The sequence below is a fragment of the Electrona antarctica genome, assembly GCF_951216825.1.
Source record: "Electrona antarctica genome assembly, chromosome: 11".
Lineage (NCBI taxonomy): Eukaryota > Metazoa > Chordata > Actinopteri > Myctophiformes > Myctophidae > Electrona > Electrona antarctica.
In genome coordinates, this window is record NC_136792.1 from 31,981,275 (window position 1) to 32,053,363 (window position 72,089).

The following is a 72,089-nucleotide window of genomic DNA, read 5'->3' on the forward strand; positions in this document are numbered from 1 at the left end:
AAGTGGATGTCTTGGCAACTGCTGGAGCCATGTGTGTCTGTGGGGGAGTCTCCACCCCCTGTTGCAGGCATGCCATTCAACATCTGTTTAGAATAAGATTCATTGAATATTTAAAAGAGTTAGGCATGTGAAAGTAGTGCACTTGACTATCAATGTTGAATGCACTTATTGGAAGTTGCTTTGGATAAAAGCGAGTTCGAAATAACTCATGTAAGATAATGTTACTAGTATTACAAGTAACATCCTGATGTAGTCCAATATACCATTTTGTTACATAGTAGGTATTTAGAACACACTTTCAGTTCTGTGATATATGGGGACATTTAACACACTTTAAGCTAATGTGCATCACGGGGACATATAAATACACACACACAAACAAACACACACATATCTTAAAACATGCATCTTGGGGACTCCGTGCTAAATGTGCATCATGGGGACGTCTTCTGAAGTTTCAATTATTTTGCCTTCAAGCTTGCATAAATACACACACACATCTTAAAACATGCATATTGGGTACCCCGTGCTAATGTGCATCATGGGGTCGTCTTCTGATGTTTCAATTATTCTGCCTATTATGTGATCTACAATATTTAGACTTTTAATGCCCTTTACATTAGGCTAATGTGCGTCACGGGGACATACATGCTGTTAGAGTTCTCAACGGGCCTGACAATAAAGCCTGGACCCGAACTGGTCCAACCCAAGGCTTGGCCCGGCCCGAAACATTACCATAATGTTAAGTCTGATAAGCCCCAGTAAAGGAAAAAACACCACCAGTTGGCTGCGGCTATGTTGTTAAATTTACATCATTATACCGAGTGAGTGTGTGAGAGAACGGACAGTCATACTAGACATTAGGACATTACACAACATCCTTGTAAGGTGTGCTCTCCCCATTTACCTTTTCAATGGAAGTGGATGTCTTGGCAACTGCTGGAGCCATGTGTGTCTGTGGGGGAGTCTCCACCCCCTGTTGCAGGCATGCCATTCAACATCTGTTTAGAATAAGATTCATTGAATATTTAAAAGAGTTAGGCATGTGAAAGTAGTGCACTTGACTATCAATGTTGAATGCACTTATTGGAAGTTGCTTTGGATAAAAGCGAGTTCGAAATAACTCATGTAAGATAATGTTACTAGTATTACAAGTAACATCCTGATGTAGTCCAATATACCATTTTGTTACATAGTAGGTATTTAGAACACACTTTCAGTTCTGTGATATATGGGGACATTTAACACACTTTAAGCTAATGTGCATCACGGGGACATATAAATACACACACACAAACAAACACACACATATCTTAAAACATGCATCTTGGGGACTCCGTGCTAAATGTGCATCATGGGGACGTCTTCTGAAGTTTCAATTATTTTGCCTTCAAGCTTGCATAAATACACACACACATCTTAAAACATGCATATTGGGTACCCCGTGCTAATGTGCATCATGGGGTCGTCTTCTGATGTTTCAATTATTCTGCCTATTATGTGATCTACAATATTTAGACTTTTAATGCCCTTTACATTAGGCTAATGTGCGTCACGGGGACATACATGCTGTTAGAGTTCTCAACGGGCCTGACAATAAAGCCTGGACCCGAACTGGTCCAACCCAAGGCTTGGCCCGGCCCGAAACATTACCATAATGTTAAGTCTGATAAGCCCCAGTAAAGGAAAAAACACCACCAGTTGGCTGCGGCTATGTTGTTAAATTTACATCATTATACCGAGTGAGTGTGTGAGAGAACGGACAGTCATACTAGACATTAGGACATTACACAACATCATTGTAAGGTGTGCTCTCCCCATTTACCTTTTCAATGGAAGTGGATGTCTTGGCAACTGCTGGAGCCATGTGTGTCTGTGGGGGAGTCTCCAACCCCTGTTGCAGGCATGTCATTCAACATCTGTTTAGAATAAGATTCATTGAATATTTAAAAGAGTTAGGCGTGTGAAAGTAGTGCACTTGACTATCAATGTTGAATGCACTTATTGGAAGTTGCTTTGGATAAAAGCGAGTTCGAAATAACTCATGTAAGATAATGTTAGTAGTATTACAACATCCTGATGTAGTCCAATATACCATTTTGTTACATAGTAGGTATTTAGAACACACTTTCAGTTCTGTGATATATGGGGACATTTAACACACTTTAAGCTAATGTGCATCACGGGGACATATAAATACACACACACAAACAAACACACACACATCTTAAAACATGCATCTTGGGGACTCCGTGCTAAATGTGCATCATGGGGACGTCTTCTGAAGTTTCAATATTTTGCCTTCAAGCTTGCATAAATACACACACACACACACATCTTAAAACATGCATATTGGGGACCCCGTGCTAATGTGCATCATGGGGTCGTCTTCTGATGTTTCAATTATTCTGCCTATTATGTGATCTACAATATTTAGACTTTTAATGCCCTTTACTTTAGGCTAATGTGCGTCACGGGGACATACATGCTGTTAGAGTTCTCAACGGGCCTGACAATTAAAGCCTGGACCCGAACTGGTCAAACCCAAGGCTTAGCCCGGCCCGAAACATTACTATAATGTTAAGTCTGATAAGCCCCAGTAATGGAAAAAACACCACCAGTTGGCTGCAGATATGTTGTTAAATTGAAATAATTATACCGAGTGAGTGTGTGAGAGAACGGACAGTCATACTAAATAGTAGATAGATTGTAGGTATTTAGAACACACTTTCAGTTTTGTGATATATGGGGACATTTAACACACTTTAAGCTAATGTGCATCACGGGGACATATAAATACACACACAAACCAACACACACACACATCTTAAAACATGCATCTTGGGGACTCCATGCTAAATGTGCATCACGGGGACGTCTTCTGAAGTTTCAATTATTTTGCCTTCAAGCTTGCATAAATACACACACACACACACATCTTAAAACATGCATATTGGGGACCCCGTGCTAATGTGCATCATGGGGTCGTCTTCTGATGTTTCAATTATTCTGCCTATTATGTGATCTACAATATTTAGACTTTTAATGCCCTTTACTTTAGGCTAATGTGCGTCACGGGGACATACATGCTGTTAGAGTTCTCAATGGGCCTGACAATAAAGCCTGGACCCGAACTGGTCCAACCCAAGACTTGGCCCGGCCCGAAACATTACCATAATGTTAAGTCTGATAAGCCCCAGTAAAGGAAAAAACACCACCAGTTGGCTGCGGCTATGTTGTAATAAATTTACATCATTATACCGAGTGAGTGTGTGAGAGAACGGAAAGTCATACTAGACATTAGGACATTACACAACATCCTTGTAAGGTGTGCTCTCCCCATTTACCTTTTCAATGGAAGTGGATGTCTTGGCAACTGCTGGAGCCATGTGTGTCTGTGGGGGAGTCTCCACCCCCTGTTGCAGGCATGTCATTCAACATCTGTTTAGAATAAGATTCATTGAATATTTAAAAGAGTTAGGCATGTGAAAGTAGTGCACTTGACTATCAATGTTGAATGCACTTATTGGAAGTTGCTTTGGATAAAAGAGAGTTCGAAATAACTCATGTAAGATAATGTTACTAGTATTACAACATCCTGATGTAGTCCAATATACCATTTTGTTACATAGTAGGTATTTAGAACACACTTTCAGTTCTGTGATATATGGGGACCTTTAACACACTTTAAGCTAATGTGCATCACGGGGACATATAAATACATACACACAAACAAACACACACACACATCTTAAAACATGCATCTTGGGGACTCCGTGCTAAATGTGTATCATGGGGACATCTTCTGAAGTTTCAATATTTTGCCTTCAAGCTTGCATAAATACACACACACACACATCTGAAAACATGCATATTGGGGACCCCGTGCTAACGTGCATCATGGGGTCGTCTTCTGATGTTTCAATTATTCTGCCTATTATGTGATCTACAATATTTAGACTTTTAATGCCCTTTACTTTAGGCTAATGTGCGTCACGGGGACATACATGCTGTTCGAGTTCTCAACGGTCCTGACAATTAAAGCCTGGACCCGACCTGGTCAAACCCAAGGCTTAGCCCGGCCCGAAACATTACTATAATGTTAAGTCTGATAAGCCCCAGTAATGGAAAAAACACCACCAGTTGGCTGCAGATATGTTGTTAAATTGAAATAATTATACCGAGTGAGTGTGTGAGAGAACGGACAGTCATACTAAATAGTAGATAGATTGTAGGTATTTAGAACACACTTTCAGTTTTGTGATATATGGGGACATTTAACACACTTTAAGCTAATGTGCATCACGGGGACATATAAATACACACACAAACCAACACACACACACATCTTAAAACATGCATCTTGGGGACTCCGTGCTAAATGTGCATCACGGGGACGTCTTCTGAAGTTTCAATTATTTTGCCTTCAAGCTTGCATAAATACACACACACACACACATCTTAAAACATGCATATTGGGGACCCCGTGCTAATGTGCATCATGGGGTCATCTTCTGATGTTTCAATTATTCTGCCTATTATGTGATCTACAATATTTAGACTTTTAATGCCCTTTACTTTAGGCTAATGTGCGTCACGGGGACATACATGCTGTTAGAGTTCTCAATGGGCCTGACAATAAAGCCTGGACCCGAACTGGTCCAACCCAAGACTTGGCCCGGCCCGAAACATTACCATAATGTTAAGTCTGATAAGCCCCAGTAAAGGAAAAAACACCACCAGTTGGCTGCGGCTATGTTGTTAAATTTACATCATTATACCGAGTGAGTGTGTGAGAGAACGGACAGTCATACTAGACATTAGGACATTACACAACATCCTTGTAAGGTGTGCTCTCCCCATTTACCTTTTCAATGGAAGTGGATGTCTTGGCAACTGCTGGAGCCATGTGTGTCTGTGGGGGAGTCTCCACCCCCTGTTGCAGGCATGTCATTCAACATCTGTTTAGAATAAGATTCATTGAATATTTAAAAGAGTTAGGCATGTGAAAGTAGTGCACTTGACTATCAATGTTGAATGCACTTATTGGAAGTTGCTTTGGATAAAAGCGAGTTCGAAATAACTCATGTAAGATAATGTTACTAGTATTACAACATCCTGATGTAGTCCAATATACCATTTTGTTACATAGTAGGTATTTAGAACACACTTTCAGTTCTGTGATATATGGGGACCTTTAACACACTTTAAGCTAATGTGCATCACGGGGACATATAAATACATACACACAAACAAACACACACACACACACATCTTAAAACATGCATCTTGGGGACTCCGTGCTAAATGTGTATCATGGGGACATCTTCTGAAGTTTCAATATTTTGCCTTCAAGCTTGCATAAATACACACACACACACATCTGAAAACATGCATATTGGGGACCCCGTGCTAACGTGCATCATGGGGTCGTCTTCTGATGTTTCAATTATTCTGCCTATTATGTGATCTACAATATTTAGACTTTTAATGCCCTTTACTTTAGGCTAATGTGCGTCACGGGGACATACATGCTGTTCGAGTTCTCAACGGTCCTGACAATTAAAGCCTGGACCCGAACTGGTCAAACCCAAGGCTTAGCCCGGCCCGAAACATTACCATAATGTTAAGTCTGATAAGCCCCAGTAAAGGAAAAAACACCACCAGTTGGCTGCGGCTATGTTGTTAAATTGACATAATTATACAGAGTGAGTGTGTGAGAGAACGGACAGTCATACTAAATAGTAGATAGATAGTAGGTATTTAGAACACACTTTCAGTTTTGTGATATATGGGGACATTTAACACACTTTAAGCTAATGTGCATCACGGGGACATATAAATACACACACAAACAAACACACACACACACATCTTAAAACATGCATCTTGGGGACTCCGTGCTAAATGTGCATCACGGGGACGTCTTCTGAAGTTTCAATTATTTTGCCTTCAAGCTTGCATAAATACACACACACACACACACATCTTAAAACATGCATATTGGGGACCCCGTGCTAATGTTCATCATGGGGACGTCTTCTAATGTTTCAATTATTCTGCCTATTACCATTTTCTTTAATATCACATCATTGCAGAGTCACTGGCTGCACTGCTACAGTGCTACACAGAAAGACAGCAGCTAAAGGAAGCTAATGCTACAACACTACAAACTGGACCAAACTCAACATATATACTTTATACAGTAGAAAGTCCTAACACAAAAACGAAATTGTATACCCATTCTGACTATTTTCACAGAAAATAATAGCAAAAAAAACGTTTCAGGAGCCCACATTGGATTACATTACATGAAATTACCACCAAACAACATCATCCTTATATCTGAAGCTAAACTGAAGCTAAGTATCTTAACTTCATCACAAAATTATTTGTGTTACAAAACAGTAGTTTTAAGGTCATTACTAACCTGAAAGTACAGGAAAAGCAATCCCTCTAACAAACTGTCTTCAGCCCATGTGAGCCATTTGAGCTAACTTAGCTAACTGAGCTAGCTTAATAATCAGAGCTAATTCACAAAATGTTATGAGCTAACTTAGCTAACTGAGCTATCTTAATAATCAGAGCTAATTCACAAAATGTTATGGTCAAATACTGGTTATAGTGATCTTTCAAATATCTGTGGTTGAGCACTGTTTTTATTAATTGTTCATTCAGAAAAAAATAGCTTACCTTGTGTTTTGCTTTTGCTTCCATCTTCACTGCCTTGTTCTGGAATCTCCTGTTCTGTTAACACTCAATTTGATGGTATAATCCCTCCTTGTGGGGAACAGGGTGGGTGGGGCCACATAATGATGTGGGTGCGGCCACAAAAGTGTGTGTGAGAATGTAATGAGTGCAATAGCAGCTAAAACCCTTAGGGGGAGATACTGAGCACCACTTACACACACACGATGATCAAAAAACGTCCCTTATGGGCCAAGGCTAAAAACCTCACAGGCACATATAAAGCATCTCCTGGGTTGGTTTTTTAACGGTTTCCCTCATGGGGACTAGGTTTTTTGTCCCCATACCGTAACTGGTCCCCATGACGTGACTGTGTAAACAGATTTGTGTCCCCACAAAGATATAAAAACCAGTGCACACACACACACACACACACACACACACACACATTGTACTCAACCAAATGAAGTAGTTGCCATGCTTATTTGATTAATAGTTGAACAGTTATAGTGATAAAGGGACCAATCTCATCTCACCTCATAAATCCACCTGTTTAATGGTTCTCCATCTTTTTATAGTAGCCTACACAGGGTAAATTGTTGTACTGTTGTAATGGGCTCGAGAACTTTCCTCATTGGATGTGCTATCAAAGCGCAACCATCTAGTGGCCCTCACGAGAATAGTGGGGTGGAGGGGAAGAAAGGAGAATAATATTATATATAGGATTTAGCAACCTGGCAAACTGCTATCTTTTTACTGCATTCCTAATCTCTCAAGAGATTCCGAGCTGCGCTACTGAATCTGTCGGCAGGGGCATTCAGAGCGTGTGTACATCGGGGATTAGTGGAATGAAAACATAACAAAACATAAGCCCCACCGGAAGAGGAGGGCTGGGGGCAGACTCTCAATGGGGGGGTTATTATGACAAAATGTCCAGCATGTGAATATGGTCCATTGTCTCCAGTCTGAAAATCTCAGTTACTACTGAGTAACTGAGATATTTTTAACCACGTAAATTTAATCTTAAATCAAAATAAAGGAGGAGGCTGCTGAGGTGATAGCAGCAACGTAATGTTGATCAACTAAGAGTGAACGTCAGTATTTTTAAATGGGCTACATAGCCTATAGTTTAGGTGATTGGATGTGTGGGCATGATCAAAATACGTCCATACCTGCATGGACAATCATCAATCATTTATACGATTAGGATCCAATCCCAATAGCAGTTTAATTTGACTGGGCAGGGGCCACACAAGTTCATCCACACTTAAAGATGGAGTGCCGTGATGTCTATGAGTTAGCTTCACTCTAATAGACCCAGGTCTTCCCTGTGTATTTTTGGTTTCTATACTGATTGGGCCTTTGAGTCAAAAGGCCCACTCGAAATACACCAATTTAGTGACATCATAACATCACCCCCTCTCTCTCTCTCTCTCTGCATCCGTTCATCTTCGTGCTGTCCAGTGCTAATAAGCAATTACAACTGTCCAAACCAAAGTCATTTTTATTTTTCATTCGATGTATCGTAAAAATGCCATTATTTTCAGCACACTACATGCGTGACCAGCATGCTGAGAGGTCACACACCCTTGCCCACACCATTTGTGTGGGAGCGTCTGCATATAAATAGAAAAATCTGGCATGTCATGAATACTTAATTTTAGTAGAATAACAATTGTAATTTCTCATCATCATCTGTCCGGAATAATTCAGGTTTTTGTTTTGCATTGCATTAAACAAGGCAGTCCTCAGGTCATTGTACAGTGTGCAGTGAAACATAAAATGAAATTAATTCTCAACAAATCACACAGTGCATGCCCTGTTCTCTTCAGGCATGCACAGCAGCAGTATATCTGTCTACTTCAATGGCACGGCGCAAGATGGTTTTTATGTTGATTGTTTTTGCTGTCCGTCCGTCAGTCACTCACCCAAGACAATTGTCCAGAGAAAACCATTGGATTGCAGCACTAAGACTCCAAGCCCTGAACATCCCCGGTTTGTCAATAAACCGCTAATACATTCAAGCACTGGCCTGTCTCATGAAAGAATCATGTAGTATCAGCCAGCTTGTTTGTCCTCATCAAAGGCTGCCATGGAATTACACAAACGCAAAACAGGAGATATTTCAGGAACCCTGAAGCTGAACGTCTCACAGTGCAGCTAGTGTGTTATTGATTTGATGTTCATCTTTGGTGATCTGTTGTATGTACCACAAGCCTTGTTTCGCTTTCATTTGCACCCCGTCGTATATCGTGCTCTGCCGGGTTCCCATGCGGTCGCGCGGGATACGATAAGGAGAGCGGCCATTTCTCCACTTTGAAATAGCGAGATATGTTTGATGCATGCCTTTGTTTGCAAACCAATTTCCCCAGCGCCAAAGTGGGCACACTGAGAAAACAGAAGACATTTACCTCCGAGGGGAGTTCCCTGGATTTACGAGGGAGACGGAACAATTTATAGCCCACTATGACAGAGGGAGATGTGGGCCTCTATGTACACAGACACAGACATGCAGGTTTGATGGAGTCGAAGGCATAGAATGTTTGGATTGTGAATATGCATTCTGGCGGGATGCTGTGTATTTATGCATTTGGCAGAAACGTGACTGCATGTAACTCCCCTGCTCTATATCCCATGCACTTTGTCTCTCCCCAAATGACCCCACCCCAATCCTATATATATCGCTTTAGAAAATAGAAGATATACAAGTTTGTGAGCATTTGTTTAATCTTAAAAAATGAAATATTTTCCCCCTCTCTCTCTCTCTCTGCCCCTTGTCCCCCTCAGTGCGGGCGAGCCAATGTAAGCTCTATCTGTCCCAGATCATCTGAATGTGTTGTCTCACTCCAGCCTCCTGGAGACAATTCCCCCACTGAGGACTGGGAATAAGCCGCTGGCTGAAATAGCAGATAGGAAAAGAACAATCCATCATCATTCACGGTGTGTGTGTGTGTGTGTGTGTGTGTGTGTGTGTGTGTGTGTGTGTGTGTGTGTGTGCGTGCGTGCGTGCGTGCGTGCGTGCGTGCGTGCGTGCGTGCGTGCGTGCGTGCGTGCGTGCGTGCGTGCGTGCGTGCGTTCGTGAATTTACATGTATGTTCGTCCTTTCCCTGCTGGGAGAATGTCTGACTCAGCATGTGTTGTGGTCATGGAAGTTGATCATGTAATCCATACCCAGTGGCCCAGAGACAAGCATGTACACACACACACGCATGCACGCACGCACGCACTCATGCCCCACGAGGGTGGATGAAGGCTGAATGCATGTTAATTAATGTTGTTCGATGTTGTGTTTAGTTCAGGTGATTAAGTGGATTAACTGAAAATGTAAACGCATGCACACACAGGAGGAAAGTAGCATTCACATATGACGCTGCCGCATAACGGAGCGGCAGTGGAGTTTCATAATCCCGCCACCTTCCCCGGCAGGTGCCGCCCCGGCATCGCCACGTCTGATTGCCGGTGACGGAGAATGCACTCGCTCCTCCTGGTCTCATGATCAAACAGAGACTTGACAATGGACAACAGTAGCAATCCACTTCGATGCATTTATTTCATGACAAAAAAAGTGCATTTTAGAGAGAAGATGGGGAACAGAGACGCTTCCCAGCCTGGAGAATAGACTTTCACTACTTTGCTGGCTGGCAGGTCTTGGTGTCTTTGGCAGTGTCCTGCTATAGTCTCATTCTCCTGCTGCTATTTTCTGGCTCACCCTTGGCATTCCATCATTCAGGTCCTTGTTGGTAACATGTGTACTCTTGCTGATGTTAAGTACTGCACGTAGCATTCTGGTGTAGCACCCATCTAGAGAGTTCTGCAGGGTTGGCTTCAGGGTCCAGCATTCACTGCCGTATAGGAGAACAGACTCTACCATTGCATAGAAGAAGCTGAGTTTGGTTTGGCGGGGGAGGTTGGAGTTCCATACGCTGGCCCGTTCAGGGCCCTCGATGCAAGAGCCTTCCTTACTTTAAGATCTTGTTCCGTTGAGTTGACCCATGCCCAGGTACTTGAAGTCCTTGACTTCCTTCAGAGCAGTGCCTCCTGTTGTTGTCAGAGGTGGATGCTCTGATGGGATGTTATAGGTTATGTTGCAATATTGGGTAAAATAAAATATAACATAGTTTATTACTTTTTTTAATTTGTTTCACACATTTCACAAATCTCCTGGGAAATGGGCACTTCAAACTGGTTGTTCAAACAGCAACAGATATATCACAACACACAGCAATGACAAGAATGTCTTACCATCTTCTGCCGATATAAGATAAGACACTTTCCTCCTCCTTGACATGTGTTTATTGGAATGCCGCTTGGGGATGAATGTATAGTGCATGAATGACAGTGATACATTTAAGATGCACAATTGGATTGCACAAATCCAAAGCAATCAACAACTACTGCCTGTTTTTTTTATAAAATATGGTCTGTTTTCTTGAGTGACCGAGTCTCTATTACTGAAGTACTCATTGGAGCTGAACCATTATCATCCAAATACAAAAAAATACTACTATTATACAGTGCCTCCAAAAAGACTGACATTATGCGAAGATGCACACTTAGACTGCCATCTAGTGTTCATTCAAGATAGTTTCAGGTTGCCAGGCGAAACGCAGACTGTATTTCTCCCTATGTACATCCGGGTCTCGCAGCCTCGCAGCTTTTTAAATGAAGGCACAAAAACAATTGTTACCAATTGAACCTTAAGTCTAAGATGAATGCTGATGAGAAAGCAAAATGGACATGGCATTTCCCCGAATAAATTACATAAGCTAGCGAGACGAGGAGCAGTAGTGTGAGCTTGAGCCGACGATGTTTAGCTTTCACCAGAAACGGTAATAAACCTGGCGCGATGAGCTCAAAAATCACAATTCACATCCGAAACTCACGGACAAACCACGGACAACGCAGCATTTTTAATAATGCCTACAGAGATTTGATTTGAATGGGTCCCTATGGCATTCGTCCTTGTGCTGGGGGTGACGAAGGCGTTGCCTAGCAACCTGGACAGGACTAAAGGTCTGTTTTTGATATTGAAATAAAGCTTATGATGGCAATTATAAGCCTTGGTACTTTGAGTGTTAATCAGTGTGTGCACGTGCACGCACGCACATGTACACACACACACACACACACACACACACACACACACACACACACACACACACGCACACACACACGTAGGCTATACACGTAGGTGTATGGAGCTTGCACAAAAATGAATTTCACCCGCAGATCTACAAGCTCATAGCGCGCCACCGAGTGGCGCGCTACGAGCTTGTAGGTCTTGTAGGTCTTTTACACCTGTAAACCTGTGACAATAAAAGTGATTCTGATTGTGATTTGACATCATAGTACTGTCTCCAAGTGCAATGAGTACTGCGCAAAGTACTCTGACAATGGGTACAACTGGTATTGCATAACTGAAGGGACATGTATTCCCAACTCGGCGTAATGTGCGTAGTGCAAGTGTTTTACTTGCTCCTTGTTCATAATATTCCACGACCGATGATGCAATATATTATTTTGGAATGAATTTTTTTAGCAAACTGTCCATGATTTAAAATCGAACAAGAACAATTTAAATAGCTCAACGCAGCCTAAGCACATAGCATACGACCAGCAGATACAGTATGTTCATGAGGTTAAACATAAGGTGGGAACGTGGTAACACATCGGCATGGGTCCACGTAGCGGCAGACTGGCCATTTTGAAGGGCTTCCTGCTTGTCTTGTAGCCTGTCAACTCTGCGTGTCTCCACATGAGCACGGGCCTACATTGCCTGCTGCAGTGGAGATATGTGTGAACTGTAATTCAGACATCATGCTGACAGTTTGACAGTTCTGTAGATGTTCAACCAAGTGTGCCGCCGTCCCAGGCCTGGCTGGCTTCACGCGGCAACAGCTCCTGACGTAGTGATACACGCACGCACGCACGCACGCACGCACGCACGCACGCACGCACGCACGCACGCACGCAAACGTGCATTTGCACTCACACACATTGGCAGACATACAGAAAACACATCTTGTCAGTATGGGTTAAATTATTTAAATGTAGAGGTGTGTGAAAGACTCCAACTCAATGTCATGGATTTAATTGCCAAAAGGATAGGTGTGTGTGTGTGTGTGTGTGTGTGTGTGTGTGTGTGTGTGTGTGTGTGTGTGTGTGTGTGTGTGTGTGTGTGTGTGTGTGTGTGTGTGTGTGCGTTTGTGTGTGTGTGTGTGTGTGTGTGTGTGTGTGTGTGTGTGTGTGTGTGTGTGTGTGTGTGTGTGTGTGTGTGTGTGTGTGTGTGTGTGTGTGTGTGTGTGTGTGCGTGCGTGTGCATGCGCGTGCGTGCGTGTGGTGAGAGGTGTGAATGAATGACAACTGAGAATGAGTGCAGAATCTGTGTCAGGATTTAATTGGTCACAGTGTGAAACTTCTTTCTCCATGTGTGATTTAATTCATTGTTGCCAGTGAGAGATTGCTTTTTGGAACGTGAATTCCAGAAGACCTCATTAAATAAAATAATACAGTATGGAAGAACATGAGGAGATATTAATTAACTGCAAATGTTGTGTGCCTGTATACGTGTGAGAGCAAAACCTGTTACTCTTGCCCTGGGAGCAGCATGTTTTCTAAGGATGGCAATGTTGTTTGATCTGTCGCTCTGTCAGTCCATCACTTTAGTTCCAAGCAATATATCTTGAAAACTCACGCTTCGCAGAAGGTGACCTGATTGGGTCTTTCGTCTAGTGCACTGGTAATTTTGTGGACTCCCATAACTCTCTGGGGAACCCCCTTAAGGAACCATGATGATTCCTGACCCGCTCTTTCAGAGATACTGCCTCCCTCAAGACGAAATGTCTATTTGCACACACAATATCTCAAGGTCTGATGGGCTGATTGCCATGAAACAAGCTGGGCATACTGTATTATGCTTGTAATGCTACTGTAAGCATTTGAGTGATCCCATGACCTTTCTTCTAGTGCCACTGCCAGGCCAAAATGTCAGGTTTGCAGTTGCATTCCTAATCTAATAATCAGGCAGGGTGCAGGGTGTAACTGATTTTGGTAATCCCATGCAGCCTTACTGTATAGCTCCAGCCTTGGGACCAAATTTCCACTTCTTTTCTGTAAAATACGTATAATTTCCGGTTTAATACTTTATTTTATTTTACTTGAATGTTTTTGATATTGTTTTCAATGTATGCTATTCCTGCAGTTGCAAAGAGGAACATGCATACAGAGCTAGAGACTGACAGGGACAGAGAGGCACTCGAAGATCATACATTGTCAGTGTCAACAAAAGTGTCATTAATCCTTCATGCATGTCCTTCTCTTCCATGAGGCACACTTGGATGGATGGCGTTTTCTCATGTAGGGGGAAAGGTAATGTTTTGTTCTGGCTGTGGGCCGACAATAAATCGGATGTGTAAACAGCAGGTTTGTTCTCAGTATTGTTTCCCACATTCCTTTGTCCATGGAATTCCTACCAAACAAATTTAACTTAAAGCGCAAATAACATGCATTTTAAAACTGCTTTTAATATTTAATATCATATTGTCTATGTCCCTCAAAATTATTTCTAATGGTTTGAGCCTCAATCACAACTCTGATATAACCAGTCCTTGTCATTTCTTTCTGGACTTTGAAAGCAGTTTTAGCTGCAGTACCACAATGTCCTGAGGTGGTGGGGGTGCTGATATGCAGATTATTTAATATTTGAGTCATTATAATACTGATGCTAGATAAAACCAGGCTTGTTTCCATTCCATGCCAGCTTGGAAAATCAACAATGGTGGACATTATAAACAAAGTGGAAATGCAAATTTGGAACTGAAGATTGAAGAAGAGGAGGAATTATACAAAGTAGGGTGACATTGATGACATCACGATGAGGACAAAATCAGTTGAGCTGTTCCTGAGAGCAATTTCCATTAAAGCACCCATATGATATGAAAGCCTGATTGTTCAAAATGGGTTATTTGTGGGAATAGAAAACACATATGGGAGCCCCAAAAACACAAAAGAAATGGAAAAAGTTGAATTTTATGTTATAGGTCCTTTAATTAAATTTCAGCTATACCAGTTGCGTTTAACTACTACAACCACTTATATACTGCATTGACCCCAGAGCTCTATACTAGGTCTGCTCCTTTTTACCCTCTAATTCAAATCTCTTAGCCGCTATTTCTGCCGAACGTTTGCCTGTTATGACATGAATAGGGACACTATAGTGCTCAAGTGGTTAATTTACATTGACTCAGAGCTGCATGTCTATTACCAACTGTGGACAGTAACTTGATGACTTGATGACAGCTGTACTGTAAATATTTATATCATTACTTGAGCATTTGTATATTATTGTGTAGGCCTACTATATGATTTTAATTGCACCTACATTTCAATGACAAATAGGCCTACTTGACTCCACTACATTTAAAGTACCTTATGAATTAACCACTTATAAGCTCTGTGGTGAAAATAGCATCATAATAGCATCAGAAGCCCATCGGTGTGTGACCCGTTGTGAGCATGTAGATGTGCTATTTTCACTAGGCCTACTAATAATAACAGAACAGAAATGCAATGTTAAAAATCAATCAATATTATTTTAAATAATTTCACTTGGTAACTACGCTTTGACTCAAGTGCTGGGGTTGAGAACATTGTCCACCACTGCCTATCTCTGCATCTAACTATAAATGCACCAAGTCTCTGTACGTCTGTATGTACGTGTGTAATCCACGTAACTCGAGAACCGTTTGCCCCACCGACTTCAAATTCGACACACGCATTCCACCCCACCACAGCAAGTGCAGTGCCCGGTGTCGAGTCAGTCGGACCCACGGTTGTCCAGAACCGCCCCAAGAAGGCCTCTGCCCGGGCTCTGGACAACAACAGTAGGGCCCCTGCCCACGGTCCATGTTATGGAGCTGGCCTGTTCTGAGCTGGCCTGTTCTGACATCACACCACTCCATATTTTGGCATGCCTGACATGCAGAACTCCATAAGCTGGCCTGTTCTGACATCACAACACTCCATATTTGGGCATTCCTGACACAGAGAACTCCATATATAGGAATAAAAGGACACACAGTTGTCCAGAACGGCCACAAAAGGCCTCTGCCTGGGCTCTGGTCAGGGCCCCTGCTCAGTGTCCATATGGAGCTGGCCTGTTCTGACATCACAACACAGCACAAAGTACTTTACACTTTACAGAGCAATAAAAAGAGCAAAAATCAAAAACATAACATAGCATTAAAATAACAGCAAAATAGGCAGCGAATCAGGCAGAACAGTGACTACATGAATAACAACACAGAGATTTTAAAAACTCAACTAAAAGCAAAAGTGAAGAAACAGGTCTTGAGCTGTGCTTTAAAGATGTCTACAGAGCTGCCTGTCTATGGTATAATGGGAGTTTTTTTCAAGCCGTCGATAGAAGCAGAAAGCTGCTTTTTATACCACATGCAGGCAGTCATAGAGGTAGGAAGGTGAAAGACCAAATTGAGAGCTTTATAAACAAGTCAAATAAGTTTAAAATGAATCCTAAAAACATCCGGGAGACAATGGGGAGGCTAAAACTGTAGTAATTCTCTCATCTTAGTAAAAAAAAACTCTGGCTGCCGCATTTTGAACAAGTTGTAGCCTGTCAGTTGTTTTCTTGTTTTCTTTGGCAGACGGCAGAAGGCAAGTCGTGAGAAAACAAAAGGGCGGATCAACGTTTTTGCATTGTTTAACGATAGAATGGCTCTAATTTGCACAATGTTTCTAAGATGACAGAAGGCAGTCTTGGTAGCATGATTAATGTGTGTATTCAAATTCAATTTAGAATCAATAATAAGCCCCAGGTTCTTTAATGTAGTTTTACTTTATATATTCAGGTTATTGTCTATTTATTATTGATTCTCTCTGCTCACTAAAACCCACTATGAGATTTAGCTTGAGAAAGTTCTCACTCATCCAGCATTTAATGCTGGATAGACAACAACGGTCAAGAGCACAGCGGGTCGCCTGAGCTACAGAAATATATAGCTGGGTATCATCAGCATAGAAATGGAAATTCACTCCATGAGCGCTATAGTTGGCTACAGTAAAGATGAGCTTGGCAGTGTTTTTTTAAGCACGGGGAGGCATTACTTATTCATTTCCTATAGGTGCTGAACTGGGTGATGCACATGAACTGTCTGCCAATCTCTCTGTCTCTCTCTGTGTGTCTCTCTCTCTGTCTCTCTCTGTGTGTCTCTCTCTCTCTCTCTGCCTCTCTCTCTCTCTGTGTCTCTCTCTCTCTCTCTCTCGCACGCACGCACGCACGCACGCACGCACGCACGCACGCACGCACGCACGCACGCACGCACGCACGCACGCACGCACACACACACACACACACACACACACACACACACACATGATCCCTTACCTTGAGGGTGTGTGATCTGATGTAGGCAGTCAGCTCTGATAAATGAAAGTGTCTGAGAAGAGGAATGAGTTGGTGCCTTGACCTCCCTCCTGGCATGGGCATCCTCCTCCAGACTGCCTTCATCATCAGACAAATGGCCACATCCCATACACACATCATTCCCTCAAAACACGTGCAATTCCAATGTATCCTCTGTGGGTATTCAACTCGTCAACTTCAAAGGAATAGTAAACTTAAGACCATGCAGTGTTGTTCCTTTATTTAAGTACTGCATTAGTAGCCTATATCTTAAAGGAGAATTCCATGCTAGAAGGCTTTATTTGTAGTTGTTACGTCCCCACCAAAGAGGACCAGGTGTTATTTTGTGAAAAAGTGCATTATTGGCTATTGCCTAATATAAGCCCTCAATGGGGGTTGTTTTTTTGTGCTAATTCGCTTATTTCCATCAAAATAAGTAGTAAAGTGTGCCGCTTGGGATACTATTTACATCATGAAGAGAGGATATATACAAACAAATGATTTTTGAGCGATGGAAATAAGCGAATTAGCACAACACCCCATAGCCCCATTCAATTAAATTACATGCAATTCAATTCAATTCATTGAGGGCTTATGGTAGGGGAAATAACCAATAATGTGCTTTTGCACAAAATAACACCTGGACCTCTACAACTACAAATAAAGTTAAGAAAGCCTTCTAGCATGGAATTCTCCTTTAAAGGGCCACTTCACCCCTTTTGCAACCAGATCTTGTTTTAGGACAGTCACACAAGAAAAACTTCCCTGGGGGTCTTTTTTATGTGTGTAATATGTGTTTTTAGATATTTTAGTCATGACACCATTTCCTGGACTACAAGTCACATCTCCACAAAGCTTCCCCCCTCTCCGCAAGGAGGGGCAGTGCAGCAAAGCATAATGGTCATTGTTGGAATTCAACAATCCAGTCAAACCCTAGTCAAACACAGACTTCATAATTTTTCTGGCCATATAGGGTGCACATTTCAAATTGTGCTATACTTATCTACAACAAATAATATTTATATTTAGTTTCTTCCAGTGGTGAAATGCCCCTTTAAGGAATTCTGAATACCTAAAGTTATATGACGTATTACATTGAGATAATTCTAAATTATGTAGCCTATGCTTATGTCCTTGTAACCACAGAATCACAGTCAGTGTGTAGTTATGGTGGAACATGCATTCCTAATGACATGTGCCTTTGACCCAGGGCTGGACTGGGACAAAAATTCGGCCCGGTCATTTTCGCGTGAATTTGGCCCAGACCGGCCCACCACAACCAGCGCGCAGATAGCAGAAACTCTACCACCCACTCCGTCGAGGCACACACAAACAAACAAGCCCTAATACCAGGGCCGGTTCTAGGCATAAGCGGTATAAGCGGTCGTGTAGGGCCACAACCACTGAGGGGGCCACATCACAGCGGTACATGTGGCCCCCACCTTCACTTAATGCGGTCCGCAGGTTAATATCAACTGTAGGCTGGGGGCCACAGTTGAGGGATGTTTATACCATCCCTCTACACTGGGGGCGCTGTTTATACCATCCCTCTACACTGGGGGCGCTGTTTATACCATCCCTCTACACTGGGGGTGCTGTTTATACCATCCCTCCCCACTGGGGACGCTGTTTATACCAGTCAGTCTGTCATACCATCCCTCCCCACTGGGGACGCTGTTTATACCAGTCTCTCTGTCATACCATCCCTCCCCACTGGGAGCACTGTTTATACCAGTCAGTCTGTCATACCATCCCTCCCCACTGGGGGCGCTGTTTATACCAGTCTCTCTGTCATACCATCCCTCCCCACTGGGGGCGCTGTTTATACCAGTCAGTCTGTCATACCATCCCTCCCCACTGGGGGCGCTGTTTATACCATCCCTCTACACTGGGGGTGCTGTTTATACCATCCCTCCCCACTGGGGACGCTGTTTATACCAGTCTCTCTGTCATAGCATCACTCCCCACTGGGGGCACTGTTTATACCAGTCAGTCTGTCATACCATCCCTCCCCACTGGGGGCACTGTTTATACCAGTCTGTCATACCATCCCCCCCCACTGGGGGCGATGTTTATACCAGTCTGTCATACCATCCCTCTACACCGGGGGCGCTGTTTATACCAGTCAGTCTGTCATACCATCCCTCCCCACTGGGGGCGCTGTTTATACCAGTCAGTCTGTCATACCATCCCTCCCCACTGGGGGCACTGTTTATACCAGTCAGTCTGTCATACCATCCCTCCACACTGGGCCCCCACATGTGGCCCCCACCTTCACCTAATGCGGCCCACAGGTTAATATCAACTGGCGGCCTGAGGGCCACATGTGGCCCCCTAGCCTCGCGTTGCGATACTAATATACCACTGCGCTGGGCTGCGTGGGACATTAGTCTCGACCTCGTCACTTTCAGGATTATTTCCAAGGGGCGGTTACAAAAATGATTCAAACGGTCTCTATTGGTTAGGCCTACAGCCAACCAGAGCAGCCCAGGCAGGGCAGCCCGCTACGTCACACAAGCGCCGGCGCGACACTCTAGTGTGAAATGTAAACACAACAGCATTTGGTCGCAGACTAGTACAGAACACAACAGCATTTGGTCGCAGACTAGTACAGAGAGAGACAAAAATATGGATGTTAATGATAATTGTCGTTTTTGCAATGCTTCTTTAAGAAGTAGTGGAAGTTGTCGAAGAATTGGACACTCTAAATTAATCTTTCAGCAAATGGCACTTGCATCAAAGGACAAGAATATTTTCGAGAAACTTCAGGGTTTAGGCTTGACTTTGATTAATTCTCGGGACAAATCATTTCGGTCCTGCATTAAGTGCGATAACGCAGTAAAGAGACATGAACAGTCGGTACATTTATTCCGAAAATGGGAAGAGAACGAAAGGGGATCTCTAGCAGCAGCGTCGGCTACAACATCGAGCCGTGGTTCTGATCCAGCAGTATCTGTCGCCTCTCCGTCGCCGACACCATCTAGCCCACCGTCAACGTCAAGTCACGGTTCTACAACTTCTGAGAAACGGTCCCGAGACCAATTGACACCATCCAAAACGCCCAGGAGGGAGAAAAAAAGATGTCTAATTCCTCCGAGTCCTGGTCAGACCACATCAACCTCCGCACGGCGAAGTATTGTTGAGGTAAGGTTTTATTACAGTCTTTAAACAATTAAAGTTCTACTCCCTAAACGTGAGTGTTTATTAGGATATGCCCCTGTAAACAAGTTAAACTGTATGTGACGATTTCCCGTTTATCGACCTTAAATGTCCTGATGAATTGAAAATGGAGGACCCTGATGTAAAAAAACTCTTTGTTCTGGTTATATCCTCACAGTAACCGTTTTTGTGTTGACCAGTACTTTCGTTTGAACTGTCTGTACCCATTCTACAAACTGAATATAAATGTCAATAAATCATCCGTAATAGCATCTTGTAGTCAGTCCTGCCCCATATTAGTATGGCTATGCGAGGCTAATACAGTGCCCCAACCCCCCACATAGTAGTGTGGAATGTGGCTTTCATGTTTAGCAGAGATGGGGGTTGGGCAGTAACTTGCAAAAGTAATCGTTCAAGGTTTTTCATGATCCTTCAGGGTCATGGTAAATCCAGGGGTTGAAAGTTGGATTGCCATTAAAAATCCTGCTAAACTAATACTTAGAATGGATTCAGAATCATGAATAACCCCTAGTTTGACACATTACATGCTTCTTAAAGCATCATTAAAGTTAGATTTATTTTGCCTTAGGCCTATAGGTTTCTAATGGTACTCCAACTTTTAGCCCCTGAATTTAACATGATCCACAATTTATATAATACTCAATTTTTAATGTGTTATTTGGATGACCCTAAGAATCATAAAAAGCCTACCATTTTTATTTTGGGTCAGGACCTTTTTATCTTAGCTTGCCTGGCATGGTGGTGGAAATTAGTGATACTGGGATTATGTTTGATGGAATATTTCCTTCCTTTTTCAGGTAATCACCACATACCCTTCTAAAACGGTTGCCAAGTTTAGCCAGCCAGAAGAGGCTGGGATTGTAACCAACATCACCAATCAACAATGGAAGACGGCTGCTAAAAAAATTCTGAATCACAAGGATCTAGCAGAAGAGGTCAAGATTAAGGTTCTAGATATCATTGAAAGTGAATGTAAAACCCTCTGTAAGCATGACAGTGATTGCATGCTGTATAGGTCATCAGCAGAGGATCTGCAGTCTTTTTCTTTTGAACATTTAGAGTCAGATCTGAAACGTCTAGCGCCATTCATGATATCCATATTTGCCACCATCACAAGAAATTCTGTGCCTGCCACCTGTGCTTCAGCCGCTACGGCATTGAGAGGAAGAGAGCCCCGACTGTCAGCGTTTGCATATTTTTTGAACAGCATATTACAGCATGGGGGGGCAAAGAAGGCCGTTTTTCAAAGGCTGAGCAAAATGGGCGTCACAACCACCCACGATAATGCTGTACGGAAGCAGCAAGAGTTGGCTAACCTTTGTGGTGAGGATGTTCAGGGCTTAAAGTTGCAAATCGAAGAATACCTGAAGAAGTCTGGAGAAGAAGAGGACCCTGAGCCAGTAGTTGTCCCTGAGCCAGTAGTGGACCCTGAGCCAGAAGCCACCCATCGAACCATAGAGGAAGAGGAGCCAGAGTTTGAGCAGGAGCTGGACAGCCTCTATCGAAGCATGGAAGAGCTCAACGTGTTAGGTGAGTTTCCAGTTTTCACTTCTGGTTATGTCTTTGTGAGTAGAATGAGTGAGTAGAATGAAAAGTGTGTGTGTGTGTGTGTGTGTGTGTGTGTGTGTGTGTGTGTGTGTGTGTGTGTGTGTGTGTGTGTGTGTGTGTGTGTGTGTGTGTGTGTGTGTGTGTGTGTGTGTGTGTGTGTGTGTGTGTGTGTAAACTAAACATGTATCTAAATGGTTGTTGCATTTATCCAACAGGGGAAGCCTCGGTGGAGGGTGGCGAAGAGACAAGCAGCACACACGAAGATGGCGAAGCTGTGTTACCATTCAGTGACCTCAATAACAATGAATTCATGGCAACTGTCATACCGGCCCCACACACATATTCCATTATTTTTGACAACTTAGATTTTTTTTGCAGAACACACCATCAGTCCCAAAAAAGCAGCAACCAGTCTTTTCACTGGATTCACCATATGGCTGTACGCGACAGAATTCCCATATTCCAGCTCAGCAATCGTAGACCAATCCAAGACCTCCTTCACTACGACGTTGGTAACTCTCTTCCATCTGTCCTAACGCAAGAACACATGCGGAAGGAGTTCATTGTCCTTGGCAGTCGAATGCTCACATGTCACCTGGATGCTTTCAAACCCCTTGAAAAGCTTGTAGTGCATCACATACCACACCAGTACTCAGATGAAATGGCACAGCGCTCCACTGATGTAAGTACTGTGACCTACATGTGGCCTGGAAAACTGACAAATCTGCTAGTGATATAAATAATTGGGTTCGTCTATTTGTCTGGCCATTCCAGGCAAAACAAAATGTAACATGCCTTCATATAATGTGTAATCCACTAGCAAGTCTAGCACGTTTATATATGAATGTCTGTCTTTGTTCACAGTATCCCCTGGGTCTCATATTCAAAAATGAAAATTTAACCACGGAATTGACTGAAGTGCTGTTCCAACTTCAGAACAAGTAAGTATCTCCACTGTCACTTATTGCACTTATTGCCAAGCGGGGACAGATTCTTGATTTAGTTTTGAGCCTTCCTTTCTGTGTATTCTAAGGTATGTGCCAAAGCGAGCAGGACTCAGAGGGGTGTTCCCAGTGTTCTTTGGCGGTGACCGGCTGACAGAGGCAAACTCCCGGACTATCCAGTGGTCCATGGTACAGGGAAACACCCCAGAGCAAAGACTGGAGGGCATGCACTTCAAGTTTGAAGACTGGCATGCCATCAGAAATCTATTTGAAGTGAGTGTCATTAAATAGTGGATATGTAATTTTAAATCGACTATGTTACATGGTACCACTTTTTTTTGTAATTAATTATCCAACTCTTGTGCAAAATCATGTGATAGTTAATTCAAATGATACTGTCCACACTTTAAAAAGTAGAACCTGAACCACAAGACATAGACATACAGTACAACAGTCATTACTTTGGACATACCATAGTAAAATAAACTTTAATTTCTAACTTTATTTTATGTAAATTTAGATCTATCATAAGGTGTTCTTCAAGGATGCGTCGACCAAAGATCATGGGACTCTTGTTGCTAACATGAACATGTTAAAGTAAGTTGCAATTTATTTAGCCGCATTACTTAGGACATTTTCAGTTCCCCCCCCCCCCCCCAACCAATATCGTCATCGGAAAAGTGTTGTATGTACTTTATGTGATTTTTTTTTTCACAGTGATTTGTCACCTGCAAACTGAACATGAACATGTCTGGATATTGAATGAATTGTAGTACTGCACACTGGGACGTGAAATGCAGTCCTGACAACATGAAATTGGCATAGTCTTGCCAGGGGAGGAGGTATGGATAGCACAATGTGGGCAGTTGTTAACGTTCTGCAGAAGACGTTGAGGACACACATAAGATATTTGTTTTATAGTGAGGGGTTATGTCCCTATATGCCACAGATTTGCAAAAATGTTGAAAATTAGAATGAACAAAAATTAACATGAGGTTAGTCATGAGAGAGAAAAAAAGGAACCCTGTGTGTCTCTGGAATACACTTGCATAAAGCAAAAGTGGGCAGTCAATGCACACTGCCCTTCATGTAAATGTACTCCAGTATTTTAAGTCTGCACAATGTAAAACAACTGCCCCTGTGTTATTACATTTCTAAATACACTGTGTGTGTATCTGTGAGAGAGAGGGTGCGTAGAGTGAGGGAGACAGTGACACATACAACTATGTATGTTTGAGTGTGAGAGACCGTGAGTTGAGTGAGGGAGACCGAGAGACTCAAATAAATATGTATGTGTGTGTGTGTGAGTGTGAGAGAGGGGTGAGCGAGAGAAGTAGAGATTGAATGAAAAATATTTTGAATTGAAATTAAAATCCAGATTTCTGATTGACAGATGCAGCAATGCTAAACAGGGACCAAAGAAGGCATACAATGCCTACAAACAGTTTGTTGTCAAAGACACAACTGCACTGTTCCTGGCAGCTGCGATGGAACACTTTGGCTTGACAGATGTAAAAGGTAACTTATATCTAATAACATTATATCTAACATAATGTCTCAGTAGTCAAATTAATGCAACTTAGTATATTGAATATACTTCAAAATGTATAAGAACTGTTGTGATTATTGTTGTACTGTTGTTTTTGTCAACCAAGAATTCCTTTTAATGTTTTGACAGAAATCCCAGACGATTTCATTCCACCTGCAGTTCTCGCTGGAACTAGGGATCAGCAGCGGAAGTGGCTGGCTGACATGGTAGCAGGCTGTGTCGACTGTTACCTCCACTTGGATGATGACCCAGATTCTTTCAGAACTTCCGATTTTCCGTGCCGCATGCAAGACCTTGTGTGTCAAAGAACATTCACAAGCAGGTCAGAGCGATCAAGGCATGAGAAGGACGTTCATGACATGGATATGACGCCTCCGGAACGGGACCACAAAAAGGAGCACACAGAAGCAAGAATGAGCTTTGGGTTTTTCCTGCTAGACATGTTAGATGCAGTGAAAGAGGGTGACGGTGAAAGGCTAATGAGATTGTACATACTGGCACTTAAGTTCTACAGGGCGTATGGTCACACACAGTATGCGTACAGTACATTTCTTTTGACTGTGCAGCTCCAAGCCACACTATCCCCTCGAATGGCTCACTCTTTGACCTGGAACAGATTCTGGAATGGTAGGGGGGGGAAAGGTAAAAACATGCCTCTCGACCTGCACCTAGAACACCTAAACGGTTTTTTGAAATCATTTTTGAAGGGTCTAGGGCCTAATCTTTCAGAGAGGTCAGCATCTAGGATCAGCCAGTCCATAGGAGTCCTCAAGCAGATGATGGACAAAACTGACAGGGAGCTGAAACTGTCAACTCCCAGTGGCATTCACCGTGCAGCTGGAGAGAAAGACGACATTGTGGCCCTGGTTAAGGTGTTTAGGGAGGCACAATTATTCCAATGCCAAGTCGGAAGACAGTTCAGTGCATTCCCTAACTTCAGTAGGGATTTGTTTCAAAATGTTCGCTATGCTGACTATTGTAAGTGGATGAAAAACAAGCTCAGAGAGTGGAGGAGAACCCCTATTTAAAAAGACAGCAAGGGTATCTACTGTACACGTCTTTAGTTTCAGGATTTCTGCATGCACCTTGTGTTTATTGTACATACTTTTAACGTACTTTTTGGAAACTGCTGGTAAATTATACACTTTTGTACCTGACCAGATTAATAAAAACGTCTTGATTACATCCTCTGCATTTATTATTTCGATTTTCGATGCATAATATTCATGATGCCATTTTATTTCCCATTTGTATTTTCAGAAAGAGGTCACAGTCTTCACTTGTATAACAGTTTAAGCTACTGAAGGTTTCAATGTTTTTGTCTCATGACCTTCAAGGTATCTAGCACCTGTCCTTGTAGGTTTGCCAAAGGTATCCCTGTATTTGCAGATATTTAACCTCTAGACGGGAACCACCTTTTGGTGTTCTAAGCATCGTTATACTTTAGATATTGACAAATAGCAGATCTACAAGCTCATAGCGCGGCACCGAGTGCCAAAATCTAGAAAATGTGGCGCAAATCTTTGAATATATATTCTTTCAGAGCGAACGTTTTTAACTCAAATCTTTGCTTCTGGGAGGGTTCCCCGGAAACAACATATTTTCAGATGGAGCTCCACGGCCAAATTCAAATAATTCTGGGGGTCCTTGACATGCAAAAGGTTGAGAACCACTAACATAGAAACATGAAGTTTTTCAGAAAACTGTCAGGATTTAGAAGACATTTGTAGAATGTCAAATGTCCTCAGGTCAATGGGTTAATGTAGTTGACTGTCATTGTTCAATATATTACAAAACAAACATTAGTTATTAATTCTATTCAAATAGAAGAGACCATTGTATTACTCTTGGTTACATTGATTGCAATTAAGTGAGAATGTTATTGACCGTATATTCAATTCATTGCTTTTTCCTTGAAATAATGGCAGTCACAATGCATTTTTATTCTACATATCAGGACGGATTCTGCCAATGCAATTCAATTGTAATGGAGTGGTTTGATGCCGTGTGAAGATTTCTGATCCGCCCTCAGAATCAAAGTGTGGTGTGACTGTGCCCTTATATTCATTTCATTTGGATTCATGCATTTATAGACGTGATGAGCATGGATTCTCTTCCACATGCAATGCAACACATGGCTCTTAGATCATACCATAAATGTCTCACTTTCTAAATTTATCGTCTTTGTAATTCCATGAACCAACGTTATAACAACTATTTGCTCAATTATTGAAATGAAATATCCATAAGCTTTTGAAAAGGTGACACTTTATTAAACATTTGGCAATACAGGTTATACAATTCAATGTGATCATCCATTTACACAAGTTGCATAAATTATGTACATTTGGAACAACATTTTCAGATGGGAGTCAGCAGCCAATTACATATAATTCTGGCGGTCCTTGACATGACAAAGTTTGTGACAGTCTTGATTTGGAAGACATTTTTTTGAAGTACAATCAGGTCTAAATGGGTTAATACAAATGCATGATCTACAACTGCTCCCGACAGATAATGATGCAGCACCTTCTAGACTAAATGATGTACACCTTCTAGACTAAATGATGCAGCACCTTCTAGACTAAATGATGTATTTGCAAACATTCTGCAGAATAACAAAAATATGTCATTCTGTCATTTGACTAATTTCTGACACTCCTGAGATTCCTGACAATGACATTGACGACCCTGAGCTGCTGAGTGGTGCATGCATCTGGTCTACATCATCTGCCTCATCAAAGTAGCCAGTATAATACATATCTGGCAGTTCCAAGGGCGAAGGGTCACTGGTCTCAAAGTCAATGTCAATGTCGTGAAATACATCGTCAATTACTTTTAGAATTTGCCTTGCATAGCGCTCAAAGAACACAGGGATATTGCATCTTATATATGCCAAGTCAAATATCTTAGGGCTGTGTTGGATAACAGCATCAATGAGTTCAGTACCAAAGCCAGTGCAGCCTACTTTAGAAGTGAACAGATGTGCATTTTTAGGAACCAAACTTTCCTGGTAAACCTCCAGCTTCTCCCTTAGCAACAATTTATGTTCTTTTAGTACCTGCCTAGATCTAGTAGCAACCTCATCCAGTTCAAACATCTCATAATTGGGTGTCAATTCTTCACAAACTACACTGGGGCAAGAACATATAGAGTGACAATAGGTGCAACATAGATGTCCTGGGTCCACACTTGTAGTACCTTCTTCAAACCTACTGTATAGGGCCTTTCGAAAGCATCCAGTTTTGGATTTCAGTAGCAACACTTTCACTCCCTCATCAGTCCTTTTATGCTGTTTAACCACATACACTGCAGCATGTGACTGTGAGCCATCTCTGCCTGCCCGGCCTGCTTGCTGAACAATAGCTTCAAGGTCCTCAGGTGCCCCATACATTATCACATGATGTACATTAGGAAAATTTAAGCCCAAGCCTAAAGCTGTTGTTGCGACGACAACTCTACAACTCCCATCGCCAAAGAGAGATGACAGGATTCGGCTTTTGGTGGTGTCGTCTGTTTGGCTGCTGAACATTCCTATCAGTAGATTGTCTGGATTCTGTTCAGGGTCTCTTTCAACCCATGCATCCGTGTCCAGCTCTCCTTGGAAATAAGCAAAAACTCTGACAAGTGCCGGAATTGACCTGCAGTAGATAAGTATGGGAGACATGGAAAGACCCTTGTCCTTTACCTCTCTCACAACCCAATCCAGGCATTCTAGCGTTTCCTGAGAGACAAAAATCAATCCCAGTCTGATGTTGGTACGGTTGGGGCTAACTGTTAGAGTTACTGTATTGTCATTGTCCATGAGAAGCAATTTCTTCACCAAATTCCTGGAGTTGAGATCAGCAGATGCAGTCAGTGCCAGCACAGGTGTACCTGAAATGACAAATAATTGCACCGTCAGCTTAATTTGTAACATGCAAATGCTTAATAAAATATATATATATATATATATATATATATATATATATATATATATATATATATATATATATAATTATATATACACACACACACACAACAAAATTGCACTGATCACACTGCCATCCGTCAACATATATTCTAACCAAAGTTAATGACACTGTTCAGCTACAGCTAGTCACAATATGGAATTGTCTACACCATTTGAATCTACAATTGGCAAAATTTACTTCACACATGTACAACCCAAGAATGTTGGAGTATAATTCACATTTTCAAAAGAATACTAAGGTACACGTGGTTGAGAAAATATTACATTGTGTGCATTTCTTTTTAAGATATACTGACCTTCCTTGACGAGCCCTCTCAATTCTTTCAACCTCGAAAAACTCTCTCTGAAAGCTACTGCGTCTTTGTTTGAGGGCAGTCCCCTGAGAAAATAACAGAACATTAAATTATAATCAATTGCAGACAGAGAATACACTGTGACAAGCTATTTGCAGCCACTGGGGAAAATAAAGAAAGAAAAATGCTGCTGGTATATACAATATACCAAGAACTATTTGCACATACATACATTAATGCTGCTATATACAATATGACAAGACTATGCACATTTGATGGATGTACATTACGCTCTTGAATCTTCTTTTTTCACCTTCGTCCCTTTTGCCTTCCCTCCCTTTCTTTATTATTTTACGTTTTTTTATCACTATTCTACTGTTGTCTATACTGATGATTGTCTGAAGGAAGCCTAAGCCAAAATTCGTTTTACTCTTATGTATAAGTATAATGTACCTGTATACAAGATAACAAGATGTAACAATACAGTACAACCTTGAATACAGAACATTGCCTACTATAAATTATTTGAAATGCTATAGCATTTTCTTTGCAGCTTTCTTTAGAATAGTTTATGCTATCACTACAAGTACGATCCAATACTTGTACCCAAAACTAGCAAATACTAAATGTTAAGAATTATCGACGTGAATCCCACGTCTTGCTTTGTTTGTTCTGGTGAATTGGTGTTGTTAGCTTCTGTTAGCCACAATAAGCTAGCCTGGTTCCAGACAAATCTGCCATTGCTAGTTTATAGTTCAAACAATACAAACAATACATAGACGTTAGTCATGAGAATATTTAGCAAACATTACGTACCATTTGTATGCAAGGTGAACCTCATCCACGACAATACCCATTAAATTGGCCTTGAAAAAATCCGAAGAAAACATGCCTCTCCACTGTTTCTTCATCACCCATTGTTCCGGGCCACCAAATATAATTTGTGCATGGCCATTAAGGATTTCAGCGTCGTCGTGGACTCCGAGTTGATAGGCAGTAAGTCCCATCCTGGTAGCTTCGCTAATCTGGTCTTTCATCAGAGCGAGCAACGGAGAGACAACAACAACCAGTGGGTTTTCACTGAGTCCTAACTTTTTGCCGACGAGCGGAGCTAGTTGATAAATCAGGCTTTTACCAAAACCAGTCGGTAAAAGACAAAAAGTATCCCGCTTCCCAACAAAAGCCTTAAGGGCAACTGATTGTTCATCTTTTAGAAAAGAAATATGTTCCAACTCATTCACTACTGTTGTTATGGCGGCGTCCATCTTTGCTCGACTCTGGGCTCTTGCAAAGTACGTCAGAGGCTCAGCGCCCTCTGGTTGGCCGAAGCCTTTTCAGGCTCGGCAGGAATCTCGGATTCTTTTCAGAGTTGACAACCACCAGACTAAATCCGCCTCGGGGCATATATGCAATAGGGGCGGGTTTAGTGTGGCTGCGCCAGGCTAGTGGCCCCCACCTTCAGCTAATGCGGCCTGCAGGTTAATATCAACTGGCGGCCTGAGGGCCACATGTGGCCCCCACCTTCACCTAATGCGGCCCGCAGGTTAATATCAACTGGCGGCCTGATCAAAAAAGAAAAAAAAAAAGATTATTATTTATTTATTTTTTGGCGGCCCCCTATGGTCGCGGCCCACCGGGAAAATGCCCGGTATGCCCTGTGGCCAGTCCAGCCCTGCTTTGACCTGTGACCTATAGGGACATCATATCAATAACAGGTGGATCCAAAAATGTGGTTAAACACAGTTTGGTTTAAATGTGAAGACCATGCCAGAAATGCATTAAAAAATGGGTGAAATTGGACTTGTCGTTACTTTTGTATTTTTACTCAAATAAGTATTGATATATTGTGGTATTGCTACTTTTACTTTTGTTTTAAAACAAAATTTGAGATAGGCTACTCGAGTGCATGAAGTTGTGCAAGAGCGTCAAAAGATGGAACACAGTAGCTCGTGGAGTATAGGTTTGTTTGCTCTCATTCATTTCACTCCAATGTCCAAAAGTCTTTCCATGTTATTATTTGGTCACAAACTCTTGTGAATGCTTTTTGGTAAGTATTTTGTAATACTTATAACATGTCAGTATAGCTGAAGATTTACAATGTTTTCTAAAAATCTAATGTTATTGATGTCATGTCCTGTCACGTCCTGAGCCCCTCCCTGTTTGCTGATTTCCCTCTCTCTCCCATGAGTCCTGCTCCTCTGACTCTGATTGCCCTGAGTGCCATCACCTGTGGGGACCAGCTGAGCCAGGTTGGGTGATGAGCTCTGTGACTATTGAAACTCTGCCTTGTGTTTGTTCAGTGCTGGATCTTAAGTTAGTGTCAGCCTGTAAGGTTCAGTGTATGTACTTCTGTTATCTTATGTAATTTACCATGTAAAGTCAAGTTTATATATGATCTTCTTGTCCTGCCTTTGTTTGAGTTTCAGCACTTGGGTCCTAACACCTGCAAACCGTGACAGTAAGAGCCAGCCATCATTGGACCCAGCAGAACTCCCAGTGCTGAACAGAGCATGCCTTGGCCATTCTCTCCCTGTGCTCCCCAACTGATGTCACTGTCCAGTGTCCTAACTTCCTACGTTGTCCGTCTTGCCTTCCTGAGACTTGGAGACCCGGCCCACCCCACCCTCCTGATCCTGTCAATTCCTGTGCTCCTGCCTGCGCTGACCTGGGAGGCCAGCCTGTGCAGTGCCCTACCTACCCTAATGACCAGCTTGTGCCCTCTGCTCCGTGTTGAGTGTCTTGTTGATGAACCACGCCAGAGCCCTGGTTGACCGACACCCTGATGTCCTCTCTCCCTTGATGACCAGCATGTGCCCTCTGCTCCGTGTTGACACGTCTCTGTGATGACTCCCGCCAGAGCCCTTGCTGACCACTTCTTCCCAGTTCCTCCTGCCCCACCTATACCTGAGGATGTCCATGTTCCACCCCCGTCATTCTGAGTTGTCCTGTGGTCCAGAGTAGCCTAGAAGGACATCTGGGATCTGTCCCTTGGCGGGAGGTACTGTCATGGTCACGTCCTGAGCCCCTCCCTGTTTGCCCATGATTTTCCTCTGTCTCTCCCAAGTCCTGCTCCTCTGACTCTGATCGCCCTGAGTGCCATCACCTGTGGGGACCAGCTGAGCCAGGTTGGGTGATGAGCTCCAGTGACTATTTAAACTATGCGTTGTGTTTGTTCAGTGCTGGATCTTAAGTTAACGTCAGCCTGTCAGGTTTTATGTTCTGTGTATGTACTTCTGTTATCCTATGTTATTTACCAAGTAAAGTCAAGTTTATGTGATCTTCTTGTCCTGCCTTTGTTTGAGTTTCTGCACTTGGGTCCTAACACCTGCAAACCGTGACAATTGATGGCACGAATGGAAGTATTCTTTGTTTTCATTGTTTGTAGTTTCAGGGGCCTCTAACCGTTACAAATAAATGATATTCCGTATTTTGGAGGTGAGAGCTGTCTGCTCTATGACGCACTATATTGAGCACCTGCTCGTACTCTCTCTCTCTCTCTCTCTCTCTCTCTCTCTCTCTCTCTCTCTCTCTCTCTCTGCCAGGAGAGATCATGAGTGTGTGTGTGTGTGTGTGTGTGTGTGTGTGTGTGTGTGTGTGTGTGTGTGTGTGTGTGTGTGTGTGTGTGTGTGTGTGTGTGTGTGTGTGTGTGCGCACGCGTGCTAGACCAGTTGACGTGAAACTTTGCCTTTCCTTGTAATGGCCATGTAGGCCAAGAAAGAAATTGCTGTTAGAAAAGAGAGCCCACACAGAATAACACCTGTGTTTAATTGGCTGCAGAACCTTTAAAAGGCAGCCAGCGGTCCAGTTTCTCAGTCTTTGTGTTGAAGTAAGACAGATGGCATGCTGGTCTGGTGGCACCCTGCAAAGGATTGTGTCTAGGACTGAAAGAGTCTGTTACTTGAAAGCAGCCTCATAGTTGCAGAGGCAGACGTTTAGTTTTTTTGTAGTTTGGTGGCTTTGTTTCTGTTTTGTGTTAATTAATCCTTGTAAGAACCATGTAGATTAAGGCACCTTTATGTAGTGGCGTTGTTGAGGAGGCGATCGATCTCAATCTGTCCCCATCCATTAGGTTACTAGCTAGTCTACATGTTGTGGAATAAACCATTGACGTAAAATTCCAATATACCATTCAATAACACACATATGTCCACAAAAGGTAAATCCAATCAAATTAAACACCATAGACATAATACAGTAGGCCTACGTATCAAAAATATATTTCCATATTGAATTTTTTATCGATTCAATGGAGATCATCTCCATAACTTCATCAGTATATCTCTTTAGATCTTCTATCTCTCTCTCTCTCTCTCTCTCTCTCTCTCTCTCTCTCTCTCTCATATATACACACGAACACGCACACACACACACACCTAAATAGGGTGGTGGGGGGTGGGGGGGATGGATCAGCTCTGACTCCTCTAGATTTAATATTATATCTCTCAAATAGATCAATAAAAATATGTTTCAATAAAATGCAGCTCTCCTTTCAGCACTTAAACTATTAGAATGAGTGTGCGTGCGTGCGTGCGTGCGTGCGTGCGTGCGTGCGTGCGTGCGTGCGTGCGTGCGACCGTGCTTTCGTGCGTGCGTGCGTGCGTGCGTGGGTGCGTGCGTGCGTGCGTGCGTGCGTGTGGTGAGTGTTGACCCCACATTAAAAGCATTCCCCCTGGCCAGCACTCACAGTTGGAAAGGTTCCACTTCTCTGCTTTGGCAACGTCAGGAATGTAAATCAGGGTGCATGAGGCATTATTACATGCGTGCGTTAGTGTGTGTCTGAAGAACAGACTCATTTCTAGACTGGTCCGGTTTAGAGGTAAAACACTCTAAGTGTGCTGTTCTTTGCACAAAGACGCAGTGGTGGCAAGGTGGTATAAATCGAAGGCTGACAAAAGCCTGAGTTTACCATCAACTTAGAACCTCTTTATGTGTATGACCTACATGAGACATATAAACCCATAGGTCATAGATTTAATATAGCAGGAGAATGGACATGACAGGTAATATACAGTACATGGAGGAGGCGATGCTTCCTGGCACCTGTTCCATGATTTGGATCTACTTGTTGTTGAGTTTCCCAAGTTTGTGCATCTACTATTGTTTGTGTTCAAGAATTTCTTGTTAACCCTGCAAGACCCGGATATACTTGCAAAAAAGAGATTTCAACCTTACTACTACTTTGTACTACTATAGAGTACTTAAAATATGTTTAAAAAAAATAAAAGTTTTATGCAAATGTTATGCACATTTATAATCATTATTCAAATAATAATACTACTAATAATAATACAATAATTAATGATTTACATTTCGGGGATATCTTTCACAATAATTCATGTACATGTTCTAGACATTCTAATGATCACAAAAAATAGATACTTTTTTTAAAACTTTTTTCAGGGTTAAAGGTTAAAGGTTAAAAATTGCAAAGATTTTGAAGTTGTGTGAATGCTATATGCGTGCGTGCGTGTGTGCGTGCGTGCGTGCGTGTGTGTGTGCGTACCTCCTGCCTGCCTGCCTGTCTGCCTGCCTGCCTGCCTTCCTGCCTGCCTGCCTGCCTGCCTGCCTGCCTGCCTGTCTGCCTGCCTGCCTGACTGACTGACTGACAATGACTGTTTGATTATTGTCAAAAAGGAAAGGATTTCTGTACATATCTGTCAAACGTTTACAACACAACAAAGATAAATAGCTTATTTCCAGAGAGAGAGAGAGAGAGAGACACAGAGAGAGAGAGAGAGAGAGAGACAGACAGACAGACAGACAGACAGACAGACAGACAGACAGACAGACAGACAGACAGACAGACAGACAGACAGACAGACAGACAGACGACTTATTTGCCCTCAGGCTGGCACTCTTCCCCTCCTTGTCAAACCCAGTAATGTTTTCTTCCCTTTCAAGGACAGTTAAATATAGGAATGTAAGGTACCTCATCAGAAGTTCCCTGGCCTATATTCTGCTGTTGTTTACTGCCTTGGTGCTTCTTTGAAGATGTGCCACTTCTCAAAGTGCAAAACATAGGTGAGTCAGCTACGGTAATTACCTTTGGTTTGGAGAGAGAGAGAGAGAGAGAGAGAGATAGAGAGAGATAGAGAGAAAAAGTGTGTGTGAGGGCGTGCGTGTGTGCGTGCGTGCGTGCGTGCGTGCGTGTGTGGGTGCGTGTGTGCGTGCGTGCGTGCGTGCGCCACTCTTCGGGGGAGAGTGGCACTGGACCTAGTCAGCGGTGTGTCTGTCTGCTGTCGGAACAACAGTGGGTCGATTTTGGGCCCATGGGATCAGCCATCAGCTACGGAGAGCGATATGACACTGGGCGGCAATGCAGGAGTGGACTGGGATTTATTTTTCCTCTGGTGGTCCAGCCTGGGACAATATGCCCGCGGACTGGTTGTTGGAGGGGGTTTCGAACTTGCCTACACTACTCCTTGTGCCCTGCATGGAATGCTGGGTGACATGACATGCTTGTTGTATCGTGACTGAGGACACATGCATGATCTTGTGAATGTAACTTTGCTGCACCTGAACTATTTATGTCCTTGTATGCAATCTCCTTTGTGTGGACATAAATCAATTGTTATGTGTGCATTTTGATTGATTGATTGATTGATTGATTGAATACTTTATTAGACAAAATGTATAAACAGCACACTAGTCAACACTAGTCCAAAATGGATAGCACTAAACAAAAAGTCCTCGTGGTCTCCATGTAGGCCCTATATGCAATCAATTTGTAGACATGACATGAACAATAACAACACAATTAAATATCATCAGGTAAAAAAAATAAAAAAATAAATCAGACCCATCTGAAGTGAGTGGTGCTGTACTGTACGTGTACTGTACTCGTACGCACCGTACTGTACGCCTCCCTGGCCTCTGTGTGTGTGTGTGTGTGTGTGTGTGTGTGTGTGTGTGTGTGTGTGTGTGTGTGTGTGTGTGTGTGTGTGTGTGTGTGTGTGTGATGCTCAGGGCCGGGTGGGACCTAGGTGGCGCTCCAAGCGAGATCCGTAGCGGCCGCCCTCGTGCGGGGATTGTCATTTCGGGTGTCTCCCGGTTATATAGTCGAATTCTATGACATCTGGCACGGTTGACCGCTCTATACCCATCTATCCTCGTGATTTAATACATTTTATTTTTAACTTACCATTTTTTATGCTTGGAGTTGGACGCCTTATGCTTGCACTTTGCAGGCAGTCTGCAGAATTAAAAAGTAGAAGCCACGCTGGATCGCCGGACGCACTTTAATTTAATTAATTCCACCAGGCACCCTGACAATACTTTCTGTAAAAAATCCTGGAGGCCTGGTCCTGCCAACCAAGTAAAAGTATAGAGCTCTTCTCCTCTGCTTCACCACAGCCGTGGCGGCATCATCATCTCCTCCATTATTATTATTAGTCCTTTTCCATCTGCAAACAACTCGAACAAAGTGAGCCAACGTGCCCATCTTGGTCCGAGAGTAGTTGAACTCAGTCTTCAAACGTCCACACTAATCGTCGTCGCCAATGTTGTGTGCCTAACTAACTTATAACTTATTAGTTAGTGCAACCTGCATTGAGTCATACACAAAGCTTGTCTTTTCATAAGCCACGCTCCTCTGTCCTCTCGAAAAGCCGGTCTCATAACATAACATAACAAGTGTATTAATTCTTGTTTATTTGTTCAATGGGGAGGGGGCGCCTAGTCACCCACTAGAGATTTTATTTTATTTCCTTTTTTTATTTCATTATTTCAAAAATATATATTTTTGAGTTCTTCAGCTCCGCCCCTAAGGACCTGGCGCCCCAGGCGGCCGCGTGCCCCGCCTCCCCCTTTAACCGGGCCTGGTGACGCTGCTCAACAGTGCCATCCAGTGGTATTAGTGAGGTGTTTCATGTGTCCGTGCTTGGACACGTACGTATCCGTGCTTGGACGCACATACATATAGGGACACACATAGCTACGCAATGGAGTGGCTGCACCACTCAAAAATCTATATCATCACATATATCATCACATAAAAAAACTAGAAATGCACTCTGTCGAGCTGCTATAACTTCCGCTTTGCACACAAGTAGGCCATGTATGGCGTACTTGTGCGCAAGCAGAGCGCGCCATGAGGTGCGCTCACCACTGTTGGTACGACTGCTGATCTGATTCCTAAAGCTCTCTGCTGCTGTCTGGGTACGACTGCTGCTCTGAGTCCCTATAGAGCTCTCTGTCTGGGTACGACAAGCAGAGCGCGCCATGAGGTGCAAAGGAGGGTTGAATCATGTGCACCCGCAAGAGTCATAAGACCACTTTTGTTGACAAAGGAGGATATTCTGGCCAGGTATCTTGTTCTTTGATATACTTTTATGATCACCTTTGTTTCCATGCTTTCACCCGTCAGTTTGTTGTCAAGAATACAGCCCACATGCAATATCTCCTCTTTACTGGAGATTACTATGTCATCAACTTTTACCTTTACCTACTATTGTATGTTGACGCGTGTGTGCGTCCAATAGTTTAATTATAGTTTAAGTGCAAATCTGACTGAGCAACTTTCAGTTGTAGTTGAGTAATATTTGACCATGGGAGTATATACTTTGACTCCAGTATTGGGGTCGGTTGAGTACTATATCTTTAACATTTATTAAGGATCCTATCCTTTATTGATTGACAGCGAAACTAAACAAGCGTTTTCCTTCCCATCGAATCTTCACTAACCACTTCAGAGAATTCTGCCGGACCGCCCTCTGGTGGGAGGGAGCTTGTTTCCCTGGGAAAGGTGTGCTGCTGTGTTCTGCTGGGAAGTGTGGGAAAGGTCCCACATTGTCAGTTTTCGTGGCTGAGAAGTCACAAACACCAATGTCCTCTTAAAGTATGCCCACTCACAGTAAATTGCTGAGCAAAAGAGATGCACTGTGAAATGTCAAACGGGCACAGTGGGCGACGATACAACTGTAGTGATAAATAACAGAACAGTTATCTACTGCCTGCCACAACAGTTCACACAGTTCAAAAGAGAGAGTGATTTGATGTTGTACTTGTAATTCATTCCATTGAGGCATACTAAACAGTAAGGACGAAAGAGAAAGAGAGAGAATGAGTGCGGATTGTTGTATCGCCAGCTGAAACAATGATGCATTTCCATTTGATAGATGCACGCAATTTAGCAATCTGGAGAAGTTTAAGACATACAGTATTATTATACAGTATTATATATACAGTGTGTATATATATATATATATATATATATATATATATATATACACACAATAACACAAACAAACCCAGACTTGTATACACTCGCTCGCTTGCACGCACGCACGCACGCATGCACGCACGCACACACAGAGATGATGGTCGTATAGGCAGTCAACCAAGCAGTGAAGATAGTGTGAAACATCCATGAATTTTACTACCGCTAGTAAAATACACTCTATAAATTCCTGTTCTTGGTCATTTCATGATGAAACTTCATATACAGTAGGGTGACAGATATAGAGCAGCTATACTGTGGGGCTCATACTGATGAACACACACGCACGCATGCACGTCGTACGTAGGCTACGTATGCACACACATAGAGGGTGTAGTTTGGCTGTCATTCAATATGTTGCCCTTGAACGTGTTGTCTCTAACCAGCTTTCTCTCCATCTCTCAGAGAACAACCTGCTGGATCCCAACCAGTCAGGATTCAAGAAGGCACACTCCACGGAAACTGCACTCCTCGCAGTCACAGAAGCACTACATGCTGCCCAGGCTGCTTCCCACTCTGCAGTCCTGATTCTCCTAGACCTATCGGCGGCATTTGACACAGTGAACCACCAGCTGCTCCTAGGCACCCTAGCTGATCTAGGCATAGGCGGGACGGCGCTGAAGTGGTTCTCCTCCTACCTCTCTGACCGGACTTACCAGGTTTCTTGGAAAGGTTTGCTATCACCCCCCCGCACCCTCCAAACTGGGGTCCCACAGGGATCTGTACTTGGTCCCCTCCTCTTCTCACTGTACACTAAATCCCTTGGCACCATCATCTCTGCTCACAATATATCCTATCACTGCTATGCCGATGACACACAACTGTTTCTATCCTTCCCCCCCTCTGCCACCCAGGTAGAAGAGCGCATCACTGCATGCCTGGCTGACATCTCACAGTGGATGTCTTCCAACCACCTCAAGCTGAACCCAGACAAGACTGAGCTTCTGTTCTTCCCAGCTAAGTCCTGCCCTATGCGGGAGCTAACTATCTCCGTAGACAACGCCCTGGTAAAGTCTGTCCCGACAGCCAGGAACCTTGGTGTTGTCCTGGACAGTCAGCTCTCGTTCAAAACACACATCACAGCTGTCACTAGATCCTGTAGGTTTACACTCTACAACATACGACGAATTAGACCGTTCCTCACCCAGGAGTCAGCCCAGCTCCTAATCCAGACAACAGTCTTGTCAAAACTTGACTATTGCAACTCCCTCCTTACTGGCCTACCGGCATGTGCACTTAAGCCCCTCCAACTGATCCAAAATGCCGCAGCACGCTTGGTCTTCAACCAGCCAAAATTCTCACACGTCTCCCCCCTTCTCCGCTCGCTCCATTGGCTCCCGGTCGCTGCCCGCACAGAATACAAAACTCTGATGCTGGCATTCAAAGCAACCAAAGGCATGGCCCCCCCATATCTCACAAGTATGATCGTACCCTACAAACCCTCCCGCTCACTCAGATCAGCCAACGCAGGGAAGCTGGAGGTACCTTCACTAAAAACGCCGGGACAACGCTCCACACGTCCCAAACTCTTCTCCCTTCTGGCTCCAAAACTATGGAATGCACTTCCCATTGCAGTCAGAACTGCAGCCTCACTCCCAATCTTCCGCCGTAGTCTGAAAACCCACCTCTTCAGACTCCACCATGGCCCGTAGCACTTGCCCTAGCCTAGCCCCTTAGATAGCACATTATGTAGACTTAGATAGTATTTTAAACAGACTTATAGCTTGTTATGTAGACAGCTCTAGAATTGCACTTTATGTAGTCATAGCACTTTATAGTACACATGTATAATATATTATATAGTATAGTATGTATAGTTTACATAGATACTCCACTGTTACGTTCTTAGTTTACGCATGATTCATGATAACTACTTTTTATACATGTGATGTATGCCATGCTTTTTGTTTTTGCTTAATGTAAGTCGCTCTGGATTAAGAGCGTCTGCTAAATGCCTAAATTGTAAATTGTAAATTGTCATACTGTATACAGTATACTGTAAATCTCGGCCCATATGCAGTATTAGGTCAAGGATATGTCATGTACTTCAGTGCGCACGCACGCAAACGCATGCACGCAAACGCGCGCACGCATGCACGCACGCACGCACGCACGCACGCACGCACACACAACACACTGCTGTGAGTTGGCTGAGTTAGCCAATCAAGCTGCCTGATTTTCCTTTCTAGACAAGGAAGTGTAGACACATTTTTTTCTCCTGGGTCAGCCAGAAGAGAGTGGCTGTGTGATGTTCTGAGTGAAAACAATTTATTCTGAAGTGATTAAGAGCTATTTGGTTGAGATGTGACTTGAACACAACCAGAAGGTTTATGAAGAATTGGCTCATTGTTGCGACAAAAGCAATTATCCATGATTTGAAGTCTCCATGTATTTTGTCCAGGATTGAGGTGTGTTGTGCACATTATACGTGATTCATTTAAACGTATTGTTGCTTCACTACAATCAGTTTTAAATGCACCAATGAAGCCAAGATATCTCTTTCATATCTCTCTGCTTTGTTTTCCTTCCCAATGTGTCAAAACAGTGCTCAACTAAGGTTGGGTGTAGCTCAATAATGTATAAAGTTCAGCTTGTGCTCAAATGAATCAAGTTAGCTTTAATTAAGACATGATTATTACCTTTGATTTCATCATCAGTGAGTCATTCATGTGTTGGGCTCGAGTCAGCTTTGAGCATACACAATGACACTTCTGTTTATAACTGGTTTGGACAGACATTCTTTGCCTTTGTACTACTGCTTGACTGTGCTTTTCAGGGCCAAGCCAAGTCTGTCGGCATGTTAGCATTCACACAGAATCATTGAAGGATTGTGTCAGAGCCAATAATTGTTAACTCCCAGCTGACCCGTTGGTATCGCCAGGGAGTCAGTTGAATGGGTTAGAACACTGAAATATTAATGTGAACGCAAGCCCTCTCTCATGGCAAGTGGTAATGCATATGATATTCTGGATGCACTACAGTCCTATATAATGTATGTAGCCTATTTCAGTGAGCGACGATGAGATTGCAATATCTATGAAATACTACTTTCATTAGTAATGATTCATGTACTGTAGTTTTAGATCTTGGGCGATATTGTGTGACGCACTCAGGTGTTTGTTTGTTTGTGTGTGTGTGTGTGTGTGTGTGTGTGTGTGTGTGTGTGTGTGTGTGTGTGTGTGTGTGTGTGTGTGTGTGTGTGTGTGTGTGTGTGTGCGTGTGCGTGCGTGTGCGTGCGTGCGTGCGTGCATGTGTGCGAGGGGAAGACAATATCCGAGTTTCATGTGAAAAAGTAATTTACTGCGATGTTAGGCCTAAACATATTCTACAAGTAAAAGTTCAGAATTAAAAATGTATGTCAGTAAAAGTACATAAATAGTGGTATAAAAATGTATTCACTGTAATAATACAAAATTAATCTACAAAGTGGAGTGGTCCGCTGGAGTGGTCCGCTGAAATATGCCCATATTTCGGATATGGATTCTCATGGAGCAGTGCCCTGTAGGCAGGTGTAGCTATTCAGCGTAATGGCACACGCCCAGTACTGCACCCCTCTGTGGATTTGTCTATAAGTGGCAGAGAGAGGGATAGAGGGAGAGAGGGGAGATGAAGGGAGAATTTGCAAACCAAAGACGGGACAGTGGAGGGGACATATTGCTGTACATATAGTTTAGGTGCTCCTATCCATGAACAGGTATAGTATAGAATACTTAATTATTTCTGTGCCGCTAGCTGTAGCCGAACTTTGGATGGCTGAAGATCCACAAAGGACAGCTCTCCTGGATACCGACTTATGGAGGTTTGAAAATCCTCCTTTGAACTGCGGTAAACGGAGATCAGATTTAACGACCCATAGTTGGTGTTGACGGAGGCGTTGCATAGCAACCGGATCAATGTTAAACACTGCTGTGGGGCTCAACCATTATATAGCCTACACAGAGTATACGTTGGGGTCCGTATATATATACGGACCTAGCAAATAACGTCCCCTAGCTGGGGGGTACGTATATACAGACATGGGAGAGAAATAATTAAACATAAAGGCTTTCTACATTAAATAGCAATAAACGATGGGGTTTGAAGCTGTTCTTATGTTTGTTATATGTCCATGACATGGCATGATACTTGTTGAAAGCTGCAATCAGGTTCCATGTTCCGGGCTAGTGTCTATCACTGATTGGAGACTGGAGATGACGTCAGTTCTTTGTTATGCTGATTGGTGAAGAGGTTGTCTGTCTACGCTATAGTCCTGTAACCAGAGTCCAGACTCCACTCGCATGCATGGAAATGCGATTTCAAGGGGGAGTGGTTAACCAGGCTACAAAATGATTTTTATGTCGCTTTCTTGACTTTGGCAAAATGATCGAGCAAATCAAACTGTGAAGAATGGCGGAATCCGTACGAAAACAATAAGGGGTCTATGCCTTTCATGCTTGACCCCTAATAATATATATTTGTATATAATTATGATATTGCATATAATATTAATATAATTCTAAATAAAATATGTTATTCAGTACATTTTGAGAAAAAAAACAATTTGCCATGTTGTGCAGTAGGCTATATATAGAAAAGTGTGATCGAATCGTGAACCCTACACTATAATCAACCAACAGCAGGTTAGTGGATGAGGAATTGAAAGTGTTGAAATAAAATAAAATGTGCTACAATAGACATCACAGCTGTCATCTACAGTACGTATAGCTACTTTATGTATAGCTGTCGACAAGTAAACAACATACAGTTTATCTAAATAACAAGCATCGATTAAAATGGTCAACAAGCAGGAAGTGCAGACGCAAACATAATAAGTGCAGTAGATTCTGAAAGTGCTGTGGAAGATGGTGAGTGAGTCAGCACTGCAGTCCTGACTGATGGAAGGAGGTCATTCCATGAGCCAGGAGGGAGAAGAGTCAGACTTTCTGGAGCATTGTCCGAGTTGTCACAGGGAAGGAGGAGTCAGGGGCCCCTGAAGGCCACTCATTGTACAACCCAGCGTAGCCTACTTCTGCCAGGGAACAAACAACCCAGCTTACTGCTGCCAGGGGCCACACATTGTGAAGGCGCAATTAACATTGGTACGATCCGCACCAAACGTGGCACAAACATTGTTCACACACACACACACACACACACACACACACACACACACACACACACACACACACACACACACACACACACACACACACACACACACACACACACACACACACACACACACACAGCAGAGTCACTGCAGCGTTTAACATTTGAAACGGCCACGACCCTGCAGTGACCATTGCATTGATCAACTCAAATTAGGACTAGATTTTCAGGATGCTTAGCGGCCTGAAAATCTAGTGGTTAAAAGTAGCAGATGTATGCATAAGTAGCAGTGCCAGTGCAGCAGCAGTGGGGCGCGCCTACAGTTATAAATAAACAGACTAATAATCCCGGCCCGTGGCAGCCTGTGTCCTCAGGAAAGCCCGGCGACAGGCTGGTGTTGTGGCTTTATCAATAGCTCTCTCCTCAAGGCCAATTTATGTTTGCGTCACAATATAAATGTGGTGCCAAAGCGACAAAGAATGTGCCACAAAGGACCTCTGCCAACAGTGTGACTCACACTGTAGTGTGACGTGTCAGGTTCAGCATAAATGACCCTTCAGCCTCCTGTTGTCCAGGATGAGCTACTTGGTTCTACTCATCAAAGTGCCAATGATCTGACGTTGTACCCTGACACAAAAGGGCTGAAGGTGCATCATCTGCTATTATTGTGGCAGATGATGCAAACCAGCCCCGGCCAGACAATGTGGAAAAGGCATGTCCTCAGTCAAACTCACAGAGAGGTGTACGCACGCACGCACGCACACACGCACGCACGCACGCACGCATGCATGCACGCACACACACACACACACACACACACAGAGGAAAAAGTATGCATGCACATGGAACCACTCCAGGAAATATTGGATGAGAAAAGCGTGTTTTCACTACAAATGTTTCACTAGAAATACACTCACATGTGCACACGCTCGCTTGCATGCCCACGTGCATGACTGCATGTACGCATGCACAGACACTGTCTGCAGTAAGAGGGAGCAAGAGAGACAAACACAAATAGGCTCATTTACACACAAATTTCAGGCACCCCCCCCCCCCCCCCCCCCCCAACAAACAAACACACACACACACACACACACACACACACACACACACACACACACACACACACACACACACACACACACACACACACACACACACACACACACACACACACACACACACACAGGGGATGACAGAGAGGCCTGGGGGCATCATGCAAGAGTGAGTTGTCATCTGGAGAAGAGCCCTGGAGGACCTATACTGTACATGGGAGAGGAATGGGGAGGACTGCTATAACTAAAACACTAAAATGATACACACCGCAACATAAATTGAGACACACATATATAGCATGGATACTGTGGGCAGTATTATGCGTGTCTTAAGTACCAGGTCTTAGACTTAACTTAAGACCTGGAGGCGTGGTCAATGCTGTTTGGCCACTCAGAATAGCCAAATGGCATTGATCACGCCTCCAGGTCTAGACAGGTGCAATTATGGTTTGACCCTAAAAAAATTGCAACAGAAGGTTTCTCAACTGTTTTGTGTAGTATTAGGTGTCCTTAATAACATACTAAAAGTTTACCAAAGTTTGACCATGCGAAAGGTGTCATTTTCAAGATGGCCGCCGCCAGTTCTTAAAAGACCATTACTCATCCATTATTCATCCTAGACAAGTAATTTTGGTGTCTAACCCTATGTTTTAGTTATCTAGGAATCCAATTAGCTTATATAAATTAGAGTTATGATTATAATAACTAGTGTATTTGAAAAAGTGGTTATAAGGTGGTTATAAGTGGTTTTAAAGGTATTTATGTTCAAAATGAACGCTTTCCAATATAAATTTACATTTATCCTTTTTCCACGTGCCATAATGCCCATCATTGGTGATTTTACTATTGCTTTCAACAATTTACTTAAGGAATAAATGCATTATTACTGTGTGGTACTGTGAAATTAGTCAAAACAGGGCCGCCACGTGAAGGCTCAGTACCGCTAACCCGCTAACAAAGCTTTTTGTTGCTTTTTTCATACTACACCGTTCTATTTCATGGTTTCTGACCATGAGAGACTCAATGGAATACCTATTTTTATTATTGGGTGTGTCTGGACCCTTATTGTGCATATTTACAAGATGGTGGCTACCCGAAATAGTGCTTTACCATGATTTCTACCATGATTGTTGACTGTTTTGGCAAACACAAGCAATATTAATCCATTGGCTAAGATTCATGGCACAGAAGGAACATATTTTCTTGAGCTTGCATATTGTCAAAATGGCTGCAAACATGAAAAAGAAAAGAGACATTACATTTCCTGTCAGATCCTATTACCCAGGTGGGCAAACCGGTCAATTTATTTGCTGGAAATCCAATATGGCCACCACAATATTAGCCCCCATTAGAACTATAATGCGGGTGAATAGGGCAACATTTTTAACTGAGGGATATTTCCACGAAACTTCACAGGTTGATCAATGATATGAATACCATAATGGTTTGTATTGGAAGTTTCCATGATATCCAATATGGCCACCACAATACTAGCACCCAGAAAATAGGTTTGGCTTCTGAACCAGATGAGCTATAAATACAAACTCATGGTTTCTAACCACGAAAGATATTATTGTTCTGGGGTGTTTCTTTGCAGAAAGACATCCCTCTGGCTGTATTTTGGTTTTGTTCTACTGTTTGTTGGAATTTCCTCTGTTTATGTTGACAATCATCCCTGGCAGGGACGTGCATCGCTGAGTATGGATGGTCTCTCAGTGACGGGAATGCAGCCCCCTGTCCATCTACAGAGCCAGCCTGGCCTATGTCAATGAACAAGACAATATCATGTAGGTGTAGCTGTATCAAAGGCTGCCAGAAAATCTGTTCATGTGCCAGGGACTGGAGACAAGATGCAGCAGGAGCTTCACTCCATTCCTGACTGGGAATGTCTCAGATGCATGCATCATTCTGTGTGCTCTTTATGGGCCCAAAACCACTGGCTCAACTCCAGTCCGCTCCTCTGACAAGTGTCCTGCTCACTGACAAGAGTGACATCCTAGCACACTGGGAAGAGCACTTCAGTGAGGTCTTAAACAGAGAGTCCTCAATTTCCGAAGAGGATATTGCCACGATACCCCAGTTGCCAATCAAAGCTGATCTGGCTGACCCCCCCCACCAGTGCAGAGACAGTGAAAGCACTCCAACAACCCACTTCTGGAAAGGCACCAGGAGGTGATGGGTTGCCTGCAGACATCTACAAGAATGGAGGCATGGCACCTGTACCAGGTAATCTGGATAGGGGGAAGTCCCTCCAGACTTCAAGGACGCATCCATAGTGCATGTTTACAAGAGGAAAGGGGACAGGGCATACTGCGATAACCATCATGGTATAGCCCTCCTGAGTCCTGAACATCACAGTAAAGATCTTAGCAAGAATCATCCTCAACCGGCTAATCAGCCATGCTGAGAATGTTGTCCCTGGATCCCAATGTGGTTTCCACAGAGGCAGAGGTACCTGTAACATGATATTTTCCATTTGCCAGCTGCAAGAAAAGTGCAGAGAGCAGAAGGGTCTCTATATGGTGTTTGTCGACCTCACCAAGGCCTTTCACACAGTCAATCGTGAGGGCCTGTGGCAGATCCCTGGCAAGTTTGGCTGTCCAGGGACATTGATCTCTCTCATCGCGTCCTTTCATGACAGGATGCCAGCCAGAGTCCAAGATAATGGTGATGCATCCCCAGTCAGGAATGGAGTGAAGCTCCTGCTGCATCTTGTCTCCAGTCCCTGGCACATGAACAGATTTTCTGGCATAGGCCAGGCTGGCTCTAGATGGAGGGGACCATCACTGAGAGACCATCCATACTCAGTGAAGGGATGTCCGGCTTGTCGATGCACGTCCCTGCCAGGGATGATTGTCAACATAAACAGAGGAAATGCCAACAGAAACAGTAGAACAAAACCAAAATACAGCCAGAGGGATGTCTTTCTGCAAAGAAACACCCCAGAACAATAATACTTAATAGAGGGAAATTATGGCTAAAATATTTACAGTATATATCTCTCGTGGTTAGAAACCATGAGTTTGTATTTATAGCTCATCTGGTTCAGAATTTAGAGCCAAACCTATTTTCTGGGTGCTAGTATTGTGGTGGCCATATTGGATATCATGGAAACTTCCAATACAAACCATTATGGTATTCATATCATTGATCAACCTGTGAAGTTTCGTGGAAATATCCCTCAGTTAAAAATGTTGCCCTATTCACCCGCATTATAGGCTAAAGGGGGTTAATATTGTGGTGGCCATATTGGATTTCCAGCAAAGAAATTGACCGGTGTGTCCATATAGGTTGTGATTCTATTGGGTCATAGATATTTCTGGTGGACAACCTTTGATGTTATGGCAAATGCAGGTATCCAAAAAGGGGTGGTTTGCCCCCCTGGGTAATAGGATCTGACAGGAAATGTAATGTCTCTTTTCTTTTTTATGTTTGCAGCCATTTTGACAATATGCAAGCTCAAGAAAATATGTTCCTTCTGTGCCATGAATCTTAGCCAATGGATTAATATTGCTTGTGTTTGCCAAAACAGTCAACAATCATGGTAGAAATCATGGTAAAGCACTATTTCGGGTAGCCACCATCTTGTAAATATGCACAATAAGGGTCCAGACACACCCAATAATAAAAAATAGGTATTCCATTGAGTCTCTCATGGTCAGAAACCATGAAATAGACACCGAGTTTGCATTTCTAGCTCATCTGGTTCAGAAGTTAGAGCCAAAACCTATTTTCTTGGTGCTAATATTGTGGCGGCCATATTGTGGCGGCCATATTGGATTTCATGGAAACTTGCAATACAAAAATTTTTCGTATTCATATCATTGATCAACCTGAGAAGTTTCGTGGAAATATCTCTCAGTTTAAAATTTTGTCCTATTCACCCCCCATTATAACTAATAGGGGCTAATATTGGGGGCGGCCATATTGGACTTTCGCAACAAAATTGACCGAGTTGTCCATATAGGTTGTGATCCTAGGGGGTCATAGATATTATTTCTGGTGGACAACTTTGTATGTTATGACAAATGCAGGTCAACCCCCTTTGCCCCCTGGGTATATCCTTTTAACTTGAAATGGGTGTCCATTTCAGAGAGTTTTAATAGAGTCAAATATAAAATATTGGATTTCACAATGATCTGATTCTATCTCTGCCATTTTGACAAGTCCAATGGATTCACAGGCCTCAAAAACATAGGGTTAGACACAAAAAATACTTGTCTACGATAAATAATGAAGGAGTTAGGCTATTTTAATGATTTTTTGGCCATCTTGGACGCCATCTTGAAAATAACACCTTTCGCTTGGTCAAACTTTGGTAAACTTTTAGTATGTTATTAAGGACACCTAATACTACACAAAACAGTTGAGAAACCTTCTGTTGCAATTTTTTTAGGGTAAGGTGACTTTTTTTCATATATGCCCTCACCTAGTCTTAAATTAAGTAATAAGACCTGGTACTTAAAGGACAACTTTAGTTTTTTTCAACCAAGGTTCATGTTTTAGGTTGTTATTAGAGAAAGTAAAAGATGACTCTTAATGTTTTTTCGTTTGCTGCTTTCTTTCGTTTTAGGGGATTTTAGCTGTTTTTGACAGGGGGGCGGGGGCATTCGAGCATGGGGCTAAATATGTATTTTTTTACAAAACTTTATATTTACTATAGTCCTAGTCCTAGTCCTACTAGACCGCAAGAAATTACATCTGGCCACAAAAGATCACAGGATCTACTGAATGTGAAGGTAGCCTACTGGGGGGAAGCCACACTGTGTGTCATAGGCTCAATATGTCAGTTTGACACATTCAGTAGATCCCGTGATCTTTTGTGGCCAGATGTAATTTATTGGGGTCTAGTAGGACAGGATAAGAAAAAAAATCGCTATAAAATTTTGTAAATAAATACATATTTAGCCCCATGCTCGAATGCCCCCGCACCCTGTCAAAAACAGCTAAAATCCCTAAAACGAAAGAAAGCAGCAAATTAAAAAAAATTACACTCACACATGAACCTTGGTTGAAAAAAACTAAAGTTGTCCTTTAAGACACGCATAATACTGCCCTGTATCTCTTGAAATGTAATGAGAGAGAGAGAGAGAGAGAGAGAGAGAGAGAGAGAGAGAGAGAGAGAGAGAGAGAGAGAGAGAGAGAGAGAGAGAGAGAAAGGGGTAGGCAACACAATACATTAGAAACAAGTTAATTCAGCAAATAGTAAACTGTCCCCATTGATATACCAGTTAGGGTATTGAACATCTGAGAAAAAACACTCTTGGAGTTTTAAGAATTAGCTGCACCTCTGTGCCAAAGTGTAGTATTGACATAACCTAGAGTGTAGAATTGAAAGTTCAGATTATCTCTGTGGAGAATCTGCTTTGGCCCCCTTGTAAGGCAATTTATTTTAAAAGAGAATGTATAGCCTTTTACATTTCAGTAAGGGAACCAATATCCAATTACTGAAAATGCTGATCAGAATGTCAGTGGTTTCGAGCCCCAGATTGGTAACAAATGTGAGTGGGGGACGTGAACATTGCAAACTAGAATTACTAATAGTTTAGACCAGGGGTTCTCAACGTTTTTGGCCGGGGACCCCCGGAAATGCTTTGGCATGTCTCGGGACCCCCGCCCCGCCCCCTCCCGCCTCCCGAAATTGACTGCTACAATAACCTTAAACCATTTTGGGCGGGAACCCCTTTTGGTGTTTTAAGCATTGTTATAATTTAGCTATTGAAAAATAGCAGATCTACAAGCTCATAGCGCGCCACCGAGTGGCGCGCTACGAGCTTGTAGGTCTGCTATTTTTGAAAAATCGTGAACATTATTATTTATTTTTTTGAAAATAATTTGGGGACCCCCTAAAATAATTTGGCGACCCCCGAGGGGTCGCGACCCACGGGTTGAGAACCCCTGGTTTAGACAGTTGACCGGCAGTCCCATTGAGCAGAGCGGTTAACCTCCATGCAGCTGATCCAAATACATTGCCAGGTTGCTAACAACGGTTAGTGGGAAGCTCACAGAAGTGCAACTTTGTACCAGTGCTGGAAGAAGTAAGTAAAAGTAGAAATACCACAATATAAAAAAATACTCTGTTACAAGTAAGCTTAAATGTTACTTGAGTAACAAGTTCAAAACTATTGGCATCAAAATGTACTTAAAGGACAACTTTAGTTTTTTTCAACCAAGATTCATGTTTAAGGTTGTTATTAGAGAAACTAAAATATGAGTGTTAATTAAAATGTTACTTGAGTAACAAGTTCAAAACTATTGGCATCAAAATGTACTTAAAGGACAACTTTAGTTTTTTTCAACCAAGATTCATGTTTAAGGTTGTTATTAGAGAAACTAAAATATGAGTGTTAATTTTTTTTCATTTGCTGCTTCACTGAATGTGAAGGTAGCCTACTGGGGGTAAGCCACACTGTGTGTCATAGGCTCAATATGTCAGTTTGACACATTCAGTAGATCCTGTGATCTTTTGTGGCCAGATGTAATTTATTGGGGTCTAGTAGGGCTATAGTAAATAATAAAAAAATAAATCGCTATAAAATTTTGTAAAGAAATACATATTTAGCCCCATGCTCGAATGTCCCCGCCCCCTGTCAAAAACAGCTAAAATCCCTAAAACGAAAGAAAGCAGCAAATGAAAAAAGAAATACACTCACCTTTTACTTTCTCTAATAACAACCTAAAACATGAACCTTGGTTGAAAAAAACTAAAGTTGTCCTTTAAAGGGGAATACCACTAATTTTCAACTTTCATTGTCATTTGCTTGTCATTAATATACCTTAGGTCTGGTGAATCACATCGTGATGACGTCATCAAGATGTGATTCACCATGTTAATGATCTTTTTCAGACCTATTAATGACATAGTAAAATGTTGAAAATGAGTGGAATGCCCCTTTAAAGCACCAAAAGTAAAAGTACTAGCCGATCTACAAGCTCACAACGCGTCGTGATGCAACGCTCTGTGAACTTGTATATCAGCTATTTTCAAATAGCCTACAGTAGGAATAAAATAGGGCTAAAGTGGTTAATGTATGTTTTATGATATAATAATTTATTATTATTAATTTACTGTATAGTAACTATAAGGTTTTCAAATAATTGTAGTGGAGTAAAAGTACAATATTCACGTGTGATATGTAGGCCTACTGGAGTAGGTATTGATAATTGGAAATACTCCAGTAAAGCAAAATGCCTCAAATTGTACTGTAAGTACAGTACTTGAGTAAATGTACTTAGTTACTTTATTGCTTTGTACAAAGTGAAATTGTAAGTGTTCATTTAACCATTTCAGAAAGTCAAATGAAGTACAGTAGCAGGGAGATGTGTAAACAAAGAGGAATGGTGTGCAGTTGACCTATACCTTGGGTAAACAAAGGATGAATTAAATTATGAAAACTGAAGTTGAGCACCTGTAATATTATAGAGGAAATGTGTGTGACTACAGTACTTTACAGTATGTGGTGGGAGTTACATATACTCCTCTACAGTTTCTACGGTTTCCAGCTTCAATGTCACCCTTTATAGACGTTAGGAGGTTAGAGTTCCATGCAGGGGAGAAAACATTAAAACCTGTTAAAGTCCAGAGCGTACGCACATCAGGGCTTTGACTACATTCAATAGTTGTTTTCATGGCAGTGAAAGCAGTCGCCTTCATTCACATGCAGGCTTCTCGCTCCACAGTGTAGGTGAGCTGCACGTTTTCGGCGTGACGGAGAAGTCACTGAACCGTGAAAGTAGACATCCCCTTTTCAAAGATTAGAAAGGTAAAGGGAAAAAGGTGGCTCACATTCCTCCCTCTGATCTGATGATGTGCGTGCGTGCGTGCATGCGTGCGTGCGTGCGAGATTGTGCGCACACACTCATTGGATATTCTGTGCTTTGCTCCCCAATCTAGAATGACCTTTTCTTTATCAAAGCAAGGGCCATTGGTGGTGTTTCAAATGTCTTGGATACAAAGCCTGTATAGGGCCTCATTCAATCTATTTACTCTGAAAATTGCTTTAACACAATTCACAAATCAATACAGTACTACAAAAATAAATGTGATACTACTATGCTTATGCTATTGTAAAAACAAAATGTCAAATGACAAACAAAATGCTTTTCAATATCAAACTGGACATCTGTGTGGCATGTCTGTCTCTTGTAGAATATATAAGGGAATAAGCTTGGACAGGGTAAATGAGAATAATGGTGCATATACAGTACATGTATAATGAACGGTAAATGGATAATTTATAAGAGGCATTTATTCTAAGCGTTTCAAAATGTTCAGCCATTCACATGCACATCCAAACACCTACAGTACGGCTGAGGAAACCATGTACTACCCTACTCATAAAACACACAGCCAGAGGAGTCAAGGATCCAAAAGGGACCTTACGATTATTAGACCCTTCCGTCACTGTCCAATATATTGCACAGTGGACCACCAGTGGTCCTTGAGGGGGTTCCAGGTAGTTCCCAGTTAAACTTAAATTATGGAGAGTTGGTAACCAAATGGACCCTTATAGATCCTTAACTCTTGAGAGCCGAGTGCGTAAAATTACCCTAACCCATTTTACGCTCTCAAGAGTTAAATTATTGTTAAACGTCTGTTTTACTTAATTTACAAAAAGTCTACACAATTAGAGAATTTAGACGAATTGTTATTTTGATCAATTTGTTTGCCTGTTATCTCCTCTATGGATGGTAGGCCTACCACATCAATACAGCATGGAATTGTGGACAACATCTTATTCAACGACAACAATATATTCGAAGACAGGTTTTGGGTCTGAGAGGCTAGAAGTTATCAAATGGTGGTCCATGGCTTAAATGCAGAATAAATAATGGAACTTGACATGAAAAGGGTTGAAAACCACCTAGAAAGTAGACACAAGTGTGTGACAGTTTGAGAGAAAAGTTAATTTGTCTTCATAACAAACTGCTTGGTCTCCCAGCAAGCCAAATTACGCCATGATGATGTTATGACGACGTCCTCCAGTGACTCCGGTGACGTTCAGGACTAGGCCAGATCACAGCCCATATGGGGATGATCTTTACGTCATTTGCAGGACGTCTTAACAAGTTGAAATAATATAGCTTATTCTGCGCCAGATCTGACTAGTTCTGATACTACTTAAGTTGAGCTGGTCTCAATCGGACTCTCTCAGATTCATCCAGGGACGTCCATCATAGTGGGCACTGGTTTAGACAGTTGTCCGCCAGTCCCATTGAGCAGAGCGGTTAACCTCCATGCAGCTGATCCAAATAAATTGCCAGGTTGCTAACAACGGTTAGTGGGAAGCTCACAGAAGTGCAACTTTGTACCAGTGGTGGAAGAAGTAAGTAAAAGTAGAAATACCACAATATAAAAAAATACTCTGTTACAAGTAAGCTTAAATGTTACTTGAGTAACAAATTATGTTGGTTGAAATCAGGTGATATTCTGGGTCAGATCTGACTAGTCTTTGTTTGATCATGATCTGGCCCCAATAGAGATGTCACTACGTCCAGGTCCTGACCGTGCTTGCTGGGGTATGTTAAGATTTAACGCGTGTGTGTGTGTGGTGTGTGTGTGTGTGTGTGTGTGTGTGTGTGTGTGTGTGTGTGTGTGTGTGTGTGTGAGTGTGTGTGTGTGTGTGTGTGTGTTTGCACGCATGAGTGTGTGTGTGTGTGTGTGTGTGTGTGTGTGTGTGTGTGTGTGTGTGTGTGTGTGTGAGTGAGAGTGAGAGGGAGGGAGCGTGAAATGAACAAACATAAATGTGCTTGAATTGCTGTGTGTGTGGGTCATATTATTGAACCTATTGAACCAAGTGCTACTACCTGAATTGCACATCTAGATTTCTATCTCTCAATTTATTTCAAGGCATACCCCGGTCCAGGCATGACCAAAGTCCCCACAGCTTAATTCTTTCCTAAAAGATCTGACATGCGGGAACAACGGTCGGACATGCAGTCGAACATGCGCTGCTCCCGGGCTTGCGGTTATGGTTAGGTTAGGGTTTGAGGTAGGTTGTCGGTCTAATGACAGTCGGACCAGTATATGTGCATGTGTTGTGTTGTGGTTGGCGGTTGCTGAGGTTTGTTGTGAGTTGTTGTGACAGGGTGTATTGGTTCATGACTGGCATATGGTGGCAAAGAATGTCTCTATGTAGGCCTATTATTTCTCTCTCTCTCTCTCTCTCTCTCTCTCTCTCTCTCTCTCTCTCTCTCTCTCTCTCTCTACAACAGCGAATATCAACTGCTTTGCAGTATAATTGTGACAATCTTTGATTGTCCTTGTTTATGTTTCCCTCCTGATTGATTGGCAACTAACGGGCCTCTAATTTATTTCAACAGACGTGTTGATGGAGTCCCCTCAGTGTGGTGGAGACCCCAACACTGCACAGAACATGTTCTTCTGTTCAAATAGGAAACACTCAGTCAGAGTAGATTAACCATTTATTGCAACAAATGGAATAGAGTTAAGTGTGGCGTTAAAATGCCGCAGCTCGTCTGGTCTTCAACCAGCCAAAATTCTCACATGTCTCCCCCCTGCTCCGCTCCCTGCACTGGCTCCCAGTCGCTGCCCGCACAGAATACAAAACTCTGATGCTGGCATTCAAAGCAACCAAAGGTATGGCTCCCCCATATCTTGCAAGCATGAGTGAACCCTACAAACCCTCCCGCTCACTCAGATCAGCCAACGCAGGAAAGCTGGAAGTACCCTCACTAAAAACGCCGGGCCAACGCTCCACACGTCCCAAACTCTTCTCCCTTCTGGCCCCAAAACTGTGGAATGCACTCCCCGTTGCAGTCAGAACTGCGGCATCACTCCCAATCTTCCGCCGTAGTCTGAAGACCCACCTTTTCAGACTCCATCATGGCCCATAGCACTTATCCTACCCCCTTAGATAGCACTTTTTAGACTTAGATAGCATTTGAAACAGACTTATAGCATGTCATGTAGACAGCACAATAATTGCATTGTATATAGTCATAGCACATCATAGTAGCCTACATATGTATAGCATAGTATAGTATATATGTATAGTTAATATGTATAGTGTCATTATATAGATATGTTCTAGTTACGTTCTTAGCTTACGCATGTTTCTTGATAAATGCATTTTATATATGTGATGTATTCCCATACTTTTGTTCCTGCCTAATGTAAATCGCTCTGGATTAAGAGCGTCTGCTAAATGCCTAAATTGTAAATTGTAAATTGTAAAGGCTCCGCGTTCTGGGAGATATTCTCTGAATTTTGTCGAAGCAGCATACTAAGCAAAATCTAAGAACATTAGCAGAGATTGACAAGCTTTGTGTGACTTTGATGCGATCGATCGATCGATCAATCAATCAATCAATCAATCAATCAATCAATCAATCAATCAATCAATCAATCAATCAATCAATCAATCAATCAATCAATTTCAACCCACAGTTCCACCAGTTCTGGGTGCCTGACACAGTGCCCTGCCAGCCTAATCCTTCTCTCTATGACCTTGTCTGTGAGCCGTGGTAGGTCTCCGTAGTCAACCGGTGGTATTGCAGGTGTTCTCTTGCCATGCATTCAGAAAAAAAACTTAACAGTGAAACGCTTACGCAACAGCTCTAACATGTAACAATAGGGTCCAGAAACGTTTAATTGATTTTGAACGTTTCTGCATAGATGTACAATGGCGTGTCCTCTGGTGATTGGTTTTCAGCCCTATCCTCTCCTCCTCTGTTATCCTGAAAGTTTTGGGATGACATTGAAGTTACTCATTCCATGCCATTCACCAACAGGATGGATATTATGACCAGACACACGCACGCACAGAGAGAAAGGGCCGTGAGTGAGTGGATTCACAGAAGATGAATGCCAAGTGGTTGGAAAGGAAAAGGGATACCTGTGCATATCAAAATGTCCTTGAAGATGGATGGAATGACCCCTCAATATCTCTCTCTCCTCTTCTTCATCTCTCCTCCCTCCATCACATCAAGGATTTTCACATTCCAATCCATCGTTTCAGTGTTAATTAAAGTCAGCGGTCACACCTCGGTACACAGAACACGTGGCTGTTTTTTCTGTACTTGATTGCATTGATATGCATCTCCATACAATATGTATATTCTCACGTGTGTGTGTGTGTGTGTGTGTGTGTGTGTGTGTGTGTGTGTGTGTGTGTGTGTGTGTGTGTGTGTGTGCGTGCGTGCGTGCGTGCGTGCGTGCGTGCGTGCGTGCGTGCGTGCGTGCGTGCGTGCGTGCGTGTCTGTGTGCCTGTTGCTGTAATGACAATCAGAGTTGACATCGCAGCAGAAGATTAAAATTAAGACGGAACTATATCAGACGAGCATAGCAATCATGTATCAGATATATGCTAATGTAGACGCAAGCTTACGCATGTGTGCACGCACACACACACACACACACACACACACACACACACACACACACACACACACACACACACACACACACACACACACACACACACACACACACACACACACACATGCATACAGAGTACATGCACAACCAAAGATGCACCAACAACTTCAAAGTGAGTTCAGGGTCATTACCATTCTTATCTATAATCGTGTGTGTGTGTGTGTGTGTGTGTGTGTGTGTGTGTGTGTGTGTGTGTGTGTGTGTGTGTGTGTGTGTGTGTGTGTGTGTGTGTGTGTGTGTGTGTGTGTGTGTGCGGGTGCGCATGTGTGTATGCGTGCGTGTGGTGTCAGCTGTCATGGCAGCTTGTTTACAACCGAAATATAATTCCTCTATCTGACTTCCTCTTCAAAATAAGAGCCGCTTGTAATGATTAGTCAACAGTTCCACTTACAGGATGTTAATATCTCTTTTGAATGCCTTGCTGTGTGCAGCGGAATGTTGTGTCAGGATTCTCTAAAATCCTGTCTCTGTGTCTTGGTACGCAAACACATTTGATGCCGCGCGTCAAACATTTTGACAACCCATGTGCACTGGCACACTAGTTATGTGCACCCCTGTATATAAACAGGGGTGCACATAATTAAGACTAGGGGGTTTAAGTGGTTAAATGTGACATGATGATTCATCCACATGAATGCATTCATCTGACATCACTGCTCTGTCCTGTTATGGAATACATTAATCTCTCTTGAGCTCATCTTCAAACTTGTTGACCCATTCCACTGCAGCTCCATTGATTAAGATGGGGACATGCGTGCTCTCTCATGGGCCTTCTGAAGTCCACGATCAGCTCCTTGGTCTTGACGACATTGAGTGTGAGGCTCCTGGCACCAGAGTGCCAGTAAACATTGTTGTTGATAATCCGACCTATCACTGTCGTGTCATTAGACAGGGATGCAGCCTGAGTACAACACTCTTCAACATATCAATGAATTGGCAAAAACGTTAGAACAGTCTACAGCTCCAGGCATACCCTTGCCAAACACAGAAATCAAATCCTTACTTTTCGCAGATGACTTGCTGCTGCTGTCACCAACCAAGGAAGGACTACAGCAGCAACTTGATCTCCTACACAAATTCTCCCAGACATGGGCCCTGACAGTGAACCTAACTAAGACTAAAATCATGATATTTAAAAAAAAAAAAAGATCCAGCCGCCAAAACCATAAATTCTTCCTAAATACAATCCCATTAGAACAAACAAAAAACTATACCTACCTCGGCCTAAACATCAGCAGCACAGGGAACTACAACCAAGCTGTAAAGGACCTGAGAGACAATTAATGCAAGAAGGGCATTCTATGCCATCACAAGAAACATCAAAATAGACATCCCAATTAAAACCTGGCTTAAAATACTGGATCTGGGGACCATTCGCAAACCGCATGACCTCGGAAAATGGGATAAACACCAAACAGAGACCCTACACACAGAATTCTGCAAATCCATTCTCCGAACCCAGCGAAAAACACCAAATAATGCATGCAGGGCAGAATTAGGACGACATCCACTCATAATCAAAATAAAAAAGAGAGCACTTAAATTCTACAACCTACCTTACCCAGATGCACTCCATAACAAATAACAAGGCACTCACACACAGCGAAACTCTAGAGAGATGCCCCCTCAGCCAGCTGGCCCTGGAACTCTGCGCACAAACACAAACAGAGCCATCAGATAGAAAACCCATTGGACTAAGCCAAATTATAACACAGCAAAATGAAAACTATCTCACACATTGGAAATAAGCAACACAAAAGCAGAGTAAACTAGAATGCTATCTGGCATTTTGTTTTGTGCCTTTTTCTTTGGCAATGCAAACGTATGTTTTCTCATGCCAATAAAGCCCTTTGAATTTAATTTAATTGAGTGGAGGAGAGGGCTCAGCACGCATCCTTGGGCTGCTCCAGTGCTGACGGCCAGAGTGTCAGATGTGATACTGGCCATTCTCACTATCTGGCGTCGGTTCAACAGGAAGTCTAGTATGTAATCACATCATGCTTAGGTGTAGCTCTTGGTCTCTGAGCTTTGTGTCAAGTCTTGCTGGGACAATGGTGGTAAAAGCTGAGCTGTAGTGCACAAACAACATACTGTATGTACAGTACATACTACATGCTGTACTTGTCCTTCATAGTGTGGTACAAGGTGTACTTCCGTAGGATTTCTTTGCTATTTTTTTTTTGCTGTTTTGGCTTTTATAGGGACCAAACTGTCAGATAATGATGGGGTTCAAATTTTTTCCCGACCCCCATCCCTTTATAGTATGCCAGACAATTAATGTCCGATTTTCATAATATTAGTGTTGTTTTGTAGGTTTTAAAATATTCTAAGTTGATTTCTTACACTTTTAAAGTAGCCAGAATAATCTTTTCTGACTTTTGGCTGGGGTCTTTCTTCACCCGGGACCCCCGGACTCATCTCAGTACTCATTACATTCCTCGCTCTGCTCCTGTTAGTCTACTTGCCAGCCCATAGAACCCCATTGTGAACCCGGACATTTTGAGTACCCTAAAGTTTTATGTTAGAAATGTTGAGTATGGGTCCCCAGCATTTAGAAACTGCCGGATGCCAACTTGCATATGTTGGGCAATTTTTATAATTAGCATAATAAGCATTCGTTTTGCACAAAAAACACTCATTCGGCTAAAAACTGGCTATGGCCAGATTTAGACCAAGGAGTGTTTTGTGCAAAACATATGCTTGCAATGGATTCAGAATCATTGAAAACCCCTAGTTTGACCCATCACATGCTACTTAAAGCATAATGAAATTTTGAAATGGTTAATGGTACCCCAGCTTATTATGTTAATTATGAAAATTGCCCAACATAATGCAAGTTAGCATCCGGCAGTTTCTAAAAGCTGGGGACCCATACTCAACATTTCTCAACATAAAAACTTAGGGTACTCAAAACGTCTGGGTTCACATTCTGGCAAGTAGACTATGCTGCAGAACAATGTCAAATTAGATCATAATTGAAGCATAAACGTTTTTTGTAGCTGGGCTCTGATAACAAAAATGAGTAGTAGCTAATACCAGGGGTATCGAGACCGAGTGTACTCCAAAAATGTTCTTAAAGGGTAAGACCACTTTTTTAGAGGTTTGGGTTGTTTTATGACATCAGGAAAACTCATGCGGTTTTATTTTCGTCTTTTAAGATAGATTTATAAAGTTACTATTTTAGTCGGAGATAGACTGGAGCAGTACTACGGCGTTCCCAACTCTCGCGGTGACGTCTTGCGAGGTTTCGTTTGTAAACAGAAGTCTCCACACTGTTTGAGATTCACCCAGCTGCAGCCTCGCATATGAGCAGTCCCAGACACAGACACTTTACACACTTCTTCTAAAGTGTCTTCTAAAGTGTCTCCCTCAAACACGTCCATTGTGTATGTTTTTAGTGAGAAGCGGATGAGATCAAATCCTTTTGTTTACATCCCCGTCATTTCCAATAAGGAAGTGGTGTACAGTTTTGGCCCAATCAGATCGTTTTTTACAGCAGTGATTCGGTCGGCGTAGGCATACCTACCGGATCTTCTTTCTACACAAATTAGTCAAAACAAGACAAAGTTGACATTTTTTATTAAAAATAAAACCGCATGAGTTTTCCTGATAATAATCAGCTTTTGTTGCGTTGGTTCATGTGCCAATGAGTGACTTTGAGAGCTGTTTCCCCGTTACAATGGAAGTCAATGATCGAATATTTTTATTTTTTAAATTGCTAATAAACAACACAACGGAGCGAAATAACTCATGGAATGGAAAAGTTTGCCCATAATAAGGTAAGAAAACAACCCAAACCTCTAACAAAGTGGTCTTACCCTTTAAGTACAGTACTTGTGTACTATGTCCACCACTGCAAGCTTGAATAATTTGACCAGTCACTTGAAATACCTATCACAATGTCACAGTAAGGGTTCGGATAAATTTGAGAATCTTATGAACCTAGATAGAACATAGGATCACACTTTTTGATTGCCTGCAAATGTAGTCTTTCTTCCTGCTCCTGCAGATGAAACATGGAGTCTGCTCCACATCATCACAGTGTGATGCCCAATTTACTTTCATTAGTCATCTCCTGAACCCTGCTAGTTCCCTCTTACTCTTAGTGAAGGTGTAAGAGCAGCCATCTCAATTGGAAATTGTTCAAGCTAAACTGCCGAGAGCAGACGTCGACAGAAAGAAAGAAACACCATGCTTTCTCAAGAAGTGTGATCTTCTGAGGTGGGAATGTTCACAAGTTTCTCAATTAATTTGAACAATGTATTTGACTGACAGGCTCCTGAGGTGACTTTATCTTGGACACAATATAGTTTACAATAGTGGTTTTCAACCCTTTTCATATCAAGGTCCATTATTTATTCGGCATTTGTGCCATGGGCCACCATTTGATGAGATTTAGCCCCTCAGACCCAAAACTAAAGAATGTATAAGATAAGATGTTGTCCAAAATGCCATGCTGTATTGATGTGGACATCAGACGTTGGCAAACGTTGATCGAAATAACAATTATTCTAATCTACATGCTCTAATTGTGTTCTTGTAAATTATGTAATGTAGGATGTTTAACAATAATTTAACTCTTGAGAGCGTAACATTAAACCAAATTTCGTTTCATTTTACACTCGAATTAAAGATCTTGTGCAGTGCCCGGTGTTGAGTTAGTCGGACAAAAGGCATCTGACTGGGCTCTGGACAATGCCCCTGCCCGGGCTCCATATATGGAGCTGGCCTGTCATAACACTCCATATTTGGGCATGCCTGACACAGAACTATAAGGGACACAGAGAGACAGATACAGATATCTCTATATATGGGCATAAAAGGTACACAGACAGATGGGTGGAACAGGTCTGACACGGGTACAACACGGGTACAACGGGTATTGCATAGCCGGGTGGGGCATGGATCTCCAACTTCCATCATCCATCAACTTGGTTCTCTACAGCCGGGCACCGGTGACACTAATGGCACAAAATATTGTTCAGATGGGGGTCCACAGTTAAATACATATTAATGTATGGGTCCTTGAGTGAGTTGAGTTGAGCTATGCAAAACAGACATCATAATTTGGTCTGCCTTTCATTATTTTCAAGGAAAAAAGCTAACTTTTGTCAACTCTCTGCCTTTCAATTGCCCTACTTCAGGGCAAAAACAAATACATCATGTCATTGATTAGTGAAGTGGTTAACGCTAAACTTATTTATTTGGTTTTACTGGAACAGGAGCAGAGCGAGGAATGTAATGAGAACTTATAGGCACAGGGGTCAGTCCGGGGACACCCAGGTGAGGAAACACCCCTGCCAAAAGTCAGTAAAGATTCTTCTGGACACTTTAAAAGTTTAAGAAATCAAATGTTTTAAAACATACAATACAATTCTAATATTATGAAATCCATGTGCGACAGGACGGTGTGTAACTAGAGGCAGCCAATGCAATTGCATCGTCAGCGGATCTGTTTTGACTGTATGCAAACTGCCACGGGTCCAGCGAGGCAGTATGGAGCAGTATTCTCACCAGCTTCTCAAAACAAAAATTTGCTGACTATTGAGGTGAGAGCGACAGGTCTCCAGACATTCAAACATGTCACCTTGGAGTTCTTGTGGATGGGTACAATAAGTGGAAATTATGAAGCCTGCCCGGACTGCAGCCTATGAGAGGGAGAGGTTGAAAATGTCTGCAAAAAAAAGTCTTAGGACGCGTCCTGGGATCCTACAATTTGTATTTACAATTTAGTTTAGCAGACGCTCTTAATCCAGAGCGATTTACAGTAAGCAAGAACAACACATACATCAAATAGGCTACATAAAAAATAATCATCAAGAATCATACGTAAGCTGACATCCGTTTAACAGTGAAATAGATATAATTAAACTATGCGTATACACTATAGAGTGCTACATAAAATGCTATCTAAATGACATAAGTTGAGCCTTTGCATACGCCTGTAAGGTCGTCGAGGCTAGAGTGCAAGTGCTACGGCAAGTGCTACGGGCTAAGATGGAGTCTGAATAGGTGGGTATTCAGACTACGTTGGAAGATTGGAAGTGAGTCTGCAGTTCTGATTGATTGCAATGGGAAGTTCATTCCAAAGTTTTGGAGACAGAAGGGAGAGTTTGGGAGGAGCGTTATTGTCCCGGCGTTTTTAGTGACTGTTATGGTCTGGCTCCCTGCCTGTCCATCTTTCCACTTCGGCCACTCCCCCCTCCCATTGCTTCTACAGCCCCCTACACACACCTGTCTCCAACTGCCTCATCAGCCCAACTGTTCCCTTCTCACTACTCACCTGTGCCCACTTCCCCTATCAAGCCTCCACCTATAAGACTGGACTCTTTCTGCTCATTCCTTGCTAGAGTATAATCAAATGTTGGTGTGTTTTCCGGACTCCTGCTTTTCAGTAGATCTTTCCCCAGTGTTCCTCAGGTTTGATCTTCTGCTTGTTTTTTGGACTTTGTTACGACTTTGGACGGATATTCTGGATATTATGGTTTTTGATCTGCATATGGATATTATACTATATATATATATATTACCTGCCTGCTTCCGTTTATGTAAGCCTTCCCCTTAAGTTGTCACTATTAAACTCTTGCAAAGAACTCTGCCTGTGTTGCCTGCATTTGGGTTCTACTTTGACACACACCGTAACAGAATGTTTTTCCAGCTTCCCTGCATTGGCTGATCAGAGCGCGCGGGAGGGTTTGTATCAGAAATTCTTAATCATGGCACAGACTCTGCCTCCTCTCTGCATACCACTGATTCAAACCTCTCTCTCTCTCTCTCTCCCTCTCTCTCTCTGGCATTCTGACTCCATCCCAGGGCACAGCACATAAATCTCCCCTAATAACAGCGGTGGCATTTCAGCAACAATAAGGATTACACACAACCCTTGTCTAATGGTCTATACCGGCCCACACACACGCACACGCACACGCACACGCACACGCACACGCACACACACACACACGTGAAAAATATAGAGTGTGGAACATTTCCCTTGTTTCCCAGCTGTCTTACCGTTTTAAAAGGACGTAAGCATGGATAAAGAGGTATCCACTCCTAGGGCCCCCCTGGGCACTTTACTTTTAACAGCAACACACTAGAACATATTGATTTTAAACTTTCACAGTTCCCTGGTAACTGTGAATACTCAGGTAAAGTAAATGTAAGCTACCTTAGAATTGTACAAGTACAGTACAGTACAGTACAGTACAGTACAAATGCCCACTAGGCATTTACTTTACAATTGAGTTGAACAATTTCAAAGTATAACTGTATTTTGTGTGAATAAGTCTTACTAACTAGCTGCATAGCAGAACTGGAAATTTTTGTGTATTTTTGTGGACACTGTGTTTTATTTAACCATGAGGCTAGGGAAGGAATCACTATATTTACAACTGTGGCCTGGCAAAAGGCATGGTATATCGGGGAGAGAGGGGAAAGGGGCTAGATGACAGCTTCCTGTTCACAACGTTTACAGACTTTACATTGTGGAAGGATACATTAATACCAAGGAATTTACAGTGGGGATTGCTTCATTTTGGTGGTTTTCACTTACAACAAGGCTAATTGCTAGTCTTAGGGACTGACAGTGTACTGCAGCCTCAAGGTTAATTAAGTAATGTTGGTCTATTGATCGTGAGTTGAATTACTCATCCTCGTCAACAGTGTTAGGAGAGTTCACTTTCTACATGAACTAGTTCAGTTCACACTTTCACAGTTCACACATTTATAAATGAACTAGTTCAGTTCATAGTTCATCATTCAAAATGTTGAACTAAAGTTAATGTTTCCAAAAATCAACTTATTTTTTGTATTTTTTTCCCAATATGTTGCTGCAAGTTATATTGCCACCGCCCATATAGAACCACAGACTTTATTCCTATTGGGAATAAAGTCCAAACCTTGTGTTCAGCTCTTTGAGCTCTGCTAGACAGGTTCTTGTGAAACAGTGCCCCCTACTGGTCTCTTCTATACTATACTTACCCCAGTATTTTCTCCGTCATGCACTTCCTGTTTTTGAGTTGACAAAGCTACACTGCAGCTCTCACTTCTACTTCTAGTTGAAGAGTCTTGTTGAATACGTCTGTAAGTACTGTTCTTGTGCCTTAGAATCTGAGACACGATTGGGTTGTCCTTTTTGACAACCCAACTTTGTATTTTCTCTGCAGCAAAAACGTCATGTTTTTGTTATTATTCAATATTCAGTACCAGTCATGTGGCCTAGCATGTTAGCCTTTTAGCTTGTTTACCTTTATACTGCAGGCTGTGTGTGCTACTTTGTTAGCTTATAAGCTATTCTTCTTGAAGCTAATTCTAATGCTTTCAGACAGCAATGGAGTATTTCTTTCTTTTCACTTGTGTGATTTATTTGTGAATATTGGGAGTCATTTGAACATTACTATTTTTGGATTTTGATTTCATGCCAATGAGAATTCATGATATTAACTCACTTCTTAAAAAACAAATTTACATGATTCTGTGCAAACAGCAGAGCATTTTCATATAGGGGGAGGGCATAGTGACGTGTTCGGTAGGAACTTATGGCTTATTTGGGCGCCGGCTAGTAGGATGCTAGGCTACTTGGCTGCCAGTCTGTAGTTCGTAAGTTTGCTTGTCAGTGACGCTGGTGTGTATATACTGTCACTGCAGTACACCATCTTCCATCTCTCTACTATCTTTGACTTGTCACAACTCTTCTACTCTATGGCTCTGGATCGACGCCGTGGTATTATTATTATTCGCGAAAATGTTCGAGTGTTCTGATCTGACAATGTCTAGGGATGCATGTTTCTCAAAAATATGTTTCTCTCAAAAACAGATTTGAGAAACATGCATCCCTAGACATTGTACTGCTATTGCTATGTGAACATAATGTATATCCAAGTACAGCGTAGAATGTCCACTTCCAGCCAAAAAATAATAATCTTCTATCATGTGCCATTTCAGAGTTCTCTGACAGTCAAAGTCGGATTGGGACCACCAAATACAGCAGTATGTTTACATGCATGCTGCATTGTAGAGGCTGCTATTTTGATAATGCAATTTCTTTTTTGAAATATTTTTTTTTTTACAATTACACTCGAAAACCTCAGGTTTCATTTGATATATGGCATGAATATGTAGCTATAGTAGAACCTAGTCTAGGTGTTTGAAACAAACAACAAAACCTGGGAGAATAGCTACAACAGGGGGAACAGAATATATAGATACAACAGGAATAACTGTGATTTGAACTGGCACAGCACAGCTCTTTTATTTTAGCCACAAATCACATCAATCAAAATGACTTAGGCCTACTATAAATATATATATATATATATATATAGATATATAGATATAGATATACACACACACACACACACACACACTTACATTGGCATTGTATGTGTAGACTGTAGTATGAATAGAACTGGAATGTGTGTAGTGTAAACCTGTGCAATGTACAGCCTGCATGCCGGGTCCGGATGGTTTCAAAACATGTATTGGAGCAGCTCATCTGTCAAGAAGAGCTCAAAGAAGAGACTGGCTCACTGTTTGCATCCAGCTCACACCGAGGACATGGTTCACCATCTACGGCTGTCACCGGACAACACACCACCATGGAGATGCAGCTGGCCTGTCGGCATCTAAATTACAGAAATACGCAATTATTAGCATAAAAGCATTGATTTTATTTGTGTAAACTACTCACAAAACTACTCACAAAACTACTCCAACGGGGGGGCTGTTTCAAGGCTGTTTCATGGCTGTTTCATAGCTCAGATCACCGCTCCACTACTCCAACGGAGAAGTGGGAACGATATACCCTCGCCCCTCTTCATCTCGTCTTCAATCGCCAACTAGTTCTCTGTTCTCTGCCGTTCTCTGCTGGGTGGGTGCCGGCTGTTTCATGGCTCAGATTACCATTCCACTACTCCAACAGACCAAGAGAAATCTGGGACAGGGACCCCGGGTACAGCGAAACTGGGGGTCGGGGATTGAAGGCCTCTGGGACTCAACAGTGTTGACACGGTGTTTGCGCGGACTGACTAGCCTGTCCCCAGTGTACGGGCGTCCCCAGCCGAGAGATAGACAACCCCCCCACGAAAACAAAGGGGGTGGAACTTGTTTTCCCATAGTTGGAAAGTGATACAGCATACATAGATGTATTGGGAGGGTGGCCTGGACATCAAAGCACATTAATCAATGGAATAAAAAAAAGCCCCCTTGGGTCAGTAAATATGCGTTCTTGGCATTTATGGTCCCCAAGGGAGGGGGTCCGTATGGAAACGTCCTTGGTAGAGATAGAGAGAAAAGTTACAGATAAACAAGTCCAAAGTAACTTATAATGACTAGACTTGGTAACACTGTGAACAGTTCTACAAACTCACAATATGAAATATAAGGTATTAATAGGCTAGTTGTATTGTTAATATCCATAATTGGGGCTCCTGGTCTAAACCCGTTCACTTCTGGACTTACTTCTGGTCATTATTTAGGTAGCGCACACGTATTTTGAATGCCTTCATCAGAATTCAAATGAGCCATTTTAATCTAGATTAATCTAGATAAAAAAAAAAAGTGATGCTAAATCTGTTGTGAAAAAGCTGTGTGTGTGTGTGTGTGTGTGTGTGTGTGTGTGTGTGTGTGTGTGTGTGTGTGTGTGTGTGTGTGTGTGTGTGTGTGTGTGTGTGTGTGTGTGTGTGTGTGTGTGTGTGTGTGTGTGTGTGTGTGTGTGTGCGCTCGTGTGCGCGTGTGTGCGTGTGTGCGTGCGTGCGTGGTGCGTGCGTGCGCAGTGGCGAAGCTAGGGACGGTGCAACCCATGCAATGCACCGGGGCCCATGAAGGGGGAAGAAGAAAGAAAAAAAAGAGTCAAAACGACGGTGAAAGGTCTGCTACTTCAAGTACAGACTTCAAGTCTGTACTACTTCCGTGTTGCATAACAGTGACATCACTGTTTGATTGATTGATTGAAATATGTATTAACAGTTTGCAGAATTACAGTACATTTCAAGCACAAACTCAATACAAAGACTGTTAACTGTGAGTGGACAACCCAATTAAGCATTACACTTGTTTACAAGAGGGTCCACCTTGTTCAATTCATCAAAACATTTAGAGACGTACAAATAGACACTTCCACTCCACTCCTTCTTGGTATCTTTACCGCAGCCTTGTTTCAACGCGTGTGTTACTGTGTTCATGCAGCAGGCAGCAGCATAAAGTTCAGCTGTAGCCAATTTTATGACATTCCGTCGCGCAAATGAAGAGGGGAAAAGGGTGAGGGCAGAGGTGGTTCAACCTAAAGGTCCCCAGAACGCAGGTGTGCCTCAGGATGCGCAACTCATCTCATGACTCTCCCCTATAATTACAGGCACTGATGAGAATCTGGAAGCACTTATGCATAATTACTTCTCTCTGTAAGCCAGGTAACAGCTGTCAGCAATGCATTGCCAGAATTTCACTATTCCACAACAGGAGAACAGGAGAAAGAGGGAGAGACAGAAGGGGGCACAGACAGGAAGGGGTTGATATGCACAGCATAACCAGCTGGAGACAAAACGAGAGAGAGAGAGAGACGGACGGACGGACGGATCCCCTATGACTACACTGAGCCAGCATCACAATGAACCTGAAATTTAGTCTCCTGTCACAATTTATTGCGTATGCAGTAAGGAAAGGAGAGAGAGAAATAACAGAGACACAGAAATCCAATAAAAAAATTAAATGAGTAATGTAGTCGGTCTCAAAGCAGTGAGGGAACATACGTGAAAAGTGTTGTTTGTTTTCATTTTCGATTGGCCACCGTTCAAGCGAGCATGAGGGAGGTACAAGGCTCACCTACAGGGACAAGTGGAATCAGAGGAGTGTTTACAGTGCCGATGTTGCTGTTATATCATCTTATATCATCTTTGTTTTCCGTTAATTCACTCGGCTCTGATGTATTGTGGATGGGGGCACTATGGGAAAAAAATGGGATTGCCTATTCTTCAGTAGAAAGTGGCTTCTATGCGGAAACATATGGTAGCTTAAACTGTTTCAGAGCTCATTTATTGACTCTCTCACTAGTTGCTTTACTTTGTCTGCATGGCTGTTTCTCTCCATTTTTGTCAAATCCTATCCCTCGCTCACTAGTCACTTCCTCTTCATCAATGATGCGCTTCCTCTGACTTTCCCTCCAGTATGTCTTGGAACTAGGGATGAAAGCATTTTTATTTAATTTTTTTCAATTAACTGCCACCATCATGTTCAGAATTTGCATCATAGCCATAATCTTTCAAAGCCAAAATGTCTCCAAAATGAGTGGCTTTATATAACATATTTAAATATTATATTTTATATCTTTGTTAAATGTATCGCAAATATATTTAAATAATAGTAACAACAATTTAAGAAAGATTTTGAACTAATAACAATAAAGTCGGGGGATCCGAATAATAATAACTATTTCATCTGTGCCTGTTTGGACCAGTATAGAAGCCTATTTCTTCCATTGCTACAGGGACTACTGTTATTGTCATATTGTTATATATCATCCCATAAAGGACTTTACAGTGGTAGTATTACACTGAGAAAATACTCAACTACAATTGGCAGTTTAAGCTTTTTTTAAGTTTAAGTTAATCAACACTTGAGTTGTGTGAAAGTACTGGTGTAGGCCTATACTTGCTTCTAAAGTCGAAAATTACAAAGTGCATTTCCTTTTGAATATGAATGCATTGTCAGAAATGTTCAAACGTGTTTGAAAACAGTGGACATGATTACACATGTTAGATTGGACATTATAGATTCAATATTTTCTCCACTTCTTGTGCAAATCCCCTCTCAGAATATAATGCCATCAGCAGTCATCTTCATCAAAAGTGCCACCAATAATAACTGTCACATTCAACATCCTTTGAATTACTGACAACCTATAGCAGTTATTGAATTCTGTGAGTTATTTTGAAATACAAATGAATGGATTATTGTTCTATGAGGATGCTAGGCAGAGGATAAACAATCATATTAAGATGCATTTGGCCGTCTCCAATATTTACTGATACACAGATCTAATTATGACCTTGAGGAATTCATATGGTGCATGGGGGTGGATTTCAAAGGCTAATGTGAGATACAATATTTATACATGTTCTTCTGCATCTGCAGTATATTGAGTAAATTAGCCAATATGAATCAACTCATGAACAGAAAATATTCATCAATGTTCCCTCATTGATATTAGTCTCACTGGTCACAGTAGTGCAGTAATCATCTCGCAAAAAATCATCCCCATATGTATTGTCGCTAATGCTAATATCTTCAGAAAAGAGGAAAAATGCATCATCACTAATCTAATTAGTGCACAAACATTTATTCACTTCATTAAGAAGGTAGACTGGCTTATGGAACCTTCCACTCTTGCATGGAAAGTATTTATTTCATTGCTTGACGCAAGCAGTGACTAGCTGGAGCCAATCAGTGGTGTACAGAGGCAATTCTATTCAGATGGTCTACATGCAGCAATATATACCACATATTATGACAGGAGAAAACTAAACAGCAATACACACTACTACAAACTACTAACGCACACATGCACACGCGCGCTAATACTGTATAACCTCAGGTGTAGCAAATACACATACATGGCAACAAATCTCAAACACTATAGGCTAAAACTGGAAATCTATTGACCTGCCACATCACTATATGGACCATCAATATAGGACTTCGCACAAGGGCACACATGCCTGTATGCACATGTGTGCACTAGCGCAGCCACACACACACACACACACACACACACACACACACACACACACACACACACACACAGGACCATCAATAGGAGTAAACACACAAATACTAAGATACAATACTGTGCAAATCTCATGAAACATGGTTCTACTGCCAGTCCCTCAGCGTGCAACTGCAAAGCCAAACACACACAGAAACGCAAACAAACATGTTTGGTTTGCTTAACCGTGTCACTCGATAACTGGACTGCAGGCAGGACTGGGATATATCGAACAGTGGAGACAGACTCTCCCCAGTTCTGGAGTGGAAGGACAGTTGCTAACTAGTGTTTAGGAAGCAACCAAGCAAAAGGCCATTATTCAGCGATGCTTTCACCTCTCTCTTTACTATCCATCCCTTAACAAGCATCGACTTCCAAATGGGACACGCATTGACTTCAGAGAGGACTGTCTGTGAGCACCGTGGCCTTGGAGGGGGACAGGAATCGACTTCAAAGGAGACATACTTTGAGACGCATAGGATTCGGGCGGTGGTGGGGATGGGGGGTACATTCAGAGCAGCATTAGCCTCAAATGAGCCATCCTTTATAGCTTATTGACTTCAAAAGAAGAAACGGGTATGAATAGCAATAGGTCTACATAGCGTTTCTGATATGCAATACCAATGGCTGTGAAAGTTGGAGACGCCATAGCTGGCTGGCGCTGGAGAGAAAGATACAGAGGGAGGCGTATCAATGAAAAATAAATACATAAATAAATAAATAAATAATGGGTTATAATAATAATAATAATAAAGAAACAAAATACTTATACAGTACGGTATCAGTATCAGAAAAGGCTATTTCTTTCAACAAATTAGCAGTAAATTAAGTTATACTTGTTTAGGTTTTTGTTTCCAGAACTTTGAAATGTATTCATTTTCTGTACGTTTTAATTACTGAACCTACTATGCAAGCCAGAAATGATGCAAGTTGGTAGTGCATCATGCAGCCCTTGTTACTGTATGCAGTTGTACAAGTTGTAAGCGTACCTGTTGTACCGTCAGTCTGTCTGGGTCCCTTTAATGCCCATCCTAATGCATCACGTCTGTGTGTACGTACGTGTGTACGCGCACGTCTGTAATCCACGCAATTTAAGTACTGTTGTGCCAGGAGGACTTCAACTATTTCCTGGGAGCATGACACCAATTTCTCGCCACGAAAGTCTGCTATATTGAGTCTATATTCGAACTCAGGAAATTCTCTAATACATTTCTCACAGCGGTAATTTCCATTCTTAACCCTTTCAGTGCTAGCATTTATTGAAAAATTAGGATCTAATTCACGCCAGCATTTTTTCCAGTCGAGCTCTTATTTTTAAAAGCCACAGTTCCAGTCTACTGGAAGTAGATTATCCTAGGACGCTCAACGGAGCCGAGACAGGCCTTGTTTACAATATGAATCCAAACCGGGGCACTGGAACGCTCCACATCGCCGGCTCTGTGCCGTCAAAGAAACGCTGTTTTGACCAAAATGCCATCTGGGACAAGGAATAGGAGATACAGGCGATTGAAAGAAACGGATAGAATGGATTATTATGGCGACGACGATCTAAGATGGACGATCCGGCTAACGTAAGTAGCATTATGGCTCGATCGATCGAATGCACTATAAAAGCGCAATTGCCATTAATCAACGGCAATGGCGGTAAGCGTATCAAAATTAGGCTTCAATTGGCATTAATCAACGGCAATGGCGCTGTTAAGGTCAACAATCTTGTCCTTGCAGTCGTCATGGGGACATTCCTGGTATATGCACCTTTTCTTACGAATGTCCATGATTGTTGCCACGCTCCTAGAATAACCCACCCCATCTGCTTTGATTGTCACTATGGGCTGATCAGAGTCACACTGCACTGTTTGAACGTCCTGTAGGTTATTGTAGGCCATCTTCCTATTAGATTCTATTATATTTAAGTATCTTCTTTGGGGTTATCTGTTAGACGGAAAGAAAATAGTCCTTATTTGACAACTCTTGAATGA

The 72,089-nt window shown here is 42.4% G+C and overlaps 2 long non-coding RNA genes across 3 annotated transcripts; one reads left to right on the forward strand and one right to left on the reverse strand.

The window, feature by feature from the left end:
* The first annotated feature begins 22,116 nt into the window (after window positions 1-22,116).
* LOC306932507 lies at window positions 22,117-24,725 on the forward strand. 2 transcript variants are annotated; one of them, XR_013791111.1, is made up of 7 exons: window positions 22,117-22,517; window positions 22,700-22,776; window positions 22,869-23,052; window positions 23,300-23,376; window positions 23,497-23,621; window positions 24,173-24,297; window positions 24,458-24,725. It is a non-coding gene; the product is annotated as an uncharacterized lncRNA (long non-coding RNA). The 2 variants fall into 2 exon arrangements; XR_013791110.1 differs by having other exon boundaries at window positions 22,117-22,776.
* A 2,921-nt stretch (window positions 24,726-27,646) lies between these two features.
* On the reverse strand, window positions 27,647-29,750 carry LOC306932585. Its single transcript, XR_013791132.1, has 3 exons — window positions 29,411-29,750; window positions 28,598-28,680; window positions 27,647-28,204 (listed from the first exon to the last, which is right to left on the reverse strand). It is a non-coding gene; the product is annotated as an uncharacterized lncRNA (long non-coding RNA).
* Between the last annotated feature and the right edge of the window lie 42,339 nt (window positions 29,751-72,089).